The sequence below is a fragment of the Temnothorax nylanderi genome, unplaced genomic scaffold, assembly GCF_030848795.1.
Source record: "Temnothorax nylanderi isolate EJ_2023f unplaced genomic scaffold, tnyl_v1.0 TNYL_tig0017_pilon, whole genome shotgun sequence".
Taxonomy (NCBI): Eukaryota; Metazoa; Arthropoda; class Insecta; order Hymenoptera; family Formicidae; genus Temnothorax; species Temnothorax nylanderi.
The window spans coordinates 2,117,077-2,180,431 of record NW_027249079.1 but is presented as its reverse complement, the minus strand read 5'-3'; the positions used below and the strand labels follow the sequence as shown (position 1 = coordinate 2,180,431).

The window sequence follows — 63,355 nt, the reverse complement described above, 5'->3', positions numbered from 1 at the left end:
AAGGTTTCTGTGTCGAGGCGCGCGAGTAAGCCCTTGAGCAAAATAATATATTCTCGTTCGGTGTGCCCTGTGCCCCATCGATACTGTGCTTGCCGTGAAATTTGCGGAAGCACTGATAACCTTCCCAATTTACTTGTTTTGAATGATGATTTATCTACGAGCGTGACTCTCTCACAACTTTCATTACAACAGGATGGAATATTTTGTCATTCTATAACGTTACATTGGATGTTTCCGTACGAGAGAAATGTTTTTATACAACTTTGAAAAGATTTTCAATCGGAGTCGTATGGTTTTGGAAGGCAAAGTTTGTTTAAATTATACAAAGTTATCCAAAGTAATTCCAAAGTAATAAGATAAAGAAAGCAAGGGAAGGAGAAAGGGACAGAGAAAAGAAACTGTCCTCTACGTGTTGAGTGAATATTTACTTTATTGTTAAATATATCAATTTTTATTATTTAATAATAATTATTGATAATTATATAGTGGATTAAATGGGAACGATCGATAATACGAACGAACGGATCACTAGAAACCATCGCGTAAACTACTTGTACGTTCCGAGGATTCGTGTGCTGCACCCAATGACACCATTGATCGACATGTGCCCCGCCCGAATGAGCTAATGACTCATGAAAGGTTATTCATATCCATGATTTTGAAAACTAGAGCGAAGCCTGTTTCCGTATCGGCGAATGGCAATTCGCAATTGACACGAGCCGAAAGGGGCCACCGTTATAAAAGACGCGAAAGAGGGTGGCGAAGGGCGTTAAAAGCCGACGCACGCGTGAGTTGGATCGTCGTGAACGTAAATAGCGAGAGATCGAGAATAGAGAATTCCGATCGTCGCGTCGCGTCGATGGGAAGAAATGAAAGAAAGGCTAAAAATATGCATATTTTCTTATGCACACTTCACGCAGGCGAATAGTTCGATGGGTGGGAATTTGCGTCACGAGGCTCGCATATAAATCCACGGGATAGAGACTTACTTCACTTATCACCTGCTACCTTCGTGAAACGCTATCCCTTTGATATCGCTTTACACGCTACGTGATTATCAAAGTGGATAGTGTACGCCTCGCTCCGTGGGCGCGTTTGCGCGTAATATATATATGTGTATTCCTTCATTGCGACAGTCCAATATGAAATCGTCGATAATTACGACATGCCTCGATTTACCTAATCGAAAACAAACTCTTCTCATCACAAGTATAATTTTACGCGCGTCTATTTTTTTAACCACCTTTGCTCATTAAAGAAATTAGAAAATATTTTCTTGTAAATTCTCCTAAATATTTAACAACTTGATATAACCCTCGACGAGAATATATCTTCGAAATAGCAGATAATTGCACGGTTTATTCCGCCGATCAATGTTATTGAGTTTTATTAGTTTCTGCATATTGGCTATATAGGCAACCTTCCGGCTCACGTAAAGCCGTATTAATGTTAATTGGCAATCATTTCGCGTTAGTGTTTCGCCTCGCGTGCGTGCCGAACGGCGCATTATCTATGTACCATGTTCTAGAAATAAATATCGCACACGAGGTCCCTCGTAATAATCATATTCGCATACTGTTAGACAGGTAAATCAAAATCAGATATACAATTTACGGTGTTCATTTAAAGGAGCTCATATAGATGCCTACCGTAATACCCGATAATTTCGATCTTTATAAGTTACATTTGCAATAATTGTACATGTAAATGTTCTCTACGTTGTAACAAAAATTGGTGGTTTTGCGGGTGGATTCTGAAAATAATTTAACAAGTTGCACATTACGTCTGACCTTCCTGTTTCGCAGATTCCAGACAATTACGTATAAAGTTACGTTTTTGTTATCTCGGATTTGTCTCTATATTTTATATGTTTGACGCATGTTTTCTCAATCCACGTCCATAGACGCGGATCATGAGGCAGGTAGCACCGGCGGATAGACAGAGAGGCGCGAAGTGTCAGCTGCGACGTCCCTCCTCGGGAAGAAAAGGCAAGGCCTAAGAGGGGATAACCATGAGAAGAGTTATCCTTGCTTGCGTCATCCACCTGCCGCGCGCGGTATCCGCGTCCGGTACCGTTTCAAGTGTCCGCTGCTCCTCCCGAGCTTCGGAGGATGACACTTTCGCGCCTAATCGCCCGTAACTCGATGATCTTGCTAATTAATTTCGCTCCTTTCCTCTTCCAGAGAAGCGGACGTTGCTTATCGGGCGACATTAGTTTCAACGAGACGAATCACGACGGTTATTTCTCCGTTATTGTTGAGAGATCCCATCGGATCCTTTCGGTTGCATCGAGGTGGCAAGTACGAAATGCCAACGCTGCATATTCGCATTCGAGAAGAATATTATTCAAAGTTACGCAAGAGCTCGACAAAGCTCTCGTTAACGAGATCCGATCATTTAATGACGATATATATTAAGGATACACGATTTCAATAGAATATATCTCAGGAGGAGTGCGACATACTTTACACATTCGCATAAGAGGAGGTAGAAGTAGAAATATATAAAGTGTTTCGGTACTTCTTCTTCTTCAATTCTAATAACGTTGTAACTGTTTATAATTCTTAAAAGACGATAGTATTTTCGATAGTAGATTAAGAGATTTGAAAATTAAACTTATATTTCATCAATATCAAGCTTGTCGAGTTTTACAATACTTAATATTGTAAAATTTTTATAAATTATTTTCTTATATAAATATCTAATTATTCTTAAATTATTTGTAACTTGTAATATAATGCAATAGTTATATGTAAGAAAACTCTTAAATACAATATAATTGAATACTTTTTAATACTCTTTTAAATATAATAATTTTGTTTGCTCTGCAGATTTGTAAAACCTTTTATTGCAAACAGCTCATTAAATAAATATTGCAACGTTATATAGAAATAAGTACAGGTATATGTTAAGAGAGAGAGAGAGAGAGAGAGAGAGAGAGAGAGAGAGAGAGAGAATATTACAGAGTATTACAAAGTATTACAGAGTTAAATCGCTTGTCTGAGAAGAGAGCAAGGTGTGATCTTTCACAAAAATCGAGACGGTCGGACGGGAAGGTTAACGCGAACGGCACAAGACGGAGGTGACATGGTCACGGATTGGCCTAGGCCCTAAGGTTACGACTTAGCTTTGCAGCCGGGCTTTCTAACACGGTCGTGTCGGTCGTTGGTCGGTGTCGGTGTCGGTGTCGGTGTCGGTGGTAGTTCTCTATCTCGGCCATTGGCAAATCGAAGGAGTCCAATGCGCGGATAACGCGGCCGCTTCGTGCGGCTGATGGTCTCATTGCATGGCATGAGAAGGTGGTGGTGAATGCGCGACGGCAATGCCGATGTTGAAAAACGGTGGAGAAGGAAGTGAACAACTTTCACGCGACACCACCGACGACGACGACGACGACGACGTGGACGATGAGCTTCTTCGTATCGGAATGCTACTGCGTCAGTGTCGGAGTTGGCGAGGGAGCAGAAACTATTACGACCGTTATACCCCGAACCCTTGCGTTTGATCGTCGGAGATATTTCTTAGATAGGGAGAGAGTAGTCAGGTCGCGATAAATGATCACTTGAGGGAAACATTGTTGGATGAATAATCTTTCTCACTCAAGATAAATTTTTTCTTGGAATAAAGTAAGATTAAATAATAAGAAAAGAAATAAATTAAATTTTGCTCATTATATTATAAAGTTTTTCAGAAGCCAATCTGTTGTTAAAGAAAAAACTATTAGCGATAAATTTTATTTGATAGTATCAATGTTTTGTTTTCGTGTTCTTCGAACGATTTCTATTAAAAATATATAACTGCAATGGAGAATATCTTTTTTGGATTCTCTGCTGCTTGTTCGGAATCGTTTCTGAACTAGTGACCTCCGTTTCTGTAGCGAGGATTCGAGGAGTCGCGCGGAATCAGGTTTTCTCCCAATTGGAGCGATTAAATCTAAGCAACACGGGATACCCCTTCTTCTTCCGGCGTTTAAATTCTCTCGGCGTCTGATCGACGTCCCTCGCCGTACAAGAGAAGCGGACGAAGCGAGGTGCCCCATACACGCATCGCTAATTATTATATTAGGGATCCCGCGCGCCGCCGGGATCTCCGCGCGCTCTCTCCTGATTCTTCATTTTTCTTCTTACGCAAAGTAGACGCTTCCCTTCGATCCGTGATCTCGCATGCACAGCCGGACGGGACGAAGGGACGGACGGACGGATGTTAGAATCCCTTCGCACCCGAAAGGGTCGAACAGATGTTCTCGTAAACAGGTGAATCTCGGATACCGAGGCGCGCGAGATCTCGAGGCAATGTCGAAATAAGCGGCCAAGCTTCCTGCGCTTACGTCACAAGGCGGATCGAATGGAAAATAAAACTTTTTGCTCGCGCTAACCGTCATAAAAATTGATTAAAACAAAAATAGTCGCTGATTAGAAAAAGGATACGATATGTAGATTCCTTTTTCAATTTTGGAAGATATGTTCAAAAAATCGATGATGATATTCTGTTGGTAATAGACACATTTCATGTTTTACTTCTACATTTTTGTTTCCCCCCTTTAATCTAAAATCTAAATACATTTTATCTCAAATGTGTAAAGAAGTGCAGCTAACAGAATAGAATCATGTCGTGTGCGTTACACGCTCTGTTCTGGGATGCAGATTTTTGTTAGAATAAAAGCTTGGCTGTGTCTCGCAGACGAGGCAATTTCCCCTTAATCGGCGTGTTTACGAAGATTAGGTATATGCTCTAGAATCGTGCGCCTGCGGAGCCTAATGATTAGCCTAATGGGAAATCCGGGTCTGCTCTCTCCCTACAGCGCGGGGTCACGAAGTTAGTCAGGTGAATTCTTTTACTCTAAAGTAGTCAACCTCCAGAGATTACTTTGTTCGAGAGATGGCAGCTACCAGCCGAGATTTCACCAGATCGAGAACGAGAGAGAGAGAAAGGGAGAGAAGGAGAGAAAGAGGCAGACGGACAAAGAGAAAGAGAGACAGGGACGTGTCTGATTATTGGCAAAATTTCAACGGGATTTGTAGCCTGTTATATATTAGTACTGTTTAATAGGAAGTCTTAACGCGAGACTGCGCTTTGTTTAATAAAGAGTTACGTAAAGCACTCATATTTTTCTGCTGCCCACTCGAGTGCTATTGAATCAATCTGTGAGTGGGAACCATGAATCGTGGATAATCATTATTATTATTTTTCTTCACTCAATGCTGAGGGTCTGCAAGTATTCCGCTTTCTAATATCTAAAATAAAATAAAATGACAAGTAGAATAGACAATCGTCATTCACGCTTATTTCGTCCTGTAATTTCCAGCAGCCATAAAAAGATATGAATTGAACGAACAAATAAAATTACCCAAAAAACTAAAGTGGAAAGACACAGCGGAGCGAAGAAATTCGCTCGCGGCATTTTCCAAGGAAAATAACCGGATGAACTCGTCGCGCTTGTGCTTAAAGTGCGCGACAGTGCAAAAAGGAAACCCGCCGTGGGGAGAAAGAAAATTGCAGCGTGCAAACACAATGAGAGTGGGATAAATATAAGCGTAGTCTTTAATACGGGGAACGCGCGGGAAGAGAAAGAGAGATACACAAGCGGCATCGCGGCATGGCGGCACAACGACGTCACCCGCAATATCGTTACCTCTGTGGCGCATTTACTGTGGCGAAGGACGAGCCTTTACGTATCATCGATTTCCACCGTGAGAGGAAAAATGGCAGTCGTGCGAGGCGATTGAAGATAAAAATCGATTGTTGTCCCTGAGCGGACAGATCGAATCACGCATACGCGTACGCCACGCCGCGCGTTCAATTCAATGATTTCGCAAACGAGATTTACGGCGCTATGACTAATCTCATGGACAAGACTATACGAGATACAGAATATTTCTTGGGATTAGTGAACGGGAAGTCACGGATGTACTGAGTCGCGTCGGGATAGATTTATCTTCGTAGCTCGAAACTCGATTCTTTTTTCATCGTTTAAAATTATTTTGATTTCTATTTATTAACATTTTGGTCTCGTGTTAGGATTCGTTTAAAGTTATAAGCAAAAAAAAAGTTTCGTTGACTTTCCTGAAAGTACACAACACATAAACCGTGTACAAAACGGAATAAAATCAAGATATTATGCGCGGCGTAAATTCGCGCCTAATATAAATATAAAGGATCGTGACGAACGTATTGTCGCTCGGTCGAGTCGCCCGCTCGTCGCCGTCACAATCGGACGATTACGTTGCACGATGAGGAATCGATCGGTGCCATCGAGAGGCAAAGTCGCGGACAATAACGGCGCTGTCGAAGGTGGAGAGTTACGACGTGGCGGCGAGTTCCTTGCTCGCGCGCCCACCCTCGGCGTGTCGGCGTCCAGACACTCGCTGGAGGCACTCGAATCGGAGTTTCGATTTATAGTCAAGCGGAATTAATATAAGTAGAAGTACGTAATCGTGACGTATCGAATTTGCAAAGGTTAAACGATGAAAAAAAGTAAAATAATGACAGACTTGACCTTAAACAATTAATAATCTGTATTATAGATTAGAGCCATATTATTTATAATAATAGCGCAATTTATGCGAGATAAGTCGAGGTAAGTCGCAAAATAATTTGATTGCGGCTAATTACGATTCAAGGCTGATTTTTCGCTTATTTAACGGATCCTGTTAAGGCAACGGAGTAATCTCGCCTCACCTTCAATTGCCGCATCATCATCGTCGTCACTGCAGTCAGTTCGAGGTAGTCATCATGCGCCCTGGCGATCTCGTGCGTCCTATATGCATTGGCGACTCCGCGTCCTTACGTAACGCGACGACGCGACGTGACGATAGTTTATTCATGTAACAGGCATGGCCGATTCCGCAACCAGTTCCGGCGCGATGGCCACTCCGTATAGTAATGAGCTGAAGAGACCGTGGTAAAACAACCTCGATACAATCTTAATTTCTATTGTTATATCATTAGACGCAAAATTATGATAATAATCGAAATTTTTATTATTTGTGTTCTTGACAATTTCGATTCAATCAAATTCGATAGAAACTACCTGCATTCCCTTAGTTCAGTCGCTAATATCTATTATATCTAATTCTGCGAAGATATATACGATTTTCACACGCACCTAGAATATTTCATGACATAGTTTCACGTAATATAACATACTTTCGAATAACGTAACGTACTTAATAATACCTCGATAAAGATATTAACATAGATCTCGATGGAACCATGGGATTAATGAATCGTGATAAGCGAAACTCGAGCTGCGTTCACAGGAACCGTAATAAGCCCGTAAATGCGAAAGTGGCGTTGAAAAAAGCAGACTTTGGAGAAAATGGCGTTACGAAAAAATCACGGGCCGTGTTATCGTCGGCCATTCGTTACCGAGGCACTTACGCGCGTGCAAGAAGCGAGAGCATAATTAGAAAGTACAAGGAGGCTCCGATCAAAGAGAATGCGGCGTAACGCAATGCAAGTGGAATTCCGTTTGGTTTCCGCGATTGCGATTCTACTGTGCGAATCGCGCCGCTCTTCGTACGAAATGCCGGTCTTAACGAACGAAATATGATGAACAGAAATAAACTTATATACCTATTACGTTCTGTATACTTCATATAATCTTTTCCTCTCGCGTAATTTATATTTACGCAGATCTTGGACGGGTGAATCTGCAAATATTTAAACTTATTTTGAAAGATAAGATAAGGTAGAAAATTTAAACACAAGATTAGAGAATCTTTTCTACGAAGGTTATCAAAAGTAGCACGCGTAACATAAGATATACTATTGAGAGAAAAACGAAACCTATCGAGACAAATCGGTGCAGGCACTACAAAGTGATAATGCGATGACGTCTCAATAAGACGTCTCAATAATTAAACTTGGTGGTGATGTCAACGGCTACTCGACACCATACATGCTCACTCGGTGCTCATCTTTTTACGCTCCTAATCAACTCAAGATATCGACGATACCATTTCATATAAACACCATATCCAAACTAATCATTCCTTACCTAGTTCCTCGTAGACGTTCGAATTTTGATTGAACAAAAGCGAGAGAGAGAGAGAGAGAGAGAGAGAGAGAGAGAGAGAGAGAGAGAGAGAGAGAGAGAGAGAGAGAGAATAAAGGAATCACGAATATATAAAGAGCTCTACTCGGGAGAATGAAAGAAAGGAGGAAGAAAACGTTCTTTTTAAGAAGGAAAATAAGTCAATCGATCCGTCGCTACTATAAAAATTCTTACGTCTGTGAAGTATATTTAAGAGTCGCCTTTCTCTCATTCATCAATCTACTCCGTAAGCTCTATCCGGAAACAAATAGTGACTTGTTATAGATATTGACTTTTAGCTTTATATCTATCATTTTTTAAATCCTATTTGCAACAGGTGTTTACTGTTTTCTGCTTAAACTCTTTAGATTCCTTTTCGGATTCTTCCGGATCACGATATAATTTCAGTATACGGTTCTAGAAAATAATCGATCGGTTTCTAGTAAAAAAAGGTTGTGATATATCGTTCAACACTTCCGGAATCGACAGGACAGGCGGGCCACAGTGTCCCGATTAAACCCTGATTTAGTTATCCCTATTTACGTTTTCTTACGGACTTCCCGTCCCTGTTCAGGTATTTTTTTTTAATATTTCTCTTGCCTTTTTACGCTAAAAGAAGTTCCCTAAAGTCTTTCTTCTCTATCCTCTTTCAACACATGAACATGAATTCTCAGAGATCATCACATAAGGTTCAATTTCAGACAATAACGATTTTGAAACTTACCTATGAAGAATAAACAAACGTTATACATCTTGTAGAGAGTGTCATAGCGTTCTTATTGAAGATTGACTCACGTTTGAAGATCTGCAAAATACATTCGACTCGCGGCATGTATCTTGGAGAATTGACCTGCGGAGTAAAGGCATCTATTTCGTTTTTCCATGCCGTTTTTCCAATCCTTATAATTCCTGGGATTTAAATTATATTCTTGGAGCATTCTCCTTAATAAACACAGACGACAAATGTATGACTGATAAAAATGATCGTCCCTTTTTCTTTTCATATACAAAGAAAGAGAGGTGTGTACCTTGGACACTTTACGTCACTAAGGTATCCGCATAATTCACCCTCGATCGCCGTCCTCACTGAGGGGAGAGCACGACCCATCGTCGCCCGATAGAGAGAAGAGAGCGTCTCATCGTCAAAGCGACAACTATTAATAAATATATCGTCCGACCACGGCGCGCGGCGCTATCCCGAACGCTGGGATAGGCTCCCGCTGGTGTACACGGAACCTGCAGACGCTCGTCTTGCCGTGCATTCGCGCAAGTATATGCACGCGTACACGCGCGCACAACACACGTCTCATCTCATCTCACGTGCACGATGCGCGGAGATGAGAGAAGAGAGGAAAGGATGCGGGAGAGGATCCGTGCCACTCGGTCATTGGTGAATGTACCGTGCCGTACCGTTTCGTACCGTATATACCCTCGGCCTCTGTCGACGGAGAAGATGCTGCGGTATCTTCCTGATCCGATCCGAGAGAGGCATCGCGCGAGAGAAACTTTGCGCGTGTCGTCGATTAATTAACGGAGGACCCAGAAAACGTGAAGATATATTCGCAGCGATACCCCCGGAGAACGTAGAAACGACCCTGCAAATAGCACTCCGCAGATATATAACTTTGATTTTAATTCCTATTACGACTGTATAATAAAACTATTTTATAGATTACGGATACAAGTAAGAACTTACGAGCATAAAATATATAATATGTTGGCTCTTCGTCCACTTCTTATATTACTACTTCTATATATATGAAAGGGGAGTTATAAGCTTATAAATAGATTATTGTTCCCCGTTATATCACGTAGGATAAAAAAGATTCGTTCCCCTTTTTTCAACTATATCAACAATGTTTAGCTCGTCTTTGATATTGATATACATATAAAATAAACGATGTAAACATCACTTGGACTTTTCGCGTTAATTCCATCATCGCCATTTGCAAGCATTCTTTACCCTATTTGCGCTATTTGCGATAAAATTATAAATTTTCTTTCACATATGTACATACGTATTCACCCGCGTAGTTTGCATTTTTTAAAAATATAACAGCAATACACAATTTTAATCTTAATTTAATCTTACATTTTTATCTAAAGAAAACGATATAGAATAAGATTGCCTCTTTCAACTCGCGAAATATTGAAAAAAGTTGGAGAATGTGAGTCTTGCTTCCGTAGCCATTATTTCTTCGTGCGAGTAAGCACATATGAACGCGCGTACGGGAATCTAAACTTAATAACCGCTTGTACTCTCGCGAAACGTATGAAACGAAGCGGACAGGAGGCAGGAGGAAAATCGACTTTTCCTCCTCGCGAACGGCGCGGCGCGGCGCGGCGGAGGCACGAGAGGTCAGAAGGTAGCGAAGTACCATATCTCGTCGGGTCGGGGCTGGTTTCGCGCTTCGGAAAAAGTGGCGGCAGCGGTGGCGATGGCGGCGCGGCGGCTCGAGAGGTCCCGGGAGCCGCGACCCCGCAACAGCACGCGCGATTCCCAACGGTCGGAGATCATGCTAATTTATGGAAGTAATTTCGATAACGGCGGGATTAGCGGACGCGCGTACCTCGCGTCGTTTCGCGGGTAAAAGCCGCGAAATCAATATCCGCGCGCGCGCACACACAGAAAAAGAGAGATATAATAAACATTGACTAAATCGACTGCACGATTACAATTTTATTGTATACGCGAGATTGTAATGTGGATAACTGTAAAAACAGATGAGACGATGAGGCGCCGCGGGATGTTAGCGAGATGATATCGACAGACACGAGGAAGTCGTCAATCCCGACATATTATGCACGCGCCGCGGATTGAAATGGACCCAAGACGCTAACTCGCAATGACGCGTCAGCGTTAGTTTATTCTCCGTTATGCGATATATCCGGATTGTGTTGAATTGATTTTAAGAGAATGGTGCAATGTGCGCGTTATAACGAGAGGCTGCTTATAATTTTGAATTTTTCGGTAAGTCTTGTATGCGATGCGATACATTTTGCTTTTTTTATGCAACGTCATTCCTTCAATCTTATATAGGTCGCATTATCGTCGACGTATTCGTCGCGACGATTCTCGATCGCGCGCACGGCGATCGGCGGTTTCGCGAGGCCGAAATACCATTTCCTCGCATCTGGCACCGAGCGGGGTCAAAAGGTAGCGAAGCGCCGGCGGGTCCGGTGCGGGTTCTTAACCGCGGTCGTAAAAAGGCGCGCGGAGGCCTCGAGAGCTCTGGCCTCGCGGTGGTTTCCGACGCGCTATAGAGGCCCCCTCTTCCTCTTCCTCTTCCTCGCCGTACAGTACAGCGTGAGTCGTTAATGACTGCGCGATGCGCGACTCCCTTCCACATAACGCTAATCGATTGCTATTGATAATCGTTTGTTGTTAACAAGTAAGTGAACTACGATTTTCTATAATGTTCGTTAAACTGGCCAAGTGTGATCGGACTACTGTAGAGTGACTAAAGCGAGTATTACGCTCCATCTTGTTTGGAATAATGGAATAATTTTATATGAAACAGAAAGAGATATACTACTGTGCAAAATGTTTTTACCGAAACACGTTATTTTTCATACACTCTATAAGTATAAAGAATACATTGTAGCAACATATCCTACGATTTATCCAAAATTTTTTTTAAAAGATGGAATTTAAATATTTTTTAACTAAAAAAGGCATAGGTAACATAGGTTGTGCAATTTGGAAATTTAATTTCAATAAGAGACCCTTTGTGGCTTTCAATTTTCAGCTTACGTGTTTTCTGTTAAATACATAATACGTTTAACATCTAGACATTTATCTTTATACCTCCGGTTGTTGGTGTAAGCTATGTTTTAGACGAGTCCTATTTTATCGCGACTTTACTGAAAGAAGACGTTCTGTTGGACGTTCTGTTGGAGGTATCATTAACGCGTCGCGGCGTACACGCTGCGCTCGTAGAATGTAGGTAAAGCCGGCAGCGACGGTGGTAGACCGTTAAGACTCGATCGTTTAAACATACGACAAGAAAGGGGAATAGCAGGAGGTGGAAGCGGGGGCGAAGGAGACGGCAATGGAGGAGGAGGAGGTCGGAGTCGTGCATACTTTGCGTGAAGGTGTGTGGAGTTCCAAATGTCAGCGGAGGATCGCTTCGCAGGAACGGACGTGTGCGAGTGAACGTTACGGCCGCGTTACATTGAGAGAGCCAGAGAGGTGCCTTCACCCTCTCGGAAAATCCTCTGTCGACCACCTACGCGCGCTTCTCGCCCATAATCATTTTCTAGAAATTACTGTTACGGCGATCTCTCTCTCTCTCTCTCGTAACGGACGAGATGGACTGCGAAGGTGCGATTAAACGCGAATGCGAAAGACGCCGTAATATCTTCAGCAAATCGCGCGATTTTAATTGGTTACTTTAACGTTATCTCTTTTTTCGTAGCGCAATTAACTCATGTTATTTAATCATAAAATCATATACTAGCAATTAATTGACTACGGTAACTCAATTCATATTATGATTCTATTCAGTTATCAGTGGAAACACGCAAGTTAAAACTGAAAAATGATTTAGAGATATCGGAGTCGGAGAGATAAGGCTATAATACACAAAATGCATAGCGTAGCATAAGCATAGCACAAGACCGCTGGACCAATGAGCATCCAGCATAATGTCGCCATATTAATTTACGTAAGATGCTCATTGGTCCAACGGTCTTATGCTATGCTTATGCGACGTTATGCATTTTGTGTGTGACGGCCTATATTCGTGCTGTACATACGATTCGTCCGTAATTTACGAAAACACGATCGACGCGACTGCGGTATCGTGGGACAGCGAAGCTATCGAATGTCGAACGACCGGCGACAGCGCGGATTTCCGTTTGTCGATCAAAACACAACATACAGACAATCAGCGAGCGGGTCCGGCTCGATCGGCCTTAAAAAGGCCCGAGGTACGAGTAAGCGATTTGCGCGAGCGGACGAGCAAGCGACGATAATGGACCGGATCGTCGATTCGTATGTTACATCGTCCGCCACCTGCACACGCAGCGAGAGAAAGAGAGAGCGAGAGAGAGAGAGAGAGAGAGAGAGAGAGAGAGAGAGAGAGAGAGAGAGAGAGAGAGAGAGAGAGAGAGAGAGAGAGAGAGAGATTGCCGCCCGGTACCATAGTCGAATCGTGGGAATCGTCGGATTACATCCGCCCAATTAATTTTTTCGCCGGTACCGACCCTACGGTTTCGCATGGCGTTCCCGATCCCGAACCGAGGGAGGAGAGAAGAGGAGAAAGAGGAGGCTACTGCCGCTGCTCCCGTTTTGTTTTTTATGCGCGCTCGTTTAACTCGATTATGCCGCGGGATGCGCCTCGTAACTCGTAACGCGACCTGGGTGCAATGCAGCAGCTCCATCCAGATCGTGCGTGCGTGTTACGTAGGTATTACGTCGATCCGGCGACGATTAGACGAGGAAATCGCCGTTGCTGGTTAATAAGACTAGTCCCCTCTAGATGCGGCCTCGGGGGGCCGCACTTGTGACTTTAAAAGCGAAAGTTCGATTAACGGCAACCGAGTAATTTTCGATAGACGCGCTATTACTGAGCCAAGGGTGAAAATTCAAGCCGATTATTTCCCACTGAGAAAATTTTGCCGCTCTGCTCGCATCTTCTCCGGGAGTACTGCACATGAATAGTCATCGCTCACAATTGTGGATAAGAAAATACCAAAGCTGAAAGATCACGAAGAGATCACTCGCATTATTATTTTCTCTTCGTTTATATTTGCAACTTTCTTCTTAAATAATTTAACATTTTACTATCGCTACGGACCGTTAAGTAAACTCGCAGCTGAGGTTGTACTCGGGGAGGAAAAAAGGAGCAGCGGCTCGTTTTTTTTCTCGCGTGCGCGGGTCGCGCAAGTTCGAGAGAACGCAACGTGCACCGCACACGCGTGCATATTGCCGCGGCGCGGCGTGATGCACAAGTGCGAAAAAGTAAGAGGCCACGCGCTCGCGCACACGCGTACGCGGTAAACTCGTCTCTCTCTTTCGATTCCGTATGTCTTTCGAAGGACTTTCACTTGCCCTCCGCTTTGGTGCACATCGCCGAGTGCTGAGTTTACGAGCACGTGAGGCGGCACTGAGGCACCGAGCATATATCCTCCTCTTCTCTCCGCCTCCGACTCTTGTCTTGCCTCATCTTCACCTAGAATGAATGCATCGATGGAGCGACGGATTTAAACCAGCTATGGGTTCAGCTTACGAAGAAAACGAGCCGCTTCCGCCTGAAACGAATAATAATTAATATTAGAAAAATATATTTTCAAGATACTGCAAAATCTCTCTCGTGGCACTGGAATTATACAGAATCTTTATTCTATTAATTCAATTTAACATGATGTACATACAAATTTGCGAGAATGTTTGTATACTTACGTAGTTTGATCAGGATGTTGTTTTATTGGTATCCGATCTTACAAATTTGATCAAATTTCTTCCACTGCAAAATGACATGTATTGCTCTAGAACTCTAGGCTACGTTTTCGATATAACCGAAGAAATTCTTAAATAACTGTTGAAACTAGAGATAAATTTCGTATCGATTCGCGCGGAGAGTCCCACCCAAAAAAGGCAAAGACAAACGCAATAATTTCGACGCCAATCATAATGTCCGTTGACAGCTATCACCGTGTATGACACGAAGTAATTTTTCAGGTCGTTGCTTCCGATCGGCATCCGGCGCCACCGATCGGACGGAGGCGCCAAATTCTGTCCTACGATATGGATGATGTCGATGGTGTGTAGATGTGGTTGGCGTCGGTATGGTTAGTTTTCGTGGTCATTGAAGCGCGACGGGGATCGCGAAGGGCCGGTCGTAACCCTATCCCTGATCGATGGCGACAGTTTGCGACGGTCTGTCGGTTCTCTTCCTACCGTAATTCGGCGCTTTCGCCTCGTTGCTTTTCGATAGATTGGAAGAGACATCGCGCCTCTACGCGATGAGATAAACTCCAAATATATACCGCACGGTTTTCGTATTTTCGTATCCATTTTATCAGTCGCGATTCTTGGACGTAAAATAATGTTAAATTTGTTAATACGAAAAGATTTATCTTTACTTTGTTTATTATATATAAAAAACCCTCTCTCTTCTACAACTCTTAGCTATAGCATCAATTCATAAACATTCATCGACCAACAAGGTGAACTAAACGAGCAACGATTTCGCAAATTGGCGTCTCTTTAATACACCTCCTAGAAGAAGAGGCGGTGCTCGAGTTTCAAGTCGATCGTGACCAGCATCAGCGAGACGAAATCGTTACTCGCATTCGCTCACAACAAACTATATAAATTTCGCGAGATGAATCGCGATCAACGGCGGCTAAGTATCCAGTCACCTCTTCTGCCAGAGGGAAGGAGGGATAGATGGGAACGAGGCTAAAACGAGCAAAGTCGATGGGACTGGATAGAGCGTTGTCATCGGGAGACAGGACGAGGGTGTGTAGGAAGATGCAGGAGGGAGAGAGAGAGAGACTAAATGACACGAGAGAGAAAGAGAGGTAAGACAAACATGAAGAATGCCACGGCAATCGTAATGGGTTTGCAGCAGCGGCAACGGCAGCAGCGGTAATAACCATCGCGTATATAACGACACGATGAATCGTGGGTAGCTCTCGGCCGATGGACTCGGGACTCGGGGCCTCTCGACGGCTTTCACGAGGTTCCCCGGTTTCTGTCCGTGGTGTACCGAATGCACGATCCTTCCGAGCTTGATTACTCGAACCCTTTTACCACGAAGATGGGCAACGAGATCGTCATGAAGGGATCTTCTCGCCGCATTCCAATAATGATCATATAATTCCTCTTATCATTACATAATTATTTATTTATTTTCAATTAAAATACCTCGCGTAATGCGTAAGATAATATCGAATCGGAAATTATTTATTCGAGGCTAAAATATGTATATCGACATATCGTGTAATAATACGTGAGATGAAAATTATTTTATTTGTTGAAATTAAAGCGCTACGAGGAACGACAGTTTGGACTATTCCGTTGCCATTAAGAAAATGGGTTAAGCAATACCCTTCTCACACTTGTACGCGTACGAATGAACACGCTCTTTAACGTTCGCAATTAGCAGGCAACGATCACGGCAGTGCGTCGCCTGATGTTTACAAACGCTCCGTGTTTTACACAAGAATGCACGAGGGATACTTCGTTATTAAGATTATACGGGTGTGACATCCAATTTTACCACGTCATGTTTCTCTTTCCCTCGTATCAACTATCGCGTTTCGGAATCGGCATTACCTCCGTAAAAGTCATCTTCCTTTTGAAATTGTCAGAACTTGGATATATTATAATTGATAGAATCCTGGCTCTTCCTCAAAGAAAGAGTCCTCGATATCTACATATTTTTCCAACTTTACGATTTCTTTGTATTAATAGATTTCTTTTTAATCCAATACTTTTCGCGTTGATTACTGAAGGATGGTACGCATCATCGTTAAACAGCAGGACTAGTTTCAATCTCTCGCATCTCGCATCCGGAAGAGACGGCGCGCAATAGCGAAATATCGAATCCGAGATGTGCAGCGCGAGCAGTTACACAGTTACATAAAGTTGTACGGCTTATCATAAAGTTGTATGGCGATATCTCTCTCGCATCATTCCGCGATGATGCGATTTTCTCTTCGCGACTTTGATTCGTTTGACGTCGTCGCCGTTTAACCGGGTCCTTTCTCCCGTCGATCTTCCCACAAGCAGCAGCAACGCGAGCTTTCCATGCCGAGCTCTCGTGAGTGCAATGCTGGCACACCGACGCGACGCAGCCTTTGTCGTCGTGCGATGTATTTCGTATCCTGCCTCCTTAAGCGCTGCTCGTGACGACGACGAACACAGAAATAGCGACGAGCCGGTATCGGCCTGGCCTCGAAAGCGCGCTCGATGGGTGACTAATACAGTGTCCTGGAATTAAGCGCTTCCCACGGGAGCTAAATTCTAGTGATTTAAAATTCTTTTCTGTCATACTGAATTATGATATTAGAAGCGAGAAGTCACGTAGATATTTTTCTTGTATTATATGCATTGAAATAATGAACAAAAAGCTTATGTTATTTGTTTACCTGAATCAAAGTGAAGAGTTGAAGACTACTTTTAACAAAACATCAACACAAATTTCAACCGCAAAGATATTTTTAAAACTAGAGATTTATTCTGATTTGCGAAGATTAAAGAAATTAATTATTAAAATCCTTTTTGAAACATCTTATATTATGTACGTTAAATCGTGTACTCACAACACGATCAAATTTTTATTACGTAACGAGATTAAAAAGGAAGCGGGAGAGACGAGAAATACGAGAGCTCATTTTTTAATGTATCATTATTAATCGTCCACTGTCGTTTGCGTGACATCGTTATATTGACAATTCATCTATTTACACGTTTCATATTAATAATAATATTAATAATTAATAATAATCGCAATTGTATAGTCCTACTACAAATATACAGATGTGCTGCGTGTATGTCAGTGTATGTATACGCTGTGTGCATATTATCTTCTTTCTGTTTTATACAAAAACGGGGTATGGTACGCCTGGGATAGTCTTTACAATCTTCGTCAATGCCTCGTCGCGAACGAAAGGCCACTATCAGCGGAAAGCACTATTTTCCTTTTTCTCGCGAATACGCATCGCTGGTACAAAAAAAAATTAATTCTAATTCGAAAGTCTAAAAGTTTGAAACGTCGTTGAAAGAATCTAATTGGGAGCGGGACAAGGGGATAGACGGATGGGAATGATGGAGACTGTTCAACGATAGCGAAACGTATCAAATCGTCCGAAGGAGTGTAAGTACAAAAAATGACAACAGCTTTATTACACATCGTAATTCGTACAATATAATCTCGCATTTACACGCACGTGTTTCTCGTTAATTTGGAGTCTGTACGCGCGCGACGGCGGCCGTCAGGGGATCAACGGGGGTGAAGGAAAGGATTGGAAGATGGAAGCCAGATGGGGATTGGATTCATCGCGATTCTTTGATCGAGCCGCAGATGTCATCGTGGATATGGTCGCTGTTATATAAAATAAAGCGTTACCGATTACGGTACACATGACTGTCACATAATCATCATCACAAAGCAAAAGAAACACCCTGTTTGCGCCACCGCGCGCGAACGAGACCCGAAAATAAACCTGACTTAGTCGGTACTTGCATTTCGTTTATTTAATTATCATTATTTCGTAACAGGAACATCATCGAATCTTTGTTCGCTACAATTCTCTCCCTCTCTTTCACTCGTCCACTCTCTCACTCACTCTTTTTCTCTTCGTACATTACACGCGCGTTTTTAACGCGATAATATCGTCATCACTGTCATCGGCGTACTAATCGCCATTTATTTATTTTTTTTTACGCCGTGTAAAATCGTCATCAGCCGTCATAAATAAATAATTGTCATAATCGACCGTGCAGCATCAACATACAATAATCGTCACTTATCTATCACGCATTCATGGGCGAAGTCAGCGAGCGTTCCATCGAAATAAGCGCGGCTAATGGCGGTGAAAATGATGGAAGTTCTGTAAACCGAATTGTTTCTTGTTTCCTGATCTTTCTAGATTTTTTTTTCACACGAATGAACGCGGACAACACGATTTGATTATTTCACGGATTCGTCCGTCTGGCGCGAATAAACGCGGAAGAGACGACCGAATCCGCCGAAATCTTAATTTTAATCGCAGTTCAAACGCCAGTTCCTCATCGCTTTCCGGAAGTATAAATCCTAGAAAGAGACAATGCGAGAATCCACAAGATATCTAAGAAAAAGACATCTGAAAGATTAGAATGTTCTCTTTTAAAGAAGTGCTGAACTTTCGAATGTCCGAATTATCTTTTAGACATCTCTGCGAAATATTCTCGTTGTTCGGGAAGAGAAGTTTGCGCTACGATTAGATGTAATCGATGAGCATTCAATCCGACGTTCTCTCGCGCGACGATGATCGCTTGATTTCTCTTTCGATTCGCCTCTTTAGCCGATTTCGATGCCAAATCACTTCGGAACAAATCGCATCCTCGTCGAAACGCTGTCGACGACGCCGGATATCTATTATCTCTCACTTCATTGTTCATTTATATATATTTATTTTTATTTATTTATATATATATCTCTATATATATATATATATATTTGCATAATTTATACACATCCGTTCGTCTTTTCAGTCGTACGTAGCGCAAACAATGTCTCGTCGAACGGTACACGTCGTTTGTGTAGTGATTATAGGATTCGTAGAAAATTGATGATTTTTTTTCAACGAAGTAAAGCCAACGCTACGCGATTTCTTTGGAATTTTTCAAATTAATGAATAAATTTCTCACTATCATATTCCCCTAGATACAAGTTGGGTTGAATTCAATGAAAATATGTCAAAGAATTTACAGGCTTCGCATGAACGGGCTTTCTCTTCTTGCAATTACTCGATATTTTTTTTATCTTTTTCTACGAAAACTATCTGCCTAACTATCGCATCGTTCAATTTTCACATATTAAGTTTATTCGAATTATCGCGATGGAATGACGACGTTTTCGGATTAAGAGGACGGAATTTTCTTAAGAGTCATGCGTCGCTTTCCATCCTTCCTTCCAAACGTTCCTTTGAGCCGGTTGAAAATTGGCGTGCAAAACGAATGTTTAGAGGAGCATTCCTCGACCAATCGGGGTTATCCCTGAAATGGAGAATCCCAAAAGGTCGAGGGAACGTTTCCTTTGAAGTGTCATTATAAATAATAATTTTCATGCTTTTCATCGCTGGACGTCATTGCCACTGTGACAAGCGGAAGTTCATGCGTCGGTATTTTTTTTCTGAGAAAAGGAATGCTTTGTAAAAAAAAAAAAGGAAAAAAAGAAGCGATGTTACATGAAACATTAATTCCGAATACGAAAAGACGACGTCGTTCCGAAGATGCTAATCCGTCGTTAAACTTTCTCGCTCGCAATCACACATACACATGCTCTTCTGCACACATGCTCATCCATTTTCACACGCACACGAATAATATACACAAAAAAGATCTTTCGCTGTCGTATTCTTGCCCCGGTCGGCAGCTCGATCACGCAAATTCGAAAAAGAACTAATACCGAGAACAATGATAATGCGACACGATGCAATAATATTAATAATAATAATTAATAGCAATCAGTAATACAATAAGTAAATAACAATAATAATAAATTAGTTCTGTACAGAGTTTCACTTTCGAGCACGATATAATATTAATACCTAAGGATGGGTCGGCGGCTGCCCAAGGAAACCGGCCGACCCCCACAGCATCGCGTTAATTCTTCTCCTTGTCTCTGTCGCCTCTCTCGATCAGCCCCGATCGAACGTCTTCGGTCAGTCCGTCATCGCTCTCGTTCCAGTATAATAGGGACGACGTACACCCGTGGCTGGTAAAACTGGCCGATGCAACGCGTATTTCTCCCCGAAACGATGATTCAATCGCGGAGTCCCACCGGCGACTAGCGGCGCCAATCGCTCATGCACAAGTACTTCGCAAAAAGATGTAATAAAAATTTATATATATATATAAAAAAAAGAAAAAAAGAAATAAACACCCGGAGGCATCCGAGACGAAGGCGTCGCCGTCCCGGAGGGTATATATCGCGGTGGCGCCGCTCGAGAAAAATCGAAGGAAATCGAACGGGGTGGTCTGTCAATTTACGCGCACGGAGAAAACAAGATCCACGATTCGCACACGCACACGCACACGCACTGGCTCTATTTCTTTTTTTCTCTCACGCACTCTCTCTCTTTCTCTCTATCACTCTAAATGGGGGGAATCCAACATCCCGAAGTCTACTACACTTCCGTCGCGAGCGTCGCCGCCAGCGTGGCGTCGTGCCTGACGTAATGATCGTCTATCACGTACACACCGCAATTGCTGTTGTCCGTGGCACCGCCACCGCTTCCCGGTGGACCACTACTACCACTACTGACGACACCGGCGCCGTTGGCTTCCGATATCGTCGTCGGCCTCTTCATCAGCGCTGCTTCCGCGGCGCAACAACTGTCCGCCGCATTGCCAGGGGCAAATACGGACGACCTTTTGGCACTCTCCAGGACCCCGATACCGAAGCCTAGGCCGAGACAGTCCTTCTCCTTCTGGAAGAGGTGCGCGGACGCCCGGTGGGCTGCAGCCTCCGTGTTGAGCTGTTTCGTCGTCCTTGTTGTCCGACCGTCTTGCAGTACTGGCTCTGGCTTATAACCCGAACACGAACTATCCAACGTCACATCAGTCTGGAACGACGAGTCTAGGTCGTCCTGTCGCGACGCCACATTGTTGACACTTTTACTTGCCGTCCAGGTGTTCTTAATCATGTGCGCGTCGCCGGTGCCTAGGGCGCAAACGCTACCGCCGCCAGTGCCGATCAGGCCGCTACCGGCGCTGCCGAGGAGACCGCCGACGCTGCCAATGCCATTGCTTCCGACGCCGATGGTACTGGCGCTGCGTTTGCTCATGCTGCTGTGCACCGCGTTTCTCTCGTTCTGTAGCCTCGCTTCCTCGTCTGCCTTTGCTTGCTCCCGCTTCTGTCGTCTCTTCATGCACATCACCGCGACCGCGGCGAACAGCGCAAAGGCCGGTACTGCGGTGGAAAGAGTCGCGATCATTACGAGGTGTTCCGTAGTCAAGCTGGTCTTCCTGGAGGCGACGTGCTTCGATAAATTTCCGGGCCAATGGTTGTTGCCCGAGGACGGTTCCGCCAGCGGCACGTTCGCGGGCGCGGACGGTGATGCGATCGGCGGTACCACTGCAACGCCGGCTTTGTCGCTGCAAGTGTCGCCGTGCCAATCGTTCGGACATTCGCACAAGAAGCCATTGACGCGGTTCCGGCATATGCCGCCATTCTGACACGGTGCGCTCCGGCATTCGTCCACATCGACGCTGCAGTCCTTGCCGGTGAAACCGGGCTTGCACGTGCAATGATAGTCGTTGGTCCCAGAAATGCATCTGCCTCCGTTCGCGCACGGTTTCGCCAGGCAGTAGTCTACCTTGTCCTGGCAGAGCCTGCCGACGTAACCCGGTATACATTGGCAGCGGAAGCTGTTCACCTGGTCCTTGCAGGTGCCGCCGTTCAGGCACGGATCGCCCTGACAGTCATCCACGTTGATCTCGCAGCGCTCGCCGGTGAAGCCGGCGAGGCACGTGCATCGGTAACCGTTGATATGGTTCGTGCAGGTGCCGTTGTTCGCGCAGGGATTCGGCGAGCATTCGTCGACCTGCGATTCGCAGTCGGTACCGGTGTAGCCGGGCGGACAGCGGCACACGTAGCCGCGCAGAGAGTCGTCCTCGCAGGTGGCACCGTGTCGGCAAGGCGAGTCCCGGCAAGATCGCGTCGTGATCTCGCAGTGTCGACCGCGCCAACCGGGTGGACAGGTGCAACGATAGCCACGGCGATGTTGCTGTCTAGAGGACGACGATAACTCGGTGCCATTGCCGTTCACGTAGCTCACAGACGGCGACTCCGTCATCGTGCAGGTACCGCCGTTCAGGCAGGGCTTCGAATGACAGTCGAAGAGCGGCGTCTGGCACTCCGTACCGGTGAAGCCTGACGGGCACGAGCAGGTGTATGAGCCCTGGCCGGTGTTGAAGCAGGTGCCGCCGTTCATGCACGGCTTATGATTCGTGCAATAGTTGAGATCTTGGTTGCAGAACAGTCCGCCCCAGCCTTCGTCGCAAGCGCACTCCCAGGGCTTTTGGCAGGTACCGTGGAGGCAGCCCGGGTATCGAACGCACTGATTGCACAGTGAGCCCTTCCAGCCGTTGTGACATCTGCAACAATACGACAGGACATGGCTCTTTAGCGATGCTCGGATGCTCGCGCGCGATACGATAAAATAAGAAACAAATCGAAAGCCTGACATGTATCATATCTATCTACAGTTGGATACCACCGGCAGAGTAAATGGATGACGAAGGATGGATATGTCACGGTTTCCACGAAAGCTGAATCATCCTCGGAGATAAATCATTCTCTCCCTACTAGCTGTATATATTATCGGATCCTGTCAGGACAGTGCCCAGCGAGATTGGCGCTTGGATGGATGACCCACGCGTAGTTTGTATTATTAGGTTTGGTTAGACCATCGTAGCCGTGTTTTGACAGAGATCCAATCGTGAAACGAAGTTTGGGTCTGCGTACTTCGATATTCGAGTCCCTCCCACCCTCTTCTGTCTTCCGTCCGTCACGAGTTTCGAGAAGAGTTTCACCGGTGATGGACAGAAGGCAGTCATGGGTGCAAGAAGAGGATCGACGAAACCCCGTGAACGAGGAGAGCTCTTACGAGAGGAAGAGAGAGAGAGAGTGAGAGGGAGAACAAAGAAAGGACAGAGGTCGGCGACGACGCACCGAATGATGTGTATGTGTATATGCGGCAGGAAGACGAGAGAGGAAAGGATGGCACGAGGACTTCTCGGTCGAGTCGCGAAGGAAGAAAAGATTCGCGGTTTGTACGCGGAGGGGAGGATAACCGGCAAGAAACAGGAAAGAGGGGGAGGCAACGTACAACGACATGGAATATCTTAAAAGTGGATAAAACCGATAGAAGAGAAAGAGAGAGAGGTAGAATGAAATGCCTGGTGAAGGGTGAGAGGGTGGCATGCCAGGAGATGAGGATGATACGCTGGTCGGCCATTACATTACGTGCGGGGGTTATGCCTCACGAAGGTATGAAGGAGAAAGAGAGACTAGGACAGACAGAGATAACGAAAGAACGAGAGGTGGAATGAAAAGAAGATGCTACATGTGTGTGCCCTGTGAAGTGTACACACACATATTACAAACACATATGCATATACAGAGAAGCAGCTTCAATGTGTGCATAGAGCACACACGAGCGCGTTGAGAAAAAGAGAGAAGGGATAGAGAAGGGACCGAAGGTGGCGCGAACGGGAAGAAGCAGTCATTGAAGGGTGGGGGACAGGGGGCCTGGGATGCGAGAGAGAGAGAGAAGAGAGAGAGAGAGAGAGAGAGAGAGAGAGAGAGAGAGGAGAGAGAGAGAGAGAGAGAGAGAGAGAGAGAGAGAGAGAGAGAGAGAGAGAGAGAGAGAGAGAGAGAGAGAGAGAGAGAGAGGGAGAAGAACAGCGGCGAGGAAGAGTTCACGGAAGAGAGAGGGAGATGCGCGGGACCGACGGGGACGGCGCGGCGTCGCGGAGGGAGCAGAAGAGTAAGAAGGAAGGTAGAAGGGGGGGAAGTAGAATTCTGACGGAGCGGTGGGGGATGAGTCGTCGAGTAGTGTTCCCACGGTTCGAGCCTCGGCACAGCCGTTCAGTATGCGGGTCAAGGAAAGGTTACCCTCCCCTGTGTGCGTGCGTGCGCTCGCGCGCGCCTGCTCACGGTGCCCCACACTATCGCATGTATCCGCATGTATATACGTCACTACACAGTCGCTCTCTCGCTGTGACTATCGTGGTCAGAAAGAGATAGTGAGAGAATAAAGATATGGGGAGAGAAGGGGAAGAGAGACAGGTAGAGAAAGATGAACGAAGAGCCGAAGAAGAAGCAAGAGGAAGAGATGGCAGAGGGAAAACTGCAGCCGTGGACGTTGCATGACTATACCATTAAGTCCTATGTACAAAGTAAAAGAGAGAGTGAAAGAGAAAAACCGTCGCGAACTAAGGGGAAGAATAAGAGAGAGAAGGAGAGAGGGGCGTGAGGAAGGGTAGAGAGACAGAAGGTAGTGGTAAAGAAAGAGACGAGAAGAAGACGAAACGGGACCAAAGGGGGTTGGAAAGTCAGCCGAACTGTGCCGCGCGGATTACTCGTGATCGTTGGTTACCGCGAGAGACGAAGGTGGAAGGTGTACTCCTAGGAACGTGTACTCCCCGAAAGAACGCCGGCGAGCGGCGTCCACGTGATCGCGCATTCTACTTTGCGGCTAGGCCGCAACAGAATCGCGACTGTGCCATAATTACCACCGGGGGATAGGTCATGCACCGACGAGGGCGAAGGGGAACAGAAGAAGGAAGAAGAGAAGGTAGAGGAGGAGGATTGGCTCTCCGGTCGGCTATGGAAATCTCGCGCGCATATCGGACTCGGTTAAATGTCTCTCTGAAAGAGACGAGAGAGGACGACTTCTCTCTCTCTCTTTCTCTCTCATCTTCTCTTCCTCCTCCGCCTCTCTTTGCGACTCTGTGCCATCAGATGCGAGGATATCGCGCCACGTTCGAGACGCGTTCGAGTGCGTTCTTTGACCTTTGCCTGTTGTTATGCGGCTATTTAAACGGAGTCGAATCGAAATAATGTCGCGAAGTGTGACAGAAAATCGAGAGATTTAATTTTGACGTTCACCGAGAAAAATGTAAAATTCTTGTACGTGCATGTGACTTGTACTTATATCACTGGGATATACGCACAGAATTTAAAATATAAATTCGTATAATGTTATACCAAATTCTAATTTTAATTCTCCTAAGGAATCAAATGTCGAAATATGACAGGTGTCTTATGGCTCTATCTTTTCTTCCTTGGATTTCCTTTTTTACGTTCAAGCGACGTCGTCCGATGCTCTCACCTCAAAGAGGCGAGAGATCGTAACCGTCGATGCATCGTCATCGGTATTCAGACATCACACGCACGCACAACCGCACGCGGGCTCCAAAATTTCAATGGGGCGTCCAACGACCGTGATTCTTCCACGTATCACGAGCGCGATATATCCCACGAGTCCGGCGAGGTCCGTCACCTCGAAACGATTGTTATCGTCCTTTCCGAGTATACGCGAATATACGCTATGCGACTGAAAACGAGCATATCGTAATTCCATTCCCGCAATCTATGTAATCATCTACGATCGGGGCGTGTAAAGCGGCATGCGTCAGCCATTGTCGCGTGCACGTGGAGTGCGATCAAGGTTAACGCCGATCAAAGTCCGTTACATTCATGTAATTTTTATTCATCGGATTCGAGCGTCGAGAATGATCTTAAGGTTATATAAAAAAAAATTTGCCCGTAACGAATGTGGCGTGTACGCGTAATGTGCGCGCGCGTAATTGACGTTCATTGCGTGCCATGCCATCATAATGACCGTATTAAAATGGTGCACGAAATAATAATACTCAACCAAGAGACACGACATACCATATACATGACTTACATCGCAAAGAAATTTTTTTACACAATGATTGTACAATTTATTAATTTTCTACAAGCTTGCGGAGTATTTATATAGGTATTCACGATATGATAAATTAATCATAAATACCTATATAAATTTTTGATAATAAAATTAATTGGTGAGTTTTAGAGAGCTGGAGCAATCTGAAATTGGTTCGCGAATTGTTTGGAACCGATTCGTTCTCCGATTTAATCGGCGATTTAATCGCCGATTTATATCGGCGTTATACGTGTTCTCGGTAGAGGCAGACACGCATAGTCTGCATAGTGCGTTCGCTGCCATCGCGAGAAACTCTCGATATTCATCGTCGGAGAACTCGCAACGGCGATGTATATTTCGCAGTGCGGGAAAATACATCGCCGTTCCTCCTTTCACAATCGTGCAACTTTGAGCCTCGCGACGACGGCACCAATTCTAACGGAGACGGTACTCGAAACGACTCGAGAAACGAACACTACGAAGGGAATGAGAGAAGCGAAAAATAAAAAATTGTTTAAATGCATTTTAAACGCGATACACAAAAAGTCGTGAGAAAAAGATTATAATTGAATAAATTATCGTTATAGAAAAGTCAGCTTTAAATTTATTTTCAAGTGGATTTGCTTGAAAAATCACGCGAGAACGAAGGGACCATGAATAAGGCACGAACGGCGAACTCGTAGCTGCGGCTAACGGGACAATTAACCCTGGTCGTAGAGTAATTAGATGATTGAGTTAACTCTAAAGCCGGGTTAACGCGACCAGGCGGAGATTTGAGCCGATATGTCAGCGCGACGCGATATGTTATAAAACGCGTGACATTCGCGAACAAGATTCGCGAGCCATCGTATTATTTAACTGCGATATATTTTGCATAAAAAAGAAGAAAAGGGAATAGTTTTGCAAATTTGTTGACGGATCTGATAAAATAAAATATTTGAAAATACTACCATACAATTTATGGAATGTCCTTGCATTTGCTGAAGAAAAGGAAAAGAGATTAGACTGAAACTATGCGAAGAACTTTAAGGAAACGCGGAAACGTCGAGGTATCCAGGAATTTTGCCAAACGGCGGATTAAATCGGAAAGTTCAATAACACGTCGGATGGCGAGCCAAGAAAGGAAAAGAAAAAGAGAGAGAAACAAAGAGGGAAAAAAGATGGTAAAAGTGGAAAAAAGGAAAAGGAAGAGGAAAGAAAGAGACGATAGAATCTGGAAAGAAAGAAAGAGCAAGAACGATTGGCACCTCGGAAACTGCCTCGTTAGAACGGAAAGCCAGCCGAGGAACTTCAAATTCCACTTCGTTCTTCCTTCTCGCTATATGTGCGCACGCTCATAAAAGCGTTACGAAAATATGCGTACGATAATATACAACGGGTGCGCACTTGTAATGCCGTCGTGAATGCACGCGCCGTAACAGGATTCTTAAGGGTGCGCGGCGCGTATGCGTCTTCAGTTAGCAGTAACATTACATTATACGGCACGCAAATGGAATTATTAATTAAAATTGTTGACTTTAAATTATTCGCAAAATGGAATTCGTTTATTATACTTTTGAACTTTATCCTTCTTCCTCAAACTTTTGCGATAAAATATGCAACACAGATCGACAACATGAAAAAAAAAACGAAATGAATCGTCAAAGATGAATCATCATCGGTACTTCTTCCAGTTGGAATTGTAACATCTCGCGAGGGAGAATGAAACGATTCTGGGATACTTTGTGTAGGACAGCGTTACTGGAATCGTGACGTGGATCCATGAGCTGCTGGCTGGCGTATACCTTTTCGAAACCGCGCCGAACGATAATTTACGATAGGTATGCGCGTAATTATTATCGCGCGTACATGCATACGCCGCGGCGGTGCATACAGAGGAGTGGATGCACCGTGTCGGGGCCCAGGAATTTAGTTGGCGGTTGTATGGGGCGGCGCAATGCACACATACACATACATATACACACACACACACACACACACACACACCACAAGCGCACGTGCAAGTATTAGGCGAATGCCGGCGTATGTATACTCACATGCATTCGTTGGGTCGATTGCAGTGTCCGTGCTGCTCGTCGCATCCGGGCAGGCAGCGGGCTGAAATGAGTAAGAAAAAATCCAAGAGGTTAAGGCAACTCTCGGCGAGAGGTCGATCGCGTCCCTCACGACTGCACGAGCGAGCGGTGAATACGGTGTATATACGATAATATACGTCCGATGGGGCATGCATACACGCGTACGGTAGTTCGTCCTTCTTTACATTTCGGGACATAAAATATAATACTTCTGTGCTGTAATTGTTCATGGCGTGTGATGCTGTAATTAGCGGTGATTAAGTTCGCAACAACCGAATAGTCCAACTGACCTCTGACTGACTGAAGATTACGTTTCATTTTTTTTTGTATTTCTAGCTTTATTTCTACGTTTGCACATTTATTATGAAATGTTCTTAATTTGATAAACTTTATCCTTTTTTATATCTAAAATGCTACAGTCATAATAATTAAAATTGAAAACGTTAATACGGGAAACGGAAGAATTAACAGGTGGTGGTACCTCACAAAAGACGCGTATTCCATTTGTTTATCGGGCGAGTAAACCACAAACGAATGACTCGGTCGAATTTGGGGGGGGGGGACGTGTGTAACGACACCCCGGATGCGGGCCGTTTAAAGGCGAGGCGAGCGACACGCATCACGCGCGGTATAGCGTTTGCTTCTCGTATCGCCTCGGTAACTAGTTGACTAATTTTCCTGCCGCATACGTAAACTCGATGGCTACCGGCCAACTACCGAGAGCACGAATTTCCCCTTCCTCACGAGAAAGCGGGGGTATTCGCGAACTAGACGACGCACATCGAACGATGCGTGACACAATTTCATTACCCTTGCGATCTATCGCTGGCATTCCGCGCCGCGTGTAAGTATGCGAGGAATCGATGGATTCACCCCGTTTAGATTCCTTCTTCGTCACCTTGTTAACTCTTCCAGGGAGACACGACAGCGCGATAACCGACCACGATTTCGCGTGGTCAGTTATCAACGCAAGCAGACAGGTTCGAAAAACGTTAAATCCAAAATTCATGTCTGGATACTAATGTATGGTGCAAGAAAGTTTATTAGAACAGCGTCATCAATCATGCCATTGTTATTATCACAGGGATTGAACTTCGTCAGTCTGATAAAACGCTCGATAAAAATAACGATTTTGCCAACGGCGTCGACCAGCGTCGAGACTAAAAACCAGGTTGGAAATCGAAAGGAAAAATCCCGGTATACGCTCGACGCCGGTGAATGAAAGGGTTGAGGGCGGCGGTTCGACGATTCCGACACGGTTCGGCGCGAAGCAGGGCCGGCGAGCAGGGCTAGCAGCAGCACGAGGGCCATGTGACCTTGGCACCGAGCGCAACGGCCCGACTCTCTTACTCGCCATGGCCGGTCGGATGGACGGACGGACGGACGGACTTCGGCACGGCACGGTGTGGCGCGGCGCGGCACGGCGCAGCGCGCGGTATAGCATGGCACAGGCCGAGCGCTAAGGAGTATGGTATTTATAGAGCGGAGAACGAGAGATACGACCCCCCTTAGCCCCGCCGTCGGAGCCGCCGCGATCTCTTCTCCTCGTGCCCTCGCCGGCCGTCGGTGTATCGTCGACGAACGACCGAATCGCAGAGATTCCACTGCGACCCTCCCTGCCTCCACCATTTCCTTCTCTCCTTCATCCTTTTCCCCTCAAGTATACCACCTTTTCGCCATACCGTTGCCGAAGAAGAAGAAGAAAAGGGAAGAAGGGTCCTTTTCTCCCTGGCGAGAGGAAGGAGATGCGACGGGGAGAAACCAGTGACTAAACAAATCTCGTAAGCCGCGACAAATCTTGCCCTTCGAGGATTATTTACGACCGATTTGTGGCCGCTGCGATTTTTCGAGATAAAACCTTGCGAGGTGGGCTATAAATTCGCCGTGTGTTCTCCTCCCGCGGAACGCTGATCTTCCAAGCCGACCAAAGTGTTCCGAGAAGAAGACGTCGAAGATCCTCCCGCATTTCATTCGACACGATATTTCAACGATGCGTTTCTCAAATTAAGCATTGTATAGAGTATCTAACAGAATATTGATATGAGCTCTCGAATGTAGCCAGCAATTAATAAAACGACGAGCAATTAAATTATATTTATATATAATACAACGAATTGCAAATTATATATCCCGCAGGGCTTTATGAAACACTGTAAACGATTGAAACTGGTTATTAGGTCAAGCTGGTAACGATGAAACGAAATAATAACAATTATTCGTTTCTATTTTAATGTTTGTAAATTTTACTGTCAATTGAAATTAATAATTAAACAATACTAACTAGCTTGTTTTCATTTCCATATCATCAAGCTGACCTAATTAATTAATTAATATTTACTTATCATATTTTGCTACATATTAACTATTACTTCATCACATATTTTAAATGTTAATTGAAATTACATTCTGATAATTGTGGACGTTGATGCAATTGAGGAACCGTTCGCTTTAATTTTAAAAATATTTTTTTAAATACTCAAACATACGGACAAATCTTAGTTTAGATATTTGCATAAAACAAACAATTAATCACAAAATTAATAATCTATATAGGTGATGAAGTTTGAAAAAATTATTGCGTGTAAATGGGTACAACCTATTGAATACTATATTGAGATCATATATATATTGAATAGCAGGTAACATACACATATAATGCATTCGCAAATGTCATTCTGAATGAATCTGCCGACTTTTGCACATCGGTTCTTTTAACGTCTGAAACGTCCTAAACAGAGAAAGAAAAAGAGACAAAGAAAGACATACGTAGCCACACAGCCCATTGATACACCGTACACCCCGAAGTTCTCTGGTTCCGCAACGTACTTATTGATTTTCTATCCACGGCCACAGATTTCCTTTCAAAACGGTCATCAGCACCGACCTCCCTTGGTGATAAAGCACTGTCCACCTTTTTTTCCTTCCTCAAAACCTCTTTCTTTTCCTTCCTGCGAGAATAATTGTCACCATCTTTTGCCACGCCTATATATATATACCTGCCGTATTGTGGCACACTACCTGCTAAATGTAGTCCACGAGATTACTTAGAAGTCAGATGAAAGAAGAACACCGCCACAATTTTTCTATAGGATATAAAATATAAACAAGATTTTAGTATTCAAAATTTTCGTTGACTCGTAAAATCACTTATAAGAGGATTATAAGAATTAGTCTTTTCATCGAAATTACATGTATTGTGATCAAGTTTTTAGGCAAAAACCGATACGAATTTTCGATTGAATAGCATATCCCTAAAGGTAGCTATTATTACTGCCTGCTTTATTTAATAATGATCTCGTTAAAGTCCAGGTCACTCTAAGCTAAGCCTATGCCACAATTGGCACGATTCGACTTGAAAAGTTCCGTCAGGTAGACCGAAAGATAAAAGGGGACATCGAAGGTACATTCGGAAAAGTGCTGCGTTGCTCGCAGAGGGGTAACAAAAACTGCGGGAATAAGAAGGGACGGAGGAAAGAGAGGGGAATAGAGGAGCCGGAATGTACGTGGACTGCGAGTGCGAGTAACAGGGCAGCTGTTAGTTAAAGCACCGTCCTCTCGATGCAGCTGTCAGGGCCCAACTCGCTCAGGCCGACTCGTTCGCGCGTTGCAGCTGCTCTCTCTGCGCGCCCGCCAGCAACCCCTATATAACGCTTACGTATCGGCACCCCCGAAAGAGTTCGACTGCTTGCGGCGTGCCCGATCGTCTATTCTCGACCTACCGACCGAGGCACCCCTCTCACCAAGGGGTTAACGGGATAGAGCGAGTTAACCCTTCGTCATACGCGATCGAAGCCGTTGCAGAGAAAGTGCATGTTCGGCAAAATGCGACAATTTGGTCGCGAGAATGTCCAATGACAAGTACTTTCTGGATATCAATTTAGATTAGACGAGGGGGTACGAAACCTTAGACGAATGGATGAGGAAAAATAGATGATAAAGCGACTCCGAGCAAGCAAAAATCATATTAACGCACCTACGACATCATTAATCTCTTCGGAAGGTGACAATTTTTACGTAAATCCATCTATGATTACAGTATCGTAATGATATAATCAAATTTCTGTACGACAATTTCTGTACTCTAGAAGATTAACACAAATACGTAAAAAAGATATATAAAAAAATGAAGAAAAATGCACTGTTAAGATTCGGGAAGATACAACGCGGAAGTAGCGAAATCGAACGCGAGATACGACCGTTTTAGCAGATTCCGAAGAAGTGAAAGTCCTTTTGTGTTCTCGCGAGACTCGTTCCGAAGGAGAGTCTGCCGTTCGTGATTTATATCGTCGTATTTCCTGACGTTTCGCGGCCGATTGCTCGTCGAGCGAGAGCGCGACAGTGATTTTGCCGCTTCTTGTTAGGCTGCATAATCGTGTGAAATATTGCGGTAGCGGACAATCGAGGTTTATTGCATATCGTTACTTTGGTAAATGCGTTTCGAAATCGATTTTCTTTTTACAGTCTCGTCTGTTTTACCAGCAGAAAAAGTGATATGAATTATAAGTCAAATGTCAATGAAGATCATTGGTTGTATTAAAAATTCTCTTAAATCCTACTTTTTCCAATATTGAAGAATGCGATACAAGTTCTAAAAAATTGTTCGAACAACTGACTCGTCGAACGATAGTCGAAGAATATCTACAAAATGAAAAGTAGTCCATTAGTAATCGACGCGCGAACTTTGTCGATCGCGGCGGCCCCGAGCACTCGGTGTCGAGTGCAACGACCGGGTACCGACGAGGCCCCACACACGGAGAGACTTCGCCTACGATCGATCTTTCACTTCGATCGGATTCGAGAAAGTATGGAATTCGGGAACCGAGAATTGGCATAAACGAAGAAAGCTCGTGGGAAAGTGGAAACCTCGAGGAATATGATCCAAGACGTAACGTATCGCTTCATACATTAATCTCGTAGGATTGAACAACGTTAACCTTCAATGTTGGAACAGATATTTTCTATGCGTAAAAACGTATAAACGAGATGAAAAACACGCTTATGATATTCATATTATCTTTTACACAAAAATGCAAGTTATAGATTATCTACTTTGAAATGATTTGGGATCACGTAATATCCTACACCATAATTTAAGTTATACAAACTCCAGTTCCAGGATTAAACAGACAGAATGATACATTGCTTTTTCCCGAATTTTTTTCTCACATTCCTCGCGAAATCTGAAGACGTTATTCGACGACACTTGGCGTGGTCGGAGAGCAACGGCTAGCTTTTGTCTGTTCGAACAATTCGACACAATCTGAAAACGAGTCCTGGATTCTTTGAATGAAAAGTCCCTTCCTCTGGTGAATAAAAGCACCTTTGTACGTACAGGTCGGACGCAGTCGGACACCAGGTGCGGATACGAACCTGTACGCATCAGAGGCCAGGAGCTTCGACATCGACGACTGTGACTCCGGTAACAGACACGACCGTTCCATCCGACTCGCGCGAAGTCTCGACCGAGTCTCGACGGAAAAGGAGAATGAAAGAGAGAAGAATGAGAGAAAGAAAGGTAGATCGTAAGAGAAAGAGAGAGAGAGAGAGCCACACACGAAGGCAGATTTCGCCCCCTTGCCTCCTTCGCTCACACAATCTCGGATCATTACACGTGCACACGGATTAGGTCGCTGTCGGCTCGCAGGTACGCGAGAGTGAAAAAGAGAGGGATGCTGCAGTCAGGCCGCGGAACGGAGAAGAGTAGAGAAAGAGAGCTCGGACGAAGGAGGGAGTGGAAGAGAGAAAGAGAGGAGATACTCGCGCACACGCGCGAGCCAAGCGTGGGAAGCTGCTGCACGCTTCGAAGTCTCGGCTGTGCCGCGCTGCAGCGCACCACCACCACCACCGACTACACCGGGTCTCTCCTTCGCGCGGCGAGACACCGGGCTTTGAAAGAACGTAAAGAGCGAGAGAGAACGCGAGGAACGGTTCGTTCGGCGAGCCGCGCCGGGCAATTCGCGAGAGTATCGTCGTTTACCGAGGTAGCGTGCATATTCGACGTCGGTAGGGATCGCGGAGGCAGCAGCGTTGCCTGTTAATAACCGCGTGCATCGCAAAATCCTTGGAAGAAATGCGGGATTGCGTTGAGAGAACGTAAAACAAGCAGTCTTTGATAATTCCCTAACGACTTTCGTAATCGCGTCACGATTCATTCATCAATAGTGATTAGCCGTTACTTAGTAGGTTCTTTTTAGCCTAAATGATTATCGTTACTATTACAAATTGAGAAAGACATATCGTCTGATGCGCGCGTGCAGTCGTGATAGAGAACGCGGAAATAAATAGCGGCCAGGGTGTCGCGCTACCGCTTAAAATACGGTGCGGTCATGAATGCCAGAATGATGAACATAATGTACTTACGGGTGTTGCAATAGTCGCCTTTCCAGCCAGTGAGGCAGACGCGCTCGCCGCTCGGACTGCAGCTATAGTGGCCGAAGTTGTCATCTCTCGGCCGGCATAGGTCCTCGCAACCCTTGCCGTAATAGTGCGGCGCGCAAGTCACCCTATATTCATACTTCATTTGCGAATGGGTGCTCTTGTACTCGTCCACGGTCCAGTCTGGCCCGACGTCCAGCCACTTCTGGGTGGTCAACCGCGTGATCAGTACTTTCTCTGAAAAAACCATAAGACCATGTTTCGTTTGAGTGATTTCGATATCAAGCTATTCAAACTTCCTTATAGTAATCTTATCATCTTATATGATATCTTAAATTGCAAAGTAAGGTATTATATATGTATATATATTTTTTATATTACTTTAGAAACATCGTATCGCTGTGATTATCATAGATACATCAGATATGCCGATAAAAAAAATGTAAATCGCCAAATTAATGATGGGTTCGCATCAGGTAACAATGAGACGCGATGTGATAGTAATTAGTCGACGCGATCAGCACTGAGGCAGAGCGACGAGGTGCACCGCTACACCCAATGATGCGATCGAAGTGCATCGGCCTCCGGGAGAGAGGAGAGAGAAGAGAGAAGAGAGAGAGAGAGAGAGAGAGAGAGAGAGAGAGAGAGAGAGGGGGGGGGGCAGACCGGACGTTCGTCCGCTATTGCTACTCTGTCGGCGGCACGCATCCGGCACAAAGAGAGTAAGCGAGTATACCACGTTGCGGCTCTGGGAAAGAGGCGTCCTTCCTTCCTCTCTCTTCCTTTCCTTCTCTCTTATCCTGTTCCTCTCTTTTTCTCTCACTTCAGTCTCGTCTTCGCCTCTGGTTCGTCTTCTCGTCCGGTGTCTCTACTCGCTTTCGTGTAAACGAATGGATGAGCGAACGAACGAGCGGAGGCTACAACCTTCCTTACACCAGGGCGCATTATCGTAATAGCTCCAACAGATTAGGATCCGGGGCTACGATCAGGTGCCCTACCGAAAAACCTGCATCTCACGGCACCGGTTTTCGGTGCACGCGCGTGTCCGTGCGCCTCGCTCTCGCACAGCCGAACCGGTAGCGTACCGGGGCCCACCGATTCCACTGCGGTCTATCTCGTGTAGTAAGATCAATAGCGTAGCCGTGAAGAGTCACGAACGAATCCCAGTGATTCGAAAATATTATTCAAAAATTATCACTGATGGATGAAAAGAGTATATGATAATAACTTAAACAACGACAGTTTAAAAACTCCTAAGTTTTCCGCAATCTGTGCTTCCATTATCATAGAAGGGGAATTACGCGATATCAATATTTTCCAAAATTATTATTATTATTAAACGCATCTAGAAACGCGATTACTAAAGTTACTTCAAGAACGAAAGTTCCTTTAATAAAATGTTTTTTTATGTAGCTCCTTTATTAATAAAATAACTTATATCATTATTAATATCTGATATTAATTGCAGAATTAAAGTATTTTATCAATATAATTCTCGTATTGTGGACCGAAAAAATTCTGTAACTCAAAGAGGCTCAATTAATATTGCTGTCACCTGATAACGCTGATTTGCTGACAATGAGAGAAATCCTTCGATCACACGCCACTGGGTGCACTCTCTTTCTCTCTCTATTCACCGCGCGCATCGAGAAGAAAGAAACGAAGGAACGAAGAAACGAATAAGCGAAGAAAAGAAAGAGCGAGGAGGGAACAAAAGGACGAAGGTTTTTCGCCGATGGCGTGCCCGAGGATACTTAAGGAGGGAGTCAGATCAGCCTCTCTTCCCAGAAGGGAAGTGGCTGTCGGCGAAACGGGAGTCGAGAATGAAAGAAAGAGAGAAAGAGAGAAAGGAGGAACGGGAGAAGAGTGAGATGAGTATATCTATAAGAGGGAGAGGCAGTTTATTGGGCTATCTTCCCAGGTGATGCTGTTACGAGTTCCGAAAACGCCGATGTTCGCACGCTACATCGCTCCAAGTTCGATTCTGAGAGAGCTCCGCTACTTGAAATGCGCGGAGCAAAACATAATCGAGAATGAATCGATTTATAAAGCTTTGGAAAGACGTATATTTATATTAAAGAGATAATTCATTATAATAATAATTATTTAGAAACAACTGTCCTAAATAATGTAATCAACAAATCTCTAAGCAAAATAATCACCACAGTGCCATCAGTATTTTCATTAAATAGATGTACATATTTAGGAAGTTGTTTGAATTTTTTAAATCCTAACAAATGTCAGAGACTTTCAGAACACGAGTATGCAAGATGTACACGTATGATGTAAGTATGTAATAGGATCGAGTTGAGCCGTTCCAGCGCGTAGTCGATATTCGCAAAGAGGCGCGGAAAAAATTAATCCACGTTTACATTCACTGAAAGATGATTACGTTGCGCGCTACCAACCGTGTATCGGCGAAGTTACAACTTCCTGCTGCTGTTTCCCCCGGACGTATTAGGATGGACATTGGCTATACCATGAGAGATCGCTGCCGCTCGTTTCTACTTGACCACGGTCCGCGCACGTATACACCCGGTAAACACCCGGCGTGCTCGAGGCCAGACCGATTCAAGGTATTCATTAATGACGCGCAGCGCCGGCGCGTAGCAGACATTTTCTATTGTTCATTCAGAAACGAGCGGCTGCCGAAGAAGTATAGCTTCGAGAGAAAGAAGGAGAAAGAGCTGGCACGCAGCCAGCGGCGTTTTGCCTCCGCCGCGCTGTTTCTGCGCGAAAAAATGATGCGTCGATTATTTAGCGAAATGGATCGTAAAACCCGAACGCGACGGATTAACTTCCGAAACGCCACCGGCTCCGCCTCCGCTCAAGTTTAGCAGGTAGCCTCTTGGTCGCACAGTTTCGACAACCGTGACTCAATGTAGCTCCAGTCGTTTTCTAAGTATATCCTAATAAATAATTCATTTCAGATAACATAAAAATTTTTAACCCGTGAAATTAATTTAAATTGAATTCTCTAAACGATCTAAACTTCAAGACCAATTTTTTCTCCAGATTTTAAGAAAGTGGACTAGACTATTGATTTTCATTGACTTCCTCAATCAAAAACAAGATACAGCTCTACGATCTTTTTACTCTCTGTCGCCGGTTGACACGTGGAGTGCGCAGGAAAGGCGGCCAATTATCGCCGTCGTTATTATCATGCGAAAGAAGGCAGGTGCGCTCTCCTGAGTGCGTCGGGTGATGTGCAGCGAGCGAGTCGCGACGTGCAACGGTGTTCTGTTTGTAAAAAGAAGAGAGAAGAGAGGGACAGGGAAAAAGAGAAAGAAAAAGAAAGAAGAGAAGAGAAAGAGAGAGAGAGAGAGAGAGAGAGAGAGAGAGAGAGAGAAAGAGAGAAGAGAGAGCACGAGAGACTGGCCAGGAAAAAGCGGTTGACAATCGACGGTGACGTAAGTCACGTGTGGAACCACGACCACTGCTGGAGTTCCTTTCGCTCATGCGTGTATATGTGCATGCGTACGCATCGCGGAGAACACACTAACGCGCTTATATCAATTGGGAATGAATAGGATACTCTCAAGTCGGGTGTCTGCCCAATGCGTCCCGGACACGTTCAGTTGACGCAACGGAAACAAATGTAACGTACATTGTACACGCGAGATCTGTCTGTACAAATTGCAGTTTTCTCGACAAAGTTGGAATTAATTCTTGGCTGACAATGAGAGAAATTTCGCGACGGATCAACGAGTTTCGCATTCACACAGTCTTCTCTAATATCGGATAAATTAATAGATTTTGGTTGCTTATCTTACAAAAAGATAAAACAAGATTTCTCAGTTAATTTTAAACAAACTGGTGGTCTTGACTCGAGTTGCGGCACACCTAATTAATATTTTGATAAATGTTACAATCCGTTCCAATTTTTTCCGTAGGAAATATCTCCAAACGATATACAGTTCCTCATATAGATTAACATTGACGGTTCCGGAGCGTTCATGTCGCAGTTAACGAACCGGCGGTGATATTACGAATCGTAGGAACATACCGTTTCCTCAAATGCGTGTGTTAAAGAAGCGTTTAACAGAAGCTTGGCTGGATATCGCGATCTCTATTTAATTCTTTACCACGCGCGTTATCCCATAACGTTTCATAATAGTGCTGTTGGTTCACCGCGAACGAACGGACAAACGAACGGTGGCGCGAGAGAGAGAGAGAAAGCGAGAAAGAGAGAAGGCTCTTTCTTCCTTCTTCTCTTCCCCGCTGGCGCTACGGCGGATGAATGAAGGAAAGGAAGAGTAGTAATCCGATCGGCCTTTACCAAAACGAGCAACGACCGAGCACACGGAGCAGGCGGATGTCGGTGAACGTCGTCATTAGCGACAAAGGAAACTGGTTCGCGTACAATAATGCCACTTCATGTGCGCGCTCGACACACGAGGGACCGATCGATCGTCTCGTCGAGCGCTCTCATCGACACGTGTAATCGTTCGTGCGCGACACCACCTTGCCCCGCGGAGATTTATAAATATCGTCGCATTGGCGGGAATAAAATTAGACCGGAATAAAAAAAAAGAAGACTTTAAGACCATCCGATATTTATTTAAAGTCTCTTATTTTTAGTTGGAACATTTTGCGCGCGCATAGATCGCGCGCGTATGAATGGTTCATTTTAATTTATGCTTCGTGCAAAAAGTATACCGTTCGAGAGGTAATTCGCCAAGATAACGAGCAATTTGATATCGAGTCTGTAATACGAGAAAACAGCTCCGTAACAGGATTAAGAACGCGATTTTATCTTTCCTCTTACGCTCTCCCGCGACTATGATCGTCCTTGAGGAACGTCGCGGCGATAATTAACGGCGGCGAATGGGATTCCCACGAAATTTTCGTGACACGCGACGCGGAGCGAACGCAACTCCGAGCGCAGGTGCAGCGACGCGACGCGTGCACCGGCATGGCACGTATAAGCAACGCAACGTAACGCAACGTAACGCAACGTGGATAATGGGTGTGCGTGTGTGCGTGATGGGCGGCTAAAAGGAGAAAGAGGGACGCCCGAAAGGGAAGGAGGCGAGAACGCCAGGAGCGGGGGCGGCAGTTAGAAGAGGAGGAGGAGGTGGTGGTGGTGGTGGTGTTCGCCTGAGAAAGGAAGCAGCATCCGAGCAACGCGGCAATAAAGGGCTCGTTTCGCCGGTGCGTTGTGGGTATTATATTGTGCCCGGAGCAGCAGCACGGTAGACGGAGCACAATGTAAGCGGTGTATCCGCGATAAAGACCCCGGGGATAGGTGTATATCCGGGACACGATGTTTGGCGATCCGTCGTGGATATTGATGCAGACACTACCGTGATAGTGGTGTATTAACCTTTTACCATCCACATTATGCTCAAACACATCAACGATAAATTGTTTCTATTTTCTTTTATTTTATTTAATGTTATCAGGTCGAATATTCCTAACGTAATAATCAATTTATGTTAATTTAAAGAATTTTTTAAGATATCGAAAATACGATTTGCCAGCCGTGAATTATTCCTTCCTTGCGTTGTAATCGCGACTATATAATATAATTCAGGGTTCAACGCGAAACGACGAATATGCACGAGGAAACTGAGACAACAAATTTCGATACGTCGATGACTTTATACAACATCCGCATGCTAAGAAAAGAATCGCAGTCACTGCGAAGCAGACGCGTATAAGGCAAGCGGTACTTTGACGATAAAACCCAGAGACTGAAGAACACTCGCCGGCTGTAACGTGAACGTTAACACTCGTGTCAGACAGAAAGAAACCTCGGTGCAACTTATCGTTCTTTCATCCAACATAGGATACGTGTAGTTACCGTTAAAAAAATGGAGTTACTTTGATAATGAAATGCAAGAATTAAGAATTATTACGCGATTAGTTTATATCTTTTTTAATAGTATATACGCATCATTGAGTCTTCATTTTAACGGACAAATCATACACGTGTGGATAACTATGAGGAAACACAACACGTTCGACATTGTACCCAGTACCCAGATATGCAGAACAGAGAGATTAGCCCTGATGGCCTCCGTGTCAACGAGAGCTTTATTAGCAGCAGAAACATGTATATGAGAACACACGCGCGGTAATCTCGGGCATGTTCATTAGAGTTCCTTGAAACAAGATTCCCCGCGTAACTTTCGAGTTTTCTCGACCCGACAGTGAATCCAGTTTTGTACTCTTATGAACTTTGTGTTCGCAAACTCGTTCGCGCGCTCCGAGAAGTCGCTGCTTCCTCGTTCGAGGAAGGCATGTGAAAAAAAGAGAGACCGGCAGATAAATAAGCGCGAGATCGAATGAAGTACGCGCCGCGTGGCGCCGAAACAGTTAAATTCGGTTAATTGGCCGAAGCCGCGCCGCGCCGGCGGCGATGGCAGTGGCGGCATAGGTGATACGAGGAGCGACGACGCGACGCGACGGTGTACGCGTGTGCGTGTGACACGCATGAGGGCGCGCGGCCGGCCGCCGCGCCGCACGTATGCAGCTTCCGCTCTCTCCCGTCGGCCGATTCTAATTATCGGAGGGGCCCCACGGGACTTCTCGAGGAAGAAATTAAGCGGTCTCGCTCTTCTTACCCCGTTTTTAAAGCCGGTCTCGAGAGTGAATAGAAGCGGATGCGTGTGCTACCTGCGCGCGAGTGCGTATAGAAAACCGTACGCACTTCATCCGACGCGCGGTTGTTACACGTACGTTGTATCCGCCTCAAAACTTTACATAGAATTATTACATCGAAAATTGGAATAAATAAAAATTAATTTGAAACAACACATTCCGTAATTTTGTATCTTTCCCTCGAATCTCTTGGAGCATTTGTAAATTATATTCTCGTTAAAAAAAAGCATCCAACTACTAAATTTAAGAACAATTGACGGTAGGTCTAAGCTAGGCTCGTTGGATGCGCTCGTATATATACTCGGTGTCAAGTTACTTCCAGCGCGATGGAAGATGAGTGTACTACGGTTACACAGGAAGGAAACACTAGTGCCGCCGCCGCCGCCGCCGCCACCCGGTATCCGCCGTCTCTCCTCTCTTTGCTCTCACTTTTCTCTCTCCCGCAGCTCTTGGTCGACGACACAACGCTATGACACAACGGAGACGCGTTGCCGTAATAACGCGCAGTTACAAACGAGGAACGACTAGCGGCAATAGAGACTGAATAGAACAATGAAAATGTGACGATTGTTCGCGGAACAACGGCCGATCTCGACTCTCGTAAAGATTTACCAAGCATATTTATCTATTGCGTAAAATTGGATATAACGTTTATGATAAAAAAGATTCAAAGAACTGAATTATAACGTTACGATGAAAAATACTCGTAAATGTGACAATTCTTGTATGTTTCCTTCATATGTAATCTTTGTAAAATTGTTTATGAAAAGGACAATAATTACTACAATTAATTGGGAAAATAAGTAAACACTTATAACGAAATATATAACATATTTCAAAATAAATACATCGTAGCTATATTATATTTCAGAATTAATAACAGTTATTAATTAAATAAAATGAAGAGAAAGCCCAATAACTAAATACAATGCCGTAAGAAAATTGATCTACTCTTTCTTTCTTTTCTTCTTTCGGTTCTTAAACTTTAAAGGGATGAGAATCAAGAGGTAGTTGACGAAGGAAGGAAGAGGAAGAAAATGGAGGACTCAACGTCTCTGGTAAGTGTCATGCTCAGGGACCGGAAGTGCCTTCTCGACTGGTCCACGTTGCACGAGACATCGTGTCTCTCTTATGGGCCAGCTGGACCACACATGCCCACCCGACAATATTCTTGCCTTCTCTCTTGTGGCTTTAAAAACGTGCGCAACGCATCTATAGGACTAATTTTATGATAATATTGATAATCCTTCGTCATTCAGCTTTTTACAAGTGCGTGCGCGCAAGCACGCACTCATGTTCGATATAATCGTACATGATCTAGAAAAGAGTGAAAAAATGAAATTACACTCACCGGCCGATTGATGTGTGCTGTTGTCCGTATCGTGATAAGCTTCCACTATCAGCGAGAATGTACCCTGTAAACAGAAAAAAGGTTACGTGAGTCTCGTGCGTTTCAGAATAATCAACAATCATAATAATCGTTTAGGAAAGCAAAAGGAGAATTCAAGGAAAAATTTCAGACAAAATTAATAAGTTCTGTAATTAGGTTTAATGCCGATAATTAAAAAGGTGCGTCATTCATATTTTTCGACCGTGACTCGTGCGCACTTTCGAAATATAACGGTAACGTTAGAGGAAATATTTCCGTGGTGAAAGGGTTAACAACAAATTAAACGTTTCGCGACGTGCTGCGTCACGTGCACACCTGCCACGCGTTGCCACGCGTCCGCCCGCCGGCAGAACGACGAGCGTGCACATCAAGAACGAACGAGGAGAAACGGTTACGCGTCACTGGTAAAGAGAGAGGGAGGTCAGGGAGGGGACCCGCAGAACGCGAAAGAGGACAGGAAGGGGGCCGACACGCGCGAAAATCACCCCCTTTCGAGTTATCGTCCAGGCACGAGGGGAATTGCAACCCCACAGGGGTCAACTTCCATATAACCACATGAGGTACCCTCCGTGTAAATCACGCGTCGCATTGAGATACACATGCGCGCGTGCTAAGTGCGCTGACATGTGGAAACTACGATCAATTGCGCTAAATAAATCATCTACGAAATGTCGTTAGCCAATTTGCCTCGGCCAGCTCATTTTACGCTGATTCTCCCGATTTCACGAAATATTCGGTGATTTTTTAAAATCGTTCCTGTATTGTTGATTAACTTGCTCGAGTAATTCTTTTCGTCCTATATACTTTTAATTAACAAAATAAAATTTGTTCAATTACAATTCGAAAGTTAAAAGTCAAAAAGAAATCTGTTCCAAAGCGACCGTGGAACAGCCCCTCCCAAATGAGACAGGAAACGCAGGAAACTTGGGTGCCCGTTGTACACACATGGCTGTTCCGAGCGACGTAATTTAAAGGCTGAGGGATACCAAGTAGAGATACTTGAAACGACAGCTCGTAAATACCGTAATGATGTTCCCCCGTCGCCGAGAAACCACACGAGGCACTACAGCACTACAGTCACTTGGACATGTCGCAACGAGGCACACGGTGTTACCGTGTAATACACGTACGTGCTGGACGCAGCATACCCTACACTACACGTATGTGTGATGATAATACGTCGTTTAATTATTTAACGTCGCATGAGCATGTACGGTAAACACAGAAAGAGAGCACCGCGCGGCTCCGCGGTATTATGCGCGACCTCGTTAGTCGTTGCCACGCGGAGAATAATAAATGTTTATATCCGCCGGCGTCGTTATTCCCGCCCGTGTTTCGCCCGAGTTCCCGTAAACGAGTCTCCCTCGGTAATCCCATGGCGAATGTCATCTCGCACATGGAAATTTATGCGCGAACTCCGTTACGCACCGCGCTCTCATCTCCCGCGAGCTTTCCTTCCGCTACGCAATCTCGACGTGCAAAACGAAAACCGCGAGGCAAAAAATAATACAGCAATAAGATTATACAGTATATAAATGTTGAAATGAATCAATATTTAGCTATATGTTCGGTAATGAAATCAAAGAAATATTTATTCAAATTTTATCTATCGACTTTTCCGGCAAGTAATTAGTTTCTTACAAGAAAGCATATTATTATTTAACGTTATCGATCATTATTTCCTGCATATTTCGCATACTTGTATGGATATTTCCACCTAAAATTAACTTTGCGGTGTAAGTATGTACCGCGTACAGGTACAGGTACGCATTCGCCCTTCGCCGCGAAAGGGTTGAAGGACGAGGGAGCAATTTGTCTCTGCTAAAAGAAGCGAATGGAGAAAGAGAGGAGCGCAGGTTGTGGTGCACCACACACACACACACACACACACACACACACACACACACACACACACACACACACACACACACACACACACACACACACACACACACACACCACACACACACATCTTTCACGACGAGATACCGAATGTGCGAGACGTGGTTCGAGACCGGTCCAAGGCACAAGGGCCTCGAACACGCGAGAAGGGCGAAAAAGCGAGGAACACGAGGGCAGAACATAGTAGGCGTAGACGGAAGCGAGACGAGAAACACAGGGTTATACCGCCTTTTTCTCTCGCGGCAAGGACGCGTCTCGAAGTTTAGACACGCGGGACGTGTACTTAACGAAAACGAGAGAAAAAAAGATCGTACCTTGTGGTAAGAGCAACAAATCAGGAGCAAAAGAGAGAAAGGGAGAGAATAAATCGCCGAGAAGACAAATGCCACCGTGATCGTCCGCTAATTTATTACGGGGGATTGGAATGAAATCGGCGAGGAATCGCGACCAGGCGTTCGAAAAAAGGCGCGGTTCTCTGCGGGAACAATGCGCCTCGGCGGGTACGGTGTGTGTATGTACGTATGCGTGTGCACCGGTAGCGGTAGCGGCGATTGCTGACGGGCTAGCGCGACGCGCGGTCGCGGAAGGCGGGCTGAGAAATCCACAGGACGATAAAGACGGGCGAGGATATGCCCGAGAGGGAGGGAGGGAGGGAGATAAGGAAACGCGTCCTAGCCCGATCCTTTTCCTTGCGGACGCAAGGGATGACGAGGAGGAGGAAGAGAGAGAGAGAAGAAGAAGAATCGGAGAGGTCCTCTTGGTGCCGACGGTGCGCGCGCTAGAGCGAGAGGCCGAATGCGACAGAGGGAGAGGCGACATCAGGCGCGGCGCGGAGCGGAGCGGCCGCTACGATAGAGCGAGAGCCGGCAGGCGCGACGGCCGCTGCGCTAGAACGAGAAAGAGAGGAGAGCGAGCTGCTCGCTCGCTCGGCAGTCGGTTCCCACGGCTGCGCAGCATACCTCCACCTTCTCTCGCCTCTCTTTTCCCTTCTTCACCGCCGTCAGCCCGAACCACCGTGCCGCGCCGCGCCGCTTTGTCGTTCCTCTTCTCGGGCCCGCGTGTGCTCCTCTTTCGATCTCCCTCTCGGTCTCTTTCTCTCGTCGTTTCTCTCGCTTCAACTCTCACGTAGACCGTCCTCTCTGTCCAGTGATTCGCTTCTTCTTCTCGTCTGCTTCCTTTCTCTCTTTCTCCGTCGACTCGCGTTTCTTCACGTACAACAGGACGTAGCCTGCAATCTCGGAGCGCGGGCGCGTATATATACGCGCGTATTAATCATCGCGGAAGACGGTCGCGCAGAGGAAAGAGGAGAGACGGAGAGAGCGAACGGTCTACATGTAAATGCATCGTCGTCGGCGGCAGAGTGTCGTCGCTCGTTATCCGCGATTTCCTCTTCCTCCTTTCGATTCGAAGGCGGCCGCGAAAATTTCACCATCGTCCCTGTAGCCATCGCGGAAACGCGTTACCTAATCCCCGAGAACGCCCGTCGCTACGCGCCGAGCGGCGCGGCACATCCAGGAATGAAAGGACGCGGTAAAAATAGACGAGTCAGACGGAAGGACACCGATAGGCACTAGGCAGTCGCGATGCAGCCGATATGTATATGTAATATTGTAATATGAAACCGAACGCGCGAACGAGAGAAAGAAAGATATCGCAAGTAGAGTCGAAATCTTTCGGAATATTTTCAAATTATATTTCAGGAAATAATAGGGTGTTACTTATAAGTTGTATTTCGAAATTAGAGAAATTGGAGGCTAGGCGAATATTCTGAAAAGTAACATTGGATAATTACTCGTGAGTGGAATCAACATGAATGGCTCCCGCTCTATTCCTTCCCCGTTCGCCGTAATGCGAACAAAAGTCACGCTTTCACGGGCCATTCTTAATGCGAAGCGATGCGACCTGTTTTATTAATGCACGCTTCGATCGGACCATTACTGTTTCCAACTTTCAACTCTTATTGTAATCAATTACGAATCGTTGTTCGTTGCATACAAAAGTTTCGTTATCAATATGAAAAAACATCAAGATCCTTCTTTTGTTAAAAAAGGAAAAGAACATTATAGTTAAAGTTTTCTCTCGATTTGTAAAAACGGTCGTTATACAATTGTGACACTATCATATAATATAAAAATGATTTTAGGAATTAACCGGAATTAAACGACTCTCGCACGATGGAATCGATAATGACATATATCACTCGTGTCGAGCGACCGTACATCGTTCAAGAAACGAGCAGTTGGTCAGTCAATCAGTCAATAAGGTTCACCCACGCGCGTGCATCAGGTGATGCGTACCTGCCCGATGACCACGTGACGAGGGAGAAAGGGTGAGGGCAGATACACGCTTACAAACCATATTTTCGCTTTGTCGATGGCGCGTTGTAGGGGAAAAGACAAAAGTTGCCGAAGGAAGAGTGACTGGGTAAACAGTGACGTCTTGTAACAGGAATTTCGATCGAATTCTACGGAAGTAACAATTATAGAATGAAGCGTTAAAAGCGCGTGTGAATATCATTTTTTTAGAATGAAATAAATACTTCTTATATTCACACTTTTTACATGCTTGTTCAACGGACTTTGTATAGTCATTCTGAACATAGCGCTCCAAAAGTTATATGAAAATGATGGTGCGTGCACACCATCGCGAAAAGTGACAATAAGCAGCCTTGAGACAAAAACCTATTTTCGCTATTATTATGTGAGGCTCTCTCTCTCCCCTTTATATTTAAGGTTCCCTTTTTTTATAGCCAGGAGGAGCATATGCGCGCGACAAAAGAGTAACAGGAAACAAGGTCTGGGAGAGGAAATGGGATGGATTAAGAAGCGCTTCCGCGTAAACGGGCACCCCCGAGCGATGTCGTAATAAGAATCTGTGAGATGAGTAACCAGCCGTTACTCAATACTTTTGTACTCTCGCGGAGTAAAACTTGAACTCGATTGCAGCGAAGGGAAACTTGCCGAGTTTTACCGTTACAAACAAATAGCGTATGCTTCGATCGCAATTCATGGGGAATCCATTCTATTGTTATAAATCCTTTTTAATCTATGTTGAGGAGTATATTATTTGTACGAGAACAAGACACATGTCATCTGTCAGATAAAATCCATTTAAATTATTAAAAATTAGTATAAAAAAAGAATATGTGGAAAAAATATATATATTATATAAATCTTATATATACCTAAATAATAACAAGTGTATCCTTTCGCTAAAAACATGTTCGTTGATTTCGAGAGAAGGTCTCGAATCGAAATAAAACTTTGTCGACGCGTAATAGGTTCTAAGTTCCGTAGTTCGTGCTGTGACACGCACGCGAAAAGGAAGAGAAAAGGAGGAAGGAAGGAAGGTACCGCACGCAGACATAGGAATTAACCGCCGGTAGGGAAAGAGGTCGATCGCGTGCGAGTCTCGCAAGCTCGCACGCGCGGCAGAACTAAAAATACGCATCAGCGGAGTTTCGGGAATCGAGCGTCGCCGTCGCTGTCGCCGTCGCTGTCGCGTCGTGTTGTCGTCTCCTTTTTCTCCCTTCGCGTCTACATAATTCGTGTTAAATGTAAGCCGCGTCGCGATGCGCCGAATCACCTAGCTACTGCCGCCACCCCCCGTACACGTAGTCATTCGTTCGTTCGTTCATTCGACCTTTCGCCGCTCGTGCCTTCGTCTGGGACGCGAATCACGCAGCCTTTTCGGCCGTGGGACCCACGGCTCGCCTGCTCGCTCGCTAGCCGCCTTAGTTTCGAGCCCCACCTTTCCTCTCCCTTCTTCCTGCAACGCGATTCCCATCACTTTCGCGGCTCCCTCGTCCTCTGCCTCTCGCTGTTCTTCCTCGAGTCTCGATCTCGCAATCGCGTTCCACGAAAACGCATTTAAGAATGCTTATGACGCTACTGTATAGTATCCCTCGTTATAATTTTGGCAATATTATCGTCTGATACGAAATCACATCTATATAGAAATATAAATTGCTTTATATAGGCTAGTGAATCCATCCGATACCCTTTTTATTCGTAAAAATAGATATTTAGCAGACATCTGAATTGAAATTCAGGTATTTACGTTATTTCTGCCATTACAGATTAATTGCAATTTTCTTTGACGATTTTCTTAATTAATGCTATAGCAATACGAGACGAATATCGATAGCCGAGCGTACTTCAGTATTCCTCTAACCACTCTAACGTCAACATCTACCTTACGATAATGCGTGATATTTATCGCGGAAGGAAGTTACGGTGATCGGCTAAAAATAGAATGGCACGACGGCGGAATTCCCAGGCGACAAGTAACGAAAGCGGGAAAAGAATGGAGCGAACAAACAAGTGAGTGAGCGTGCGTGCTATTAGCGCGAGTGCGCGACTGCGCGCGGAAAATCGTGTAACGCTCAATGCTGTACGGCGCGGCGCGGGCGCGCCCCGCGAGCGACGGTGCGCTCACTCGCGAGAAGCGTGCGCAACGATCGAGCACAGTAGCCGCACTGTCGCTAGTCGCCTCGTGCAGCTCGTGCTGTTTTAATAAGGCGGCTCGTGTACACGAACGTAAAGCCAATTAAGGCGCGCGCATAAGAGACCGCGGCACGCACGCACGCACGCACGCATAAGAGATTGCAGCGTCTGCGAAGGTTACGATTATGTATCGAGACGACGCATGCCGCCGAATGACATACCACAAGCATTCCTCGGGGCGCCCACCGACAAATAATTTAAGAAATAAGTATGAAAAAAAATTGCTTTGACGAGAATGTCGATTTGCCTCTAAGGAAAGTTTCTCTGGAATTTCTACGTTAATATTTAAAAAATCCCAATTAATTTTGTTAATTAAAAAATATTATAAAGAATAATTTTTTTAAATCTGTTATTAAAATTTCACGTAACTTTTAGCTTTCACTGAAATATATACAAATTGTGCATGTAGTCGGTAAAACGATTGTTTTTAATAAATCACGAAACTCATTCTTAGATTCGTCGAGTTGTGTCGCTAATTATACGCACGAACATTTGATGAACCTAGTTGCAGTGATGGAAAGGCCATTAATTCGCGCATCTCGGTCGCACACGACAGGGAAGTGATTTACGCGCATTGCACGTAACTGTTATTTATAGTAGCTATTTTATCGGTTCTCGCTCGTCCAATGCTCGTGCGTACGGCTCGTGAGTCGCGAGTCAATTTACTAATTGCGAACTCGGCCGTAATCAGCGGCAACAACGAGTTAATTCACTTTTTCACTGTCCTTCGTTATATCGTGCTGTAGAAACGCGTCATGTAACAAACCGTTTATGTAAATTATTTGTCACGATAGTATTAAATAAAAAAAAAAAAACAAATCATTAGTATGCTTATGTACCTATACTATGGGTCTTTCTCATCACTACTTGTCTCAATTCTCTTTATGTAAAGCTGATCTTACGATATGGGATTTAGAATGTAGTTAAAACGGTTCTTGCTTTTGAAGCTACGAAAATAAATCGAGTACTCCAAATAGCGATTGCGGCTTACGTCGGTTTCGAGCTATTTCGCCAAGCGAAGTCGGCGATATCCGACACGAGAGTCGGCCAGAAATCGGTCAGGAACCACCAAAAGTTCTCCGCGAACTGTGACCGTGTCTTCCGAGAACCCGAGGGCCGCTACCGACTTCGTTTGATGCTACATCAAAGCAGATGCCGGGTAGAATATCGGCAACTGCTCTCGGGATAATTTCGACATCGGTGCATCGTGCGATAATCCTATCAGCCGCCGAGTTGTGGGTTCAACCGGTGGTAAATGTCGAAGAACGCACGTGCCTGTATCACCCGGGTATAGATGGGAAAGAGAAAGAGAAAGTGAATTTGTTTTGCCTCCGGCTCAAGTCCTGCCAAGTAGGCAGGACCGACAGATTCACAACGTGTCTTATTATATTATATTCCAAAAAGAAAATCCACTCATAAAAAACCGTGTAAGAGGTTTTATCGTTGACGCTTTTCCGCGATTCTTATTGGTTCTCTCATTGCGCTTACTTCGAAAAACGGTCAATGTGTAAGAGAGAGAGAGAGAGAGAGAGAGAGAGAGGGGGGCGCGAGGGGCGCCATATGGGTTAGTAAATTTAACTCTGCTCACGAGAAAGCACGGAGGGCGAGAGAAGAGAACAGGAGAGAGAAAGAGCGAAGACAAGAGTACGTGGGAAGTGTGGAGAGGCGCAAAAGACCCCGGCCATCTGCTGCGGAGCGGCGGTTTCATAGTCAGAACCATAGTCAGAAATGCGCGAGCACCGATATGAGAAGATTGACGTGCGTCCAAAGATGCTGTACATTGGCGTGCAGTTTCAGCTCGAACACACATCGCCATTCGTGGAAACGGTAAAAACAAATTTGTTTACCGAATTTACTGATAAATACGTGGAGTTTAAATTCTGCGTGTGAACTTACATGGCAGTTACAAGATAGTTTGGAGCCTTATAAATTGAATTGAATAAAAATATTTCTTGGACTGTATAAATCACGTTACATCACATACACCTTGAGAACCTTTTTTATATAATTTCGTCATAAGATCATACAACAAATGTCCTTCCTCGCTTATCGATGCTTCATATGTAATATCGACTTTTTTATATCTCTCTCTAGATAAAACATAAATAAATTATAAATATCTTTATACCGTGATATCGTCAATTTTCCGATCTACGATTCGACGACTTATTTCATCGATTATCTATTTACTTCTACCATATTTACATTTCGGCGCCTATGAACTATGAACGCCAGCAACAGCAAGCAGCATCAACAACAGCAGGAGGGAAAGACAAGTGTTACTCTCCCCTTGTTCACTCTCTCTTTCTCTTATTTCTCTCTTTCTCCGTGGCATCTGCCAACTCTCTCCCTCCCTCCCTCCCTCCCTCCCGCCACCTTCTCGATCTATCTCTTGCCCTCGTTATCTCTCTCTTTCTCTCGGTTGCACCGACGCATGCACGCGTGCAAGCGACGTTGGCAACACGCGTCGTACGTGCCACGCAAACGCAACCCCTATACACGTGCTCTCGGTGTTTTTCTCTCTTTCTCTCTCTCTCATTCCTTTAACACAATCAACCTGTCCGTACGCCATAACGATCTCGTTGCAACGCGCGCGCGAAAGTAGGAAGGGAAAAAGCAGATGCGAGAGAGTGCGTCGATCCTGCACGTTCGTATCGGCCGACGCGCGTTACGCGCACGCGAGAGAAAGAAAGGACGGGAAAAAAAGCACGTTTCCCCCTTTTCGTTAATTGCGCGCGTCAAGCGAGGCAAAAATCAAAGTCGTTGCGAGCGAGAACGGCCGCCGCTGCCGACCTGTTGCAAATGCAACGCGACCGACGACGCGTGCAACTTCTCCCTCGCCTACTCGACTACACGACTACACGACGCACGCACGTGTGTCTCCCCATATATATCGCTAATATCGCACGCGCATCGAAATTACATCGCTAGGATGAGGTCGCTTCGAGTTGTAAACACTGCACGCAAACGTATTTTAAACCCGCCTACATATTTCAAAATTCATATGGAATCTCTGATGAAACTTCTAACATTTTTAACGATACTCATACACAGACTTTCAAAACCGAAACTTGATTGATCATACCACATAGCGGATTGCATCGCCGATGTTGCAATAGCAATCTCGATGTACATGATACGACCTTCAGAAGTTACAAACCGAACAGGTTTTCAGTCTCGCACGCGAAACTCGCGAACGACTTCCGTGCAAATTAGTCGGTCGGTTATGCGAGACGAGAGCAGGACTGTGCGATTGTGCTTTCCGCGCGAGATAGCATCGCGACGTGTATTACAAAGGGCGGCGATTTCGACTTTGTCGACGCGTTAACTCTCAAGATCTCTCGCTTATATAATTTCCTCGCGATCTTCGCACGCGAATTCCGCGTGTTCTTCATCTTGGTCTCGTTCCGACGTTTGCTGGAAATGAGTTAGAAATGCACTCGTCCGATTAGCATCTGACTAAATGGACGGACGAAAGCATTGTTCTTTTCCACGCAATCGAATTCTCATTGCATCATTTTTACGTCCTTGCAATCTAATTTCGACAATTTAAAATTTTTCCATTTTATTACATCAGAAATGTGTATACTTACAATTAGTCGATTACGAAACAACGCATGCCTGTTCTATATGATAAATCATTACGAAATTATTCATATCTGCTGAAAAATTCGTATTGCTAATGATTGAGAGAAACCTTCGAAGTTGTTTCGTATTGCTAATGATAGTAATGATTGAGAGAAACCTTCGAAGTTGGTCCTCTTGATTGTATAACACATCAGAGATATTTAGCGAATGTGGACACGCGGAGAAAAATGCGTAGAATCACTGTTGCGCAGGAAATATGTATAGTTTTCATTTGTTTTTTGCAACTGTATGTTTTGTAAGTTATATATCGCTGCCGGTGCAACATTATATAGAACACCCTGTACCTGTTATCTATCACCACACGGTCGTCAACATTTCTTACTTCCCACATTGAAACGTTTATGCTAATCGAAGGCTCCAGCAAAAAATCTCCAGCGCGTGCACGCCTCTCATAAGCTTATCGTGAGTTGAGCGTCGTGTATCGACGCGCATCGTCTTTCATAAGTTTATAAATTATCGCGTATAATTCGACAATGATATATCCCTTAGAATGTTGAACTCATCCTACGCACATATACGAGTATAATGTTCCATGCTATTATTAGACACGCAAGGTGTCTTGCCACTACTTGTATATATCAACCATAAAAAGTTTGATAAACTTTCTCTCTCCCAATAAAAAATTTTGTTGGATGATCAAAATAGCTTCTTGATTTTTCGAGCATTAAATATTATGAAATTTTAAATTATATTTCCGTTGATAACCGAGACACGTGTACAATCTTGTTACTCGGTTATGCCGGAAGCTTTGTTAACCAAAACATTCGGAACAATTCGAGAAAGAGCGAATGTTAGTTGTGAGGATAATAAACGTAACACGATCTAGAATATAGTAAATAGTAAAAAGACTTACCGGCCATGTGAACTCGAACGGGAACCTGATGGGGTTGGTGAAGCTCGGCAAAGCGACGTTCGCGCTGAGATTAATCCTGTTCTCGCCGAGAACGGGTGTCACGACGTCGCCATACGTGCACGGCGACGTCGTGTCGATCTTCACCTGGTATTGCTTCAGGCAAACCCGAAACCTCGTCTTACAGACCCCCGAGCACTCGCCTGTCTTGGACGCGCTGCCGGAACAGCACTTGCCCAGGCTGTCCTTGCCGAACTCGTTCACGAAGGACTTTAGCCTCAGCTCGAACACCCCCGAGGCGTTCACCTGTAAAACACGTGCGTTTACGAACGTTACTTCTTCGAGAGGGTACACGTAAGCAAATCGGTGCTATCGTCATTTCAGCCTTATCGACATACGAAATTTTCCGAAGCTTGTGACGAACTAAAACTGTAGATATTAAAAATCGAAATTGAAATTTAAAACACGACGTTTAAAATTGTAGAAACGTTAAAATCGCCAAATATCAATTCTAAACGAAGATCTTTTATTTATCTTAGATAAAAATTTATCTTAGATATCACGATTATGCGTTGAAAATTGAGAATTATTGTACTGACTCATGTGAAAAATATCTTAATATTGGAAATCACGAAAAGAGCGTTCTTCGGGGAGTGTCGAATATAACGGGGCACTTCAACAGTCTTTCAGTCTTTTTAACAGCTGTAACGCGTGCAATCGTAAAAAGGCTTTAATAATGGTGGATCTGGTCTACAGTTGGCGACGAATCATCATGGGACACGCAAAAAAAGAACTTGGTATCAAACGAAGCTCTCTCTTTCTCTCTATCCGCGAGACGGGGGACGTCGCCGTCGTCTCGTGCCCCATGATGTGAAACGCCGCAGGAGCACGTGTGCGCTCACGTTTTTGCGAACGCGTGTCACGCACGTCTCCCAGGAGGAGAGAAACGAGTCGATGCGACAAAAACCGTGCATCCTCTCTCGCTCGCTCGCTCGTTGCGCGAGAACGTATCCCGCGAGAAGCATACAACAGTTCGTCGTCGCGCTTCGCCATTATAATCGAATTGCGAAAATACGCTACGATTTACCGCAGATTCGACGATTCTGGTTTTTGTCTGCGTCGAATAAATTCGAGCTTGGTTTAGTAGTTTAGTTGGTCGTGTTCTTTGCTCTGCCTTTAAGATCTAGTGATCAGTGACTTTTCAACCGTTCAAAATGACTCGTTTTATTAATATAATCTTAAAATCTTTATAAAATGTTAGTAAAAAGAATTAATTAGTATATGTAAAGAAAACATTAATAGCGAAATATATCTCACACACAAACATATATCTTTTTTATGTTTATGTTAATTCAGATGTTATTTTTCCGAGTGAAGAAAGAAGATCAAAATGAAAATTTTTCCTTGCCACTTGACGAACTGCCAGAGCGCTATTATTAAAGCCGACGGATATTCCTTTTTGAAACGTGTGGATGCAAACCGCCTGCAAAAAGAGGCCGGTCGACCAAGCTCGTAAATGCATCAACGCTCTAGTTGGCTCGCGAAGCGCTGCTTAACGAAATTACCGAGTAGAGACCCGGCTCGAAGCGCAAAGCGAAAAACGGCGGAGCGATTAGCGCGTTTTTCGGCGACGTAAAATCGTCGGCGATTAACTAGCGCCATCATCACGCTACTAAATCGCGCGACTTTGTACCTTCCGATCGAACGGGAGATCGATCAGCCTCTATGTATTATCATTATTATCTAATATAAAAACGTGCAATAAAATATCGAGCCAAGAAATAATTGCTGAGGGGAAAAAGCATGTTAGTCAAGGTTTAACGATTCCTTCGATACATCAATATCGTCGCGACTGAGCCGATATGTAGTGTAAACAGTACGTCAGATACGCGTCTCTGATTTTTCCTATCCTAGTCGTCGCGACGCCGAGAACACCGTACATACGCAGAGACATGGCGATCGGTGTGTACGTTACGTATACACGAGCGCGCACACGAATGCGCTTCTGAACGAAGCTTCCCACGAGATATTGTATAGCCGAGAGCGAACGGTAAGTTCTTTAGTGATGTCCGAACGACGAGCTCGGCATTAGATTTCCTTTATCGAACTCCCATGGGTCTCGCGATCGCGTATCTCGCACGCATCGATTACGCGCACCATTAGCAACCTCGTTCCGTCGTGATCCGTCATCGGCAAGTGGAGTAAGCGGTATAATCGTGTGTAATTTAAATCAGCTGACGTGCAGATATATATATATAAATAGAGTATCACACCGAATAAGAAGTTCTATGTCGTATGTAGATTCCACGTACATTTGATATCGCGCATAGTTGTGAATGTCGTGATCGACAAAGATCCCGTCACGTCAAGTTGGAAAAATAAGATATTCTACACGACCTCGTGAGATAAAAATAAATGTTGGTTCGCGGATACAGACTGTATCGCGCGAAGCAACCGAACAACTCTCGTGGCAATCAGCTATTTTTAAAGCGAAAGAATGAATAATACATTTACATTTATACGATTTACCTCGCATTTCAACGCAAAAGTACACAGCGCTACCTGATCCCCGGCTTTATTTACTTAAACACAAACGTCGTGTTCGATGTCAGACAAGCGTCCTCAGCGATAAGAGACCGGGGTCTTTGTTGCCAATCCACTATCGCCGCACTGCGTTTGAAGCGGGACACTCGATGCAATTGCACTCGTCGCGAATCCGTCCCGTTAGTCCGCGTCTCGCGAAAGTAAACGATTGAACGAGCACGCGCACCGCACACACGTCGCACGTATACGTACGCATATACCTCACGCACCTCGACGCTGCCCTCACGATGAGGAATCTCATTTTTGGCGCGCTGGAAAGTTATTCTGGGAACGGAGAATGGCCGCCACGCGTATTTACGGATATACACACGGCACCGACGCGTTTCGGTGCGTTTCGTCACACACAAAACGATTTTCGCCGCCACCCGGGCCACCCTTCAGACGCCTTTGAGGCGTGTCTCCTTCGGGAGGTCGCGATCGCGACACCTCGCCACCTCGCCACCCCGCACTGGACAACAAAGGACTCGACTCTCGCCAACGATCGGCAGGATTCTTGCAAAGATCTTCCACGAAGATCGAAAATAAGCGATCGAGAGGGAGACGAGTCTACGCGGTTCGAAATCATCGCTAGGCGCAACATCGGGGAGAGAGGAAAAACGAATATAGAGGGAGAGGAAGAGAGAGAAGCGGGGCTAGACACTTCTAAAAGAGTGCATCCAGATTTAGAGTTGGGTGCACCGCCGAATACGCCGTTAGGGACTCCTTCGGATAGTAAGAGAGAACTCTTCGAATGGCGAAAGAAAATTTTAGAAGAGAAAAAGAGTACCCTGATTGTGGGAGAGGACAATATATAATCAACAATTTTGCAAGATGATAAAATTAATTAAACTGTCACCTTAAAGTAGAAAAAATATTAATTAATAAAAAAAGATAAAAGAATAGAGAATAACTGATTGCTAAGAACAAATGCGACACTATCGATATTAGTTGCCAAAAGCGTAGGTATATTGTCGATTAAATTCGGTTGCAGAAATTCACGATTCTAAAAGCAAAGTCAGTCTTGTGCGTATTTCGCTGTATAGCCGTATAGTATCAGAGCTGTAAGCAACGCGCTAAGAGATAAGCACGAAGGTAGTCGAGCTCACAAACACGAAGGATCGTGGTAGACAGAAAGAAGAACGCACGAGGAATGGAGGAGGGGGGGGGGAAGCCGGGGGAGACATCTCTCCCAGGAAGAATTCCCTCGGAATCCGTGCGGAGAGAAGAAACCGAGAGAAGAAACGGGGGCCGTATAATACGCGAAATGCATCGCTCGTCGCATTCGGAATCGGTCGTTCGAGAGAAACGATGTAGCGTAAAAAAAAAACTTGAATTGCGAAGCACTGAAGAAAGAATGCAAGAAAAAAGGAAAGTCGGTTCTCAATTCCGCGACTGTCAAACACGACGGAGGCTTTGACAAGTACGAGAGACGCACGATCGCGGATAATTTGTAACTAAATAAACCGAGAAACTTTACGTTTTATTTCCACGCGGGGAAAAAGAGTCGGAGTCGTGACTCTCGAGAAGAGCGTTTCTCGCGGCGGCGGTGCTCGATTCATTCGTTGGATCTCTTTCCGTGTGCCGCGCGTTCAACTCGATTCGATCCTTCGATTTACGCCATTAGCCAGTAACCGGAGAGCAAGCTGTCATTTCCCGTTAGCCGAATGGAGTTAGCGGCTCAAGGTTGAATGATTAAAGGATAAAAAATTCGGCGAGGTCAGGGATGTATTGGCGAGAGCTTTCGTCGTTATCTTTTTTAACGTTAGACGCGGGATTACGCGGAGATATTCATCAGGCGATTTTAATCGGGTCGTGCCGCTTAGAATCACACAAGTTGCGCAAGTGCGCGACCCGAGCCTCGAACGTATTGTGGATAGTTGTGAAACGCGAACCGATTACGTCGAGTCTATTCCGATCTTTCGCATCTCGCGGCGCCTTCCCTTTTCCCGGCGTATATTGATAAGTTTACAACAATGCCGATCTCTCTCCCTCTCCCTTTCTCTCTATCTCTATCTCTACGAGCTGAGATGTAGCGTATATACCTAGCGCATACGAGGCGCTTGGTTGACTCGGTTCGGATGCCGAACGTTGTCGTGCCAAACTCATTCATCGAATCGCGATGCCCAAGGCCGGCGTCGACTCGAGTAGTCGAGTGCCGACCGAGTGCCGACACAAGTTTGACAAACCCCTCCCTAATATCTAGTAATTACAACAACACGTGACGAGTACTATGTTCGGGGTTTACGGAATAATCCCTTCATTCGTATACAAAGTAATTTCGAGGAACGCACGTACTCGCGTCATTTCCGGGAATCGGACGCGTGTATATATATGTGTACGTCTCGTGTTTTACGGCAACCTTGGCACCTGGCAATAGCGGTAACGTTTATGTCCCTCAGATACGTCGTTTCTCGTCTCACGTCAGATCTTCTTGCCGGAGAAATGGCAAGACGGAGGAGTCGGACAAACCTTGACTAACTTCAATTAATGTCCACGGAAACTAAAGTCCGCGCGCGCGCGCGCGCGACGATTCAAGTTGCCGACGGCAAGGAGGAACTTGAAGACGCGGAAGTGGAATATAATAATCGCAGGACCAGAGGACTTACCGCTCGAGGCGTCGGCAGGAGAACGACGGCGGCCGTCCACACGAGCATCGTGGTCCACATGTTGACGCGTCGCGTATCCCTCGGTGTTTACACGCCGCCGGCGCTTGCCCGGAAGGCGGCGGCGGGCGGAGGCGCGGATGTGAGCGGCGATCCGCGCGCGTTCTGCTCGCGTCGTCCCGTGTCGCGTCTTCCCGTCGGCCGGTCGGCGTTACCTGCGTCTCGCCGCGGCACCGCGGGGCTGCTGCATAGCCACGAACCGCGTGCCGGGATACGTTCTCGATGTATGCGAGCCGTCGCCGTCGCCGTCGCCGTCGCCGCGCGAATCGACGGACGACCGACCGAACGAACGAACGGAACAAACGAGCGCCGGGCCGGGCGAATAAACCGCGGCTCAATTCAACTCGTTTACCACTGTGCACTCCGGACGCGAGCGCGAAACGCGGCGTATACGATTTATTTGGCCGGCATGTATACGTACGAACGAGATTTTATTATCGCACGCGCAGGTTTTCACTTTTTACACACTTGCCGTTGACACACTTTATTCCAGTATATCCGTGGGACGACAGACGCTGAGGGGTTCGCCGGGCGGAGAAGGGGGGAGGGCGACGATCCTCGCGTCCGGGGATCTAGGTAGCGATGACGAAGCCAAGGAAGTCCTCTTTCTTTCTCTTCCTCTCGCCGCGGACCGTCGTGAATCTCTTCCCGTTTCCTTTTTCTCTCATACGAGTCACGACCAACCCGTCGCGGTCATACCTCCCAGAGCCAACGAGGGAGCACTGACGACAAACTACGACGCTCTCGTCCTCGGCAATCGTCGCAACAACGACGAGTCACGCACTGATCGCCCGCCGTCGCGCCGCGAGGAATACTCCCTCGGCGATCGGCGGCAGCGCCGTAACGGAGAAGGGCGCCGAAGTAGGGCCGACGGGGGGAGAAGCGAAGAATGGTGGGGCAACCGCCGTGTGGTAGTGGAGGTGGAGCCAAGGATGCCCGCACGGCTCCGGGCTCGTGTGTGTGTGTGCGTGTGTGACGAGTCGAAGATGAACGAGAGAGTCAATGCGCCCGTCGCGCGCGGCGCGGCGGCGGAAGGGGTCCTCCTCCTTCTCCTCGCGCCGCTCGCTCAGAAAGGGGGAAGAAAAGGGCCGGATGGTCGCAGGAGGACGAGGAGCGAGCGAGGAGCTCACAGCTCGCAGACGAGAGGATACCGGCGACGTGAGACGCCGCTTCGAGAGACGTCGGGCTAAGACCGATTGTTGTCGCGGTCGGCGGCGCGACCCTCGAGAGGATCAAAGTTCAGAAGGGGTGCACGACGCTGAATCGCTGCTTCTCCGTCCTCTCTCTCTCTCTCTTCTCTCCTCGGTTATTTCACTCCTGTCTCTAATCCCCTCTCACTCTTGTCGAAGATGTATCGTACATGCGTTCACCTCCTTCTTCCTCCCAGTTTTTGCTCAAATCCTCACCGTATAATCGTACATACGCGCGTCTCGCGCCACTGACCGACCGCACTAACGCCACACCGCGGCACTCGAGACAACCACCGATAAACGCAGAGGCAAACCAGGCAACTGTATCGGCGCGGGCTCAACGACAGATGGCGATCTCTCTCGCGCGCTCCCGCTCCTGTTTTCCCTCCGAAGAGAAAGAAAGATTTACAGGGGTTGATCTCTCCGTCCTCTTCTCTCTCACCCTCGTGAAACTACCTCCCTCGTTCAGCAGCGGGAACTACTACTCCCGCGCGACGATATATAGGTACGTATGCGTTTTCCTTCACAGGCTTCACACGCGTGCGCCCTGGGCGGCCGGGTGTGCGGGGTGAGCGACGAGTGGTCGCGCGCGCGCGCGTGCTCGTCACAGAGTGCAGCCCTCGACTGGAGGTAGCAAGGCCGGGTGCACCCCTACTTATAATTGTGGTCCCGCCGGTTCCCCCCTGGCCCAGCAGGCGGGAGGGGTTGTGCCCGCGACCGACCGAATCAGAAGGGTGGTGGGTAGCGGCTGCTCCGGTACTCCGGTGGCGCGGGGACCGTCCGAGAGCAGGAGGGGGCCGCGCCGCGCCGCGCCGGGGGGAAAAGGGGCAACGCGAGAAGGCAAGGCAGCTGCAGGCCGGCTGCACGCGCCCACCCCCACCACCGCGCACGTAGCCCCTGTACGACACCCTAGCCACTCGTGCGGACTTCTTGCCTGCCTGCCTGTCTGCTTGCTCGCTCGTCGCTCGCTTTGCCCGCTCGCTCCCTCGCTTAGCTGCCTGCTAGCGGACACCTCGGGGCGCCTGCCCCCTGCCTGCACCGCCCTTCCTGCTTTCCCGCGCCCCACGTCCACGGTGGTACAGCTCGCGATCGTCTCTCTCCCTCTCTCCTCGCCCCTCCACCGGGAGCGATAATTCGTACCCCATCTACGAAACTGGCGGCACGCGCCGGGTGCCACCACCTCGCGCGTGACGTCATACCCTTCTTTTTAAGCGTGTTCTGCGTGTTACGTTTCTTACGCGCGCGCGCGCGCGCGCACAAACGAGGCAATGTACGTGGTACGTGCATATGCGTATGCGACGTGTATATGTACTGATGCGTACGTGCGAGTGCGAGAACGCGGACGTGCGTAGCGCGTGTCCGGCACGTCGAGCTCGGAGCTGCGGACATTCGTTCGTGATACGGCGGATGCCGCGCCGAGGGGCGGTCGCGAGAGATATCGCTTCGTTTACCCAAGTAATGCGTCTTACGTGATGGACGATTGTGATGAATGAATCAGAATGTACGCCATGTACGGCCAGGGATGGCGGGAAATTGCCGCGCGTTTCTCTGGAATGAATTGCAACATTGTCGGTAGAATAATGGGACGTTTATACGTACCGATTCATTTTTTCTTGTTTAGATATAAATCGTATAATGAACTTAACGTAGAGCAAAGAGTTAATAATTGAATGAAACATTCGCGTTATTTATGTACCGGGACAAGGGTATAATGAAAGAATTGAGAAATTGAGTATACTGAACCGCAACGCATCCAAATTGCCGGTATAATTATGTCGCGCGTGTTACTTGGCCGCACCTGCAACTTGCCGAAACACATAATGTCTCGCAGAAATATTTAAACCTAATTTGCCAGCTTGATATTTCGCGCGTGGCCAGGAGATATTTTGCCAGCCTTCACCCAGCTCGATACGTATCAGAATATGTATGTACGAATCAGCAAATGAAATTCCTTGAGAAATTACACAAAGGATTTTTGAAATCACACAAAGAACAGAAACTAATTTCGTTTGCAATTGTTCTTGATTGTCAGTCGGGATTTTCTCGATAAAAGTATCGATGTGTGGTATATCCGCGCAAATAATAAATTTTGCTGAAATTGTCAATATTAAACTCCAGTAAATTAAGTGAAATAATTGTGGAATTGATCGCGCCGTTATTACAAATCAAATATAGTTATACTCTTTTTGTTTTTTCTTTCTTTTTAGACAAATTCGAACTCCGTGGCACGAACTGCACGAAATAACCGACTTTCAACGAAATTCGCGTGGTGGCCCCCTAATCTGGATATTTGCCAACTGCCCTAATTCAAGGGTTCACCTTCCTAATACCATGTAACATTCGGCACACACCGAGGCCGAGGCAGCGATTGCGCGTCATCTGCTTCTCTCATCGTCTTCCTCCTTTCCATTTTTCGACTTCAGCGTATCCACGTCTCGATTCGTAAATTGGTGAGTACAAAAAAAATTATAAGCAATTCCATTGTTTCCGTCTACTATTTCGCTCTGCTACGCTACGTCTCATCAGAAAGAGGACTAATCTAATTTAAAGTTTAATAACAATCTTTGTTTTAAGACAAGTTAAACTAAATGGAGAAAACGTTCTTGTTAATCTATAACAGCACCCTTAAAAACTAATTCGCGAAAAGTTCATCATTTTCATCAAAAACTATTCTCGATAACTTTTTAGACGAACGAAAGCTTATCGATGACACGCTCTCTCGCATCAGAGAGGACATCAATCTAAAAATACAATTGTCTACTCTATGTTTGTCTACTCTCTCGCTCTCAGGATGACAAGACTATGTTTTATGACAAGCTGCGCACTTATACGTAAAATGCACACACACGTACACTTGCTCTGTTATTTCTCTAACACTCTTTCCTAGCGAGTTTATACTACGCAAAAGTCTCTAACGTCATTCGTTGCAGAACCGATGGATGGGGTGCGGCGAATCCCCATCTCTCTCCCTCTCTCTCTTTCTCTCTCTCTCTCGGGCGGAGGGCGCGTATTATGCGGCATACGCATCGGTGCTATACGGGGTGACAGATTATTATGGCGCGCATACTGCTCCCCCCGGCAGCAGGCATTGTGTCGGGGATATAATGGCCTGGACCTGTCTCGGCCACGCATCCACGTCCCTTATTGTTAGTTAGCACGGAATCGTCCCTCTAGCTCACCCCTATCTCACCTCTATCCGAATTTCGCAGGCCTGCATGCCCTGCCAAGTGCTGTGCAGCCGTCGCAGCTAATAAATCCGCGTCGCTATTAAGAAGACTACTTTCGACGTTTATAGTTTCTCCAAAGAGGCTCATATTCTTATTAAGATTGATCAAGATTCTGGTTTTTTATACTGAATAAGTCGTGCGAGTTTCTCCCGCGATTAAAAATGC

General features: G+C 45.6%; 1 protein-coding gene across 1 annotated transcript; it reads right to left on the bottom strand.

Moving 5' to 3' along the window:
* Positions 1-17,379: 17,379 nt before the first annotated feature.
* Positions 17,380-59,740, bottom strand: Delta (uncharacterized). The gene is made up of 6 exons (XM_071699270.1): positions 58,717-59,740; positions 53,531-53,833; positions 42,584-42,647; positions 34,612-34,863; positions 28,213-28,273; positions 17,380-22,853 (listed from the first exon to the last, which is right to left on the bottom strand). Exons 1-6 carry the CDS (start codon positions 58,774-58,776, stop codon positions 20,882-20,884), a joined length of 2,712 nt encoding a protein of 903 aa, XP_071555371.1. The 5' UTR covers positions 58,777-59,740; the 3' UTR covers positions 17,380-20,881.
* Between the last annotated feature and the right edge of the window lie 3,615 nt (positions 59,741-63,355).

Coding starts and splice junctions, on each gene's coding strand:
- Delta (XM_071699270.1), bottom strand. CDS start 58,776: ATGTGGACCACGATGCTCGTGTGGACGGCCGCCGTCGTTCTCCTGCCG. Junction 34,864..42,583: donor CAGCACACATCAATCGGCCG/GTGAGTGTAATT, acceptor TGGTTTTTTCAG/AGAAAGTACTGATCACGCGG. Junction 22,854..28,212: donor AATCGACCCAACGAATGCAT/GTGAGTATACAT, acceptor GTATTGTTGCAG/ATGTCACAACGGCTGGAAGG.